Here is a 72089-nt window from a genome sequence, read left to right as displayed (position 1 = left end):
AGCAGTCATAGGCGTGCGCAAGGGGTGTGCCAGGTGTGCATGGGCACACCCTAATCCTGGGGTTGGCAACCTGTCAATGGTGGGCAGGTGACAGGTAAACCGCAATCCTTTCTTGCCGATCCTCAGAACCTGGACAGGAGAGGCGGCGGGGGTGGAATTTTGTGGAACCGATCTGTATTTTCCTCCTGCAGTAGCTGAAAGTAGGCTTCTCCTCCTCTCCCTTTTGTCAACATTCAGCTGCCACAGGAGGAAAATATAGGGGATTGGTACTAATATATGCCACCCCTCCTTTTCCTGTTCCTCTTCCATCTGTTGCCCTGGTCCCCCATGTGCTCCTTTGCTCCCCCTTCCTCCATTGTTTCAGGATGGAGAGCGGGGAAAAGGCCGGTAAATATGTCAAACGCATATGTGTTGGAGCTTTGGGGTGCACACCCTAATGCAATAGGCTGCGCACACCTATGCCAGCAGTTTAGGGTTCCCAAAAATGCAGTGTTAGCAGGATCAGCCTAGATACCTGCTAGCACCTGCGTTTTGCCCCTCCGCCCAGCCCAGCCCAGCCCAGCCCAGCCCACCCAAGTGCAGTATCAATCGATCACTGTCACTTACAAAACACTAAACACATAACTGCAGTGTTCACAGAGTCAGGCCTGATCCCTGTGATCGCTAACAGTTTTTTGGTAGCGTTTTGATCCAGTCGCTAACAGTCAGAAGCTTTTTTGCCTGTGAGTCTCACTAGTGTACCACTAAATTTAGAGCCAAAAATGGCAAATCGAAGGTACACTAGTGAAGAGGCCTACACGTTTCTGAGCATGACAGATAGTGAAGAGGAAGTCACTCATCTGTCAGATTCAGACTCAGAATATGAACCTGTAGACAGCAGCAGCTCCATGACAGATAGCTCTGGCGACGGAGTTGTGGTCTCTGCCAAGGTCAGGCGTACAAGACCCCAATCTTCTTCTTCTGCTGTTGAGGTGCAAGAACCGCAGGTCCCTCGTATGGAGCAGAGAAGTACTAGCGCCACTATTCCTTCTAGTGAACTGGCAAGCACCAGCGGCCTAGTACACCCTGGTCGTACATCCAGCACTGCAGTAACACTTCGTGACGTGGCGAGTCCCATAAGTGCAGTTCAAGCTGGCGAGGTGGCAAGCACAAGTAGTGTCCCGCTGCCACCAAGAAGACGAACACAGGCCCGTCGTGCCCATAGTGCCCTTCCTGCTGTATTCGCCAATCCTAATTGGGAACCAACCACTTCTGCAGCACCCGTACTTCCCCCATTCACCCATTCCCAACCCGGCATTCACGTGGAAACAGTTGATTTTACGTCACTTGATTTTTATTCGCTGTTTTTCACCGAAGATCTCTATAGATCTATTGTGGACCAAAGCAATTTGTACGCTGGTCAACACATCGCCACTATTCCCCAGTCCTCCCTTGCCAGAGATTGGAAACCAATTACGGTTTCCGAATTTAAGATCTTTCTGGGCCTTTCCCTCCTCATGGGCATAACCAAAAAGAGTGAGTTGCAGTCATATTGGTCCACTGACCCAATTCACCATATGCCCGTGTTCTCTGCTTCCATGGCCAGGTCACGATACGAGCAGATTTTGCGGTTCATGCACTTCAACAACAATGAACTTTGTCGTCCTTGTGGAGACCCTGGATACGATCGGCTCTACAAAATTCGGCCCCTCGTAAACCACTTCAACTAACGTTTTGCAGACTTGTTTACTCCCCATCAAGTCTGTGTTGCTGAGTCCCTGATTAAATTTTATGGTTTACGAGGGAAGAGATAGCCACGTAGAGCCGACAAGCTGCCCTGACTACATAGGAAGTGCTGGCAAGATTGTGTGGACTTGGTGTCAAACTTATTTGGAAAGGGGTACCACTTATATGTGGACAATTATTACATGAGCGTGCCACTTTTTAGTCACCTTTTTGATCATCAGATTGGAGCATGTGGCACCATGCGACCTAATCACCGGGGCTTTCCCCAGCAGCTTGTAGATTCCCGTCTCAGGCTGGGGGAGAGAGCCTGCTTGCAGTGTAATAATTTGCTCGCTTTGAAGTGGAGGGATAATAAGAATGTTTTCGTTCTTACCTCCCTTCATGCAGACACGACTGTCCAAATTACTACGGCGACTGGTGTTGTAGAGAAACCCCTCTGTGTCCACGAATATAACCAAAATATGTGAGGGGTGGACCTCAATGACCAGTTGTTGGCGCCATACCTAGTTGCCCGTAAGGCCAGACGCTGGTATAAAAAAGTGTCTGTATACTTATTTCAATTGGCTTTCCTGAACGCTCATGTGCTATATAGAGCTTCAGAACAGACTGGATCCTTCCTTAAATTCCAGGAAGAGATCGTCAGAGCCCTTCTGTTTCCAGAAGGTGCTCCACCTCACCCTCCCCAACCAAATGCAGTAAGAGGCATTTTCCTTATGTCCTCCCGAGTACCCCTACCCAACGAGCCCCCCTCAAAAAAATGTTGTGTCTGTAGAAAGCGTGGATATAGGCATGACACCCGCTATTATTATTGTCCCTCCTGTCCTGACAATCCTGGTCTTTGCATTGGTGAATTTTTTGAGCGCTACCATACACTAGTTGAGTTTTAGCATAGGGTACAGCATTGCACAGACTAGGCACACTTTCACAGGGTCTCCCAAGATGCCATAGCATTTTGAGAGACCCAAACCTGGAACCAGGTTTACAGTTACAAAAGTTACAGTTATAAAAAAATAAAAAAAAAAATGTAAAAAAAAATACACAAAAAAATAAAATAAAAAAAACAAAAATAGTTGTTGTTTTATTGTTCTCTCTCTCTCTCTCTCTCTCTCTGCTCTTTTTTACTGTATTCTATTCTGCAATGTTTTATTGTTATTATGTTTTATCATGTTTGCTTTTCAGGTATGTAATTTTTTTATACTTTACTGTTTACTGTGTTTTATTGTTAACCATTTTTTTGTTTTCAGGTACGCCATTCAGCTGCAGCGCGGATTTATTTATCTTGACAGCAACAACGTTTGCTCCCACGATACATAAAGCCATGACTCCAGTGCTGTCTGAGGTGATTTCACCACCACAGTTAAAAAAAAGAACATATATGCTGAAGCATAGGGGCACCAGGGGTGGAGGAGCGATTTGCTCCTACCTTTTGCGGGTGGATGCCCCCATGCTTCGGCATATATATATTTTAGGCACAGGTTGCGTTAAAAAATGTTTTATCATTAACCATCATTTGCTTAGCAGGTACGCCATTCAGTTGCAGAGCGGATTTATTTATCTTGACAGCAACAGCGTTTGCTCCCACGATACATAAAGCCGTGACTCCAGCGATGTCGGAGGTGATTATACCACCACAGTTAAAAAAAAGAGCATATATGCCGAAGCATGGGGGCAGCAGGGGCGGAGCAGCGATTTTCTCCTACCTTTTGCAGGTGGATGCCCCCATGCTTCGGCATATATATATTTTAGGCACAGGTTGCGTTAAAAAATGTTTTATTTTTTACTATGTTTTTTTATTTGCTTTGCGGGTATGGTATGTCTTACTGTTATACTGTAATGTTACTTTGTTTTATTGTTAACCATCATTTGCTTAGCAGGTATGCCATTCAGTTGCAGCGCGGATTTATTTATCTTGACAGCAACAGCGTTTGCTCCCACGATACATAAAGCCTGTGCCAAGATGGCACAAAACCCCCCAAATGACCCCATTTTGGAAAGTAGACACCCCAAGCTATTTGCTGAGAGGCATGTCGAGTCCATGGAATATTTTATATTGTGACACAAGTTGTGGGAAAAAGACAATTTTTTTTTTGCACAAAGTTGTCACTAAATGATATATTGCTCAAACATGCCATGGTCATATGTGAAATTAAACCCCAAAATACATTCTGTTGCTTCTCCCGAGTACAGTGATACCACATGTGTGAGACTTTTTGGGAGCCTAGCCGCGTACGGGACCCCGAAAACCAAGCACCACCTTCAGGGTTTCTAAGGGTGTAAATTTTTGATTTCACTCCTCACTGCCTATCACAGATTCGGAGGCCATGGAATGCCCAGATGGCACAAACCCCCCCCCCAAAATGACCCCATTTTGGAAAGTAGACACGCCAAGCTATTTGCTGAGAGGTATGGTGAGTATTTTGCAGACCTTGCTTTTTGTCACAAAGTTTTGAAAATTGAAAAAAAAAAAAACATTTTTATTTTCTTTCTTCATTTTCAAAAACACATTTTTTCAATTCTCAAAACTTTGTGACAAAAAGCAAGGTCTGCAAAATACTCACCATGCCTCTCAGCAAATAGCTTGGGATGTCTACTTTCCAAAATGGGGTCATTTGGGGGGGGGGGGGGTTGTGCCATCTTAGCATTTTATATGCCTTCAAAACTGTGATCGGTAGTGAGGAGTGAAATCAAAAATTTACGCCCTTAGAAATCCTAAAGACGGTGCTTGGTTTTCGGGGCCCCGTACGAGGCTAGGCTCCCAGGAGGTCCCACACATGTGGTATCCCCGTACTCAGGAGAAGCAGCAGAATGTATTTTGGGATGCAATTCCACATATGCCCATGGCATGTTTGAGCAATATATCATTTAGTGACAACATTGTACAAAAAAAAAAAAAGTTTGTCATTTTCCCGCAACTTGTGGCAAAATATAAAATATTCCATGGACTCAACATGCCTCTCAGCAAATAGCTTGGGGTGTCTACTTTCCAAAATGGGGTCATTTGGGGGGTTTTGTGCCATATTGGCATTTTATGGCCTTCAAAACTGTGATAGGTAGTGAGGAGTGAAATAAAACATTTACGCCCTTAGAAATCCTAAAGGCGGTGATTGGTTTTCGGGGGCCCCATACGCGGCTAGGCTCCCAAAAAGTTCCACACATGTGGTATCCCCATACTCAGGAGAAGCAGCAGAATATATTTTGGGGTGCAATTCCGCATATAACCATGGAATGTATGCGCAATATATCATTTAGTGACAACTTTTTGTAAAATATATATATATTTTTTATATTTATATTATTCAATCACTTGGGACAAAAACTAAAATATTCAATGGGCTCAACATGCCTCTCAGCAATTTCCTTGGGGTGTCTACTTTCCAAAATGGGGTCATTTGGGGGGGGGGGTTGTACTGCCCTGCCATTTTAGCACCTCAAGAAATGAGATAGGCAGTCATAAACTAAAAGCTGTGTAAATTCCAGAAAATGTACCCTAGTTTGTAGACGATATAACTTTTGCGCAAACCAATAAATATACGCTTATTGACTTTTTTTTTACCGAAGACATGTGGCTGAATACATTTTAGCCTAAATGTATGACTAAAATCGAGTTTATTGGATTTTTTTATAACAAAAAGTTGAAAATAGCTCAATATTTCTAAAATATAAATCTAAAATATAAATATTTCCGTTTATAGCACAAAAAATAAAAACTGCAGAGGTGATCAAATACCATCAAAAGAATGCTCTATTTGTGGGAAGAAAAGGACCGTGCAATTAGCAGTTAAAGCGACGCAGTGCCAAATTGTAAAAAGTGCTTTGGTCAGGAAGGGGGTAAAACCTTCCGGGGCTGAAGTGGTTAAGGCAAATGGAGTGTTTTCAAAGCCTCTTTCGATTTCAAATGGTGCCCGCCAGGGTTGTCCCCTCTCGCCCTTATTATTTGCTCTTTCGTTATAGCCATTACTGAGTAAAATTTGGCAAAACCCTGATATTTCAGGGCTACAAGTAGGAGGTCACAATTTAGAAAGATTCAGCTTATGCAGACGACCTGTTCTTTTCTATGCCTAACCCGCATGTTTCATTACCTAACCTTATGAAGAAGATTGAATGGTATGGAGTTCTAACAAATTTTAAAACAAATTACACCAGATCTGAGGCCATGGGAGTTGCACTGCCCTGCTCTGTGCGCAGTACTATACAACTTAATTTTAAATTCAAATTTTAAAGTATTTGGGCACCTATATTCCACCAAATTTAGTCAATACTTTTGCGGTGAATTTTCCACCTTTATTTAGCTCAGTACGATCCTTGGTAGATAAATGGCACCAAGGTCTGCATTCTTGGTTTGGCCGATATAACATTATTAAGATGAACATCTTGCCAAAATTTTTGTATCTTTTTCAGGCATTGCCTATTGTTATTCCTATGGCCTATTCCTGTCAAATCCGTGCCCTTTTTACTAAATTCATGTGGGCGAGTAGTTGCCCCAGATGTATTTAAATACTATCAAGCAGCCCAATTTGGCAGAATAATAGACTGGTGCAGACACAGAGATTATAAACTCTGGACAACCATAGAACAATAGTTTAGTGTCGTGCCCTTGAGTATCGCACTATGGTGTTATGCAACCTTTTTTTCACAAGAAAGGAAATATTTATTTCAATGTTTACAATACAAGCGATGCAGATACACAATTGTTCACATAGATATTGTTACATGAATTGTCACAGAACAGATGGGCTACACAATTGAACAGGAGAGAGATATGCAAGGGTGTCAAGTTACAGCAAGGTAGGATATGGGTTCGGAGGTAATAGATTTCAGCAATACTATTTAAGGAGGTCCCGGGGTAGGGGGGGGGGAGGGAGGAACTGAAGGAGGGACCTCTTTCATTTTGTCAAGTTCACAGAATTCAAACAATGACTATACATTAAAACGATCACAGTAGTAGTATACTATTGCAGGGCAGGTCCAGCAGCTATATCTTGGTGATCATCGACCACTTCTGTACCCCAGGCATTTGTCCATCCTGACCATATTTTGTCAAATTTGCTAGGGCAATTTCGGTTGACATAGGTAAGCTTATATAATGGCATCACTGAGTTCAGTGTTAGGCGCCATGAGGACACCCTGGGAGGTGTGGCGTCCTTGCAGTGAAGAAATATCTCTCTACGAGCATAGAATGTAGCATAATTCAGGAATAATCTGGTGTATTTACCCCTTGTCCTAGAGTCAAAAACATTGAGCAACATTAGTTTGAGGTCTGTTTCCAGTTCCAGAGAGGTAACCCGACTAAAGGTGTCAGCTATCTCCGACCAATAGTCACCGAGGCGGGGACAGGACCATATCATAGGAAAGAAGAAGGCAGAGCTCTGACCACATCTAGGACAGGCCACCGGGTTGTTAGGATTCATAATTGTTAGCCTGTTGGGAGTGTAGTAGGCTCTGTGGAGGAACTTGACCTGCATAAATCGGTCTCTGGCCGAGATCATATTAATGACAAAGGAAGATACACATGTCTCCCACTCTTCCTCTGACAAATCTGGAATGTCCAATTTCCACTTATCTAGAGATTTTTGAAGTTTCTTCAAAGGAGTTATAGACAAGTGGAAATATATCGAGGAGAGGGGTTTAGCTTTGGTCTTGGCTATAAGTAGTCCCTCCACAGAGTCTGATGCCAATGTGATTTGTGCTGGGAATTGTTTCCTATACGCATGTCGAAGCTGGTAGTATCGAAACAACATCCACCCCGGTAGTGAGTAGGTACTTTTGAGATCAAGAAAGGATCTCAGTTTACCTCCAGCAACTATATGCTTAAGTTTAACTATGCCCTTCCTTGCCCAAACCTGGGGATCTGGAACGGTATTCATGTGTGATAGGTTGCGATTGCCCCATAGAGGAATGTGTGGAGAAAACGTCTCGGGGGAGGCAAAGCAGGCCCTGGCTCTATTTCATACAGTGATGGTTGTGCGCATCAGCTCCGTGATGCCAGGGTGAGATCTTGCCCCCCTAAATACCACATTACTGAGGGAAGAGTATGACCCCATGATGGTTGCTTCCAAGGTCACTGCTGGGTTGTCCCTTTGTTGAGAAAACCACCATCTGACCGTCACCAGGACGGCCGCGCAGAAATAGACCTGAAAGTCTGGAAGGGAGAGGCCTCCCTGGGTGACTGGTAACTGAAGGGTAGTAATAGCCAGTCGTGGGGTCCTACCATTCCAAACAAAGGAAGATATGATGCCTTTTAGTTTTGCGAAGAATGAGGTTGGTGGAATCAAAGGGGCATTTCTAAAAAGGTAAAGGAATTTGGGAAGATAAACCATTTTAACTAAGTTTACCCTACCCACAGGTGATAGGGGAAGGGTCCTCCAGGCTATACATTTCCGCAAGAAGTTTTTTAGTAATGGCTAAAGGTTCAGTTCATAATATAAGGATAGCGAAGTCCCAACCCTTACACCCAGGTATTTGAACTCTGATGTCCAGTTTAGGGGGTAACAGTCGGTGGGTGATAACCTGACGCATTCAGTGAAAAAAGGGGGGCTTTCCCCCAGTTAACCTTAATGCCCGAGATTGATCCGAATTAATCTATTATTTGTAGCGCTGGTGGGAGGGAAGAGATATCTTTAAGGAAAAGGAGAGTATCGTCGGCGTATAATGATATTTTATCAGTTATTACACCGACTTGGATCCCCTTTACTGAAGAGGTGGATCTGATCCGAGCTGCCATGGGTTCCATGGCTAGCGCGAATAACCCAGGGGACAGTGGGCATCCCTGTCTGGTGCCCCTAGATAGGGGAAAGGGTGAGGACAAAGAGTTATTTGTACATATGCCGCGCTGTGGGGTTGTGGTATAGCATCTGGACCCAGCTAATAAAACGAGGGCCAAACCCAAATTTGCGAAGGACTGCCCAGAGGTAGTGCCATTCAACCGAATCAAAAGCCTTTTCGGTGTCTAAGGAGGCGACTACCTCCAGGCCGTCCCCGCTTGCCCTGGAGAGGTGTGTAAGGAGACGACGGATGTTTATGTCAGTCCCCCTGCCTGGCATAAATCCAGACTGGTCCGCGTGCACCAATGCAGTAATCACGGCATTGAGTCGAACGGCCAGCACCTTAGCCAATAACTTGGCATCCACATTAAGGAGGGAGATGGGGCGATACGAAGAGCACTGTTCAGGGGGCTTACCCGGTTTAAGGATAACTAGTATAACTGCCTCAGCCATCGTCGGGGGTAGCGAATTTCCCTCCATGGCTTTTTTCAGCATAAGTCTGAACGACGGTAGTAGTTCTTCTGCATACGTTTTAAAGAATTCGGCAGATATCCCATCCGGGCCTGGCGTTTTACCATTTTGTAAGGAAGCCACTGCCCTTTGTAACTCTTATAATAGGATAGGACCATCTAAAGCTTCTCTAAATGTGGATGTCAGGCAAGGGAGCTCCACCCCATCGAGGTACGTCGCCAGTTCTTCCTCTGTACAGTCCATTCGAGAACTATAAAGCTCCTGGTAAAATGATGGAAATCTGTCATTAATGGACGAGGGATCCGTTAGGATCGTCCTGTCCAGGTCACATGTGGTCGAGATAGTCACCAGGGAGGAGCTCTCCCTCGCCAGCCATGCCAGCATATTGCCGGTCTTCTCCCCGTGTTCAAAGATTCTTTGGGACTGATGTAGGAATTTAGTTTTGGTGGCTGACGTTCTCAACAGGAGAACATCCCTTAGCGCTGCTTGGAAGTCAGAATATGCTCTTGGAGTCCCCGACCCAGAGTACACCTCCTCAAGTGCTGCCACCCTCTCCTCAGCCCTTCGGGTCTCCTCCCTTAAATCCCTACAGATCTTACGGATATGCGACTGTAAACTGCCCCTGGTAAAGGCCTTAAATGCGTCCTAAGACGTGGTCAGAGGCACTGATTGATCCAGATCCCGCCAATACTGCACCGCCTCAGACCTATATGGTTCCGATATTCTAGAATCCATTAGCCAGAACCTGGACAATCTCCAGAGGCTCTCTCCCAGTACATTGGACACGCTCAACTTCAAGGCAAGCGGGGCGTGATCGGATATGCCACGGGGGAGGATGGTGATATCCCTAACTCTGGGAAGGACAGACCCCCCAGCATAAGCAAGATCTATGCGTGATAGGGTTTTATGTGAGGCTTAGTGGCATGTGTAAGCCCTTCGAGAGGGGTTACGCCATCTCCACACATCAGTCAGGTTAGAGGCCTCTGCCCAGGAGAGCAGCTCCGAAGATGAGCCCGCTCCAGGCGAGAGTCTGTCCATCTCAGGGTCCAGGGCCAAGTTAAAATCCCCCAGCATCACCACATTATCTGTAGCGTAAGTGGCAATTTTAGAAATAAGCTGGTTAAGCAATCTCGTGGAGGCCGGGGGGGGGGGGGGGCAGGTATAGTCCCACCACCACTAGTTCCAACCTGTCAACCATGGCATGGAGTATAACAAAGCGACCTTCCGGGTCTAGTTCCAGCGCCAGCAGTTTGAATGGCAGAGATTTATGAACTAGAATAATGACCCCTCTAGAGTAATTGGTGTATGTGGAATGATATTGATGTCCCACCCAGGGCCGTTTAAGGCTCAAGAGCTTACTGCCTGTCAAGTGAGTTTCCTGGAGTATACATATTTGGGGATGGTAGGTTTTCAGAAATTGAAATACTAATGACCTTTTCACCGAAGAATTCAAACCTCTAATGTTCCAAGAAACAATTGTACAATCAGCCATAATCATCTAATGGTACACTTTCAAGCTGCGGACCTGCACATAAATTTAGATGCAAGGTCCGGACCACTGTATGGGTCAGGACGTGGCATCTCAAACATTCAGTGACAAACATGTTAGCATCACCTGTGAAAAAACAACAGAAAAAACATTTGTAACATAACAAACCCAACTGACCCCCCCACCCCGCCAACCCCAGCCCCAACTTTGGGGAGGCTTAGGATCCCAATTTAGAACCAAGGCGAATACGCCTACAATGGGGGACCGTGTGCAAAACGACAACCGCAGTTCAGCAGTGAGGTGTTACATCGAGTCTCATGCTGGAGACCGGATTAGTAAAATAGCGGGTGCAGGCTCCCAGCAACTGCCAGGGGTACAAACTTAAATGTTAACGTTGCAAAGTTAATCAAACCGTTCCTGTCATTACCAAAGGAGAAAAAAACAGGGGGACAAAAAATGGGGGGGAAGAAAGGATGTGCCAGGAGTTGACTGACACATATAACCCCCCTCCAAATTGCTTCAGTCAGATTCAAGAAGGGGCAAGAGGCATCTTCTCGCAATACTCCCAACACCCACAAGAATGGGTACGTGGAGGCACTCAGTGAATGATCTGGGTTGAGAGGTCCCATTCAGGTCAATGTATAAAAGAGGCAAGTCCTTAAGGCCACAGATGGTTCTGGCACATATGGGTTGGATGCCCAACCGTAGGGATAGTGGTACCTGAGTGTACGCTGTTTCATTCCAAAGGGGGTGCCTGGGTCCAGGGTGCATAAAGGAGGGGAAGGAGGGGAGAGGCAGGATACAGACCTGGAACCATCTCTGCAGCAGTAGGGGTTTGAGGGTCTTCCGAGATTCAATCGTGTGACTCCCTAGGCTAAGAAGTGGAAAACCACAACACTTGGAAAGGATGAGGTTCCAGTAGGGAGACCCAGGCCCATATGTAGTTAAAGGCACGTTACAGGGAAAAACAGAAAATGACAATGGCCCGTTCAATCGGGCAATCAAGTGGGTCACTTATCTGGGCGGAAGTGTGTCGATCCAGGCGGAGGCCTCCTCTGGGGACGTGAAGAACTTAACGGATTCCCCGTCCTCTACCCTCAACCTGGCCGGGAACAGCATGCTGTACTTGATATGATGAGAGCGAAGCCTCGCCCTGACGGCATCAAAGGGTTTCCGTTGCTTCTGGGTTTCCAGCGAGTAATCCGGAAAAATTAAGAGCTTAGCATTTTCGAAGCGTAGTTCGCCTTGGGTTCTGGCCTCTCTCATCACAATATCTCTGTCCCGAAAATGAAGGAGTTTGAAGATAAAGGTCCGGGGCGGTGCTCCTTGGGGTCCCCTGGCAGTGGGTATGTGATGGGCCCTTTCCACTGTAAAGAATGGAGAAAAGCGTGCCGCAGGGAGTAGTTGCTGCAATAGGCGTTCAGTGAAGGCTGTAAGATTCGTGCCCTCCGCCCCCTCAGGGAGTCCCAGGACGCACAAATTATTTCTCCTATTGCGATTCTCTGCATCTTCTGCGCGGGACTCAAGCGTCTTCACCCTGGCTTTAAGTGCATGGATGTCGGCCCCGTGATCACGTACCGTATCCTCTGCTTGGGAAACCCTTTGCTCCACCTCAGTCATTCTACCACAAAAGGTATCGAAGTCCTTCCTAATGAACTCCACGTTCGCTTGGACGTGATCTACCTTACCAGTCAGGGTGGTTATGGCCTGTAAAACTGCCTTGAAGTCAGCTGCCATGGCAGGCATCTTGTCAGGGTCTTCGGCCTGGTCATCCATCCGGGCAGCAGTCTTAGGTGAGGCCCCGGCTGCGGCCTTGTCAGCAATGTCCGGCCTGGAGGCCTTTTTCGGGATCGGGGCTGGCTTTTCCTCCTTTGCATAACCTGGGGAGGGTATCAGGAGGGGAAAGGGACAGAGAGAGTCCGCTGGAACCCCCCCTCTCGGCATCCGAACGGGTACCGCACCGGCCCCGCAAGGCCGCGGGTAGGAATTTCCAGGCGAGTCCGTGGCTTCGGCCTAGTCCGCGGCTTCCGGTCGCGGCACCCCTTTTCGGAATTTAACTGGCCGATTCTTCCCGCAAATGTTCCTGAGTGGTCCCCCTGTTAGGAGGGACTCTGTAGTGGTTATTTTTTGGGTTCTGCACCCAGCATAAGCAGGATTTTTAGCACCGGACCCAGGGAGCTCAGACAAGCACGTCTGCTCCCTCTGCCATCCTGGACACGCCCCTGTGTTATGCAACCTTACCGGCCTCTCTTAAATTACATCCTATTATAGGCCCTACACTGCAAATTGGTTCTAAGATCTGTCGGAATTCTATGTTTTTGTTAGGGCTGGGCTCAGCCCTTACTTCTCTGAGCAGGACACTCAGCTGTCGGCTAATTGCCAGCTCCTATCTCTCCACAGGGACTCACCTGTTGATGATATCCTGCCTTGGTCACATCTCCAGAGACGCTCTTCTGTGTTCCTGTTAAAGACTTGCTTGGCTGACATTCCTTCTGGCTCCAGATCCTGCTTGCTGTTCTACTATGTTCATCTCTGGCTCCCTGACGTTTTGGCTTGTCTGACTATCCATTCTGGTTCATGAACTCTGGCTATGTTTTAACTACATTTACTCTGTTTACCTTTTTTTATTATTATTAAACAAGTGAGATTTAACTGTACTTCTGTCTCAGTCTGATTCGTGGTTTCTGACAGTTTTCCTCCATACAATTACCTCGTTTCCCCATTTTGGGGAACCCTGGTTTTCCTCCAGGTTTAGAATCGGGAGTCTTATGGAGAAGGGTTGTTTTCAAGCCTCACATTTTTTGACTTCTGATACTTGGCCTATAATAGATTCATTGATGCAGCCGGGGGGACAGTTTGAAATACATTTTTGGCAGGCGCTGCGGGTCTGTCATTATTTTGAATCTCTGGAATCACCGGAGAACTATTGACGCCAGCGTACAGAATTTGAATTGTATTGTGAGGAAAAAGAACCTCTTTCCCGTACTATTTCTAAGATGTATGCCTTGTTAATAGCCCCCTCAGATGATTTTTTGATCACGGGTCTTAGTAAATGGGAAAGAGATCTCAATAAGACTTCTACACCTGGTCAGCGTCAGAATATTATTTATCTTTCATCAAAATCATCTATTTGTACACAAACCCAGGAATCCAATTATAAATTATAAAAACTTTATAAACGTTATAAAAACGCGTTGGTACTATTCCCTGTCAATCCTTCATAAATTTTTTCCAGAGGCTTCGGACCATTGCTGGTGATGCCGAGAGGGACATAGGACTTTACTCCATAATCTTTTGGTCTTGTCCAAAGATTAGACAGTATCGGTTGGAGGTACAGAAGATTTCTCAAAAATTTACAGATTTCCCAATACCAGAGGACCCTGCCTTTTTCTTGTTTCATTGTTTGCAAATCCCACTTCAGAAATATAAAAAATCAGTGCTTCGCTATTTAGTGAATGCCGCTAAAGCCTGTTCTACTTTGTGTTGGAAGGACTCTCAACTTCCCTCCATCGCTAGGTGGCTTAACAAGGTCAGAAGTAATGGTGCCCTGGAGGACTTAGTACTTACTGCTCAAAATAGAAGAGAACAATATACTAAAACGTGGTCTTCTTGGGACTCATTTGTATATTCGGAAGAGGGGAAGCGATTACTAGGGGACTGTACTGGGGAGTGGGGTCCTTCCCACCTTATCCTTTATTATTGCATATAAGCAATTCATCTTCTCTGGGACTTGTCCTTGTTCCCCTTTCTCCCCCTCTTTTTTTTTGTTGTTGTTTTGTTTTGTTTTGTTTTTTTTTTTTTTTTTTAATAAAAATAACAGGAGAGCTGAAGTGTCCATATGAGTAAACCCTGGTACATTATTGGTAGTTATTTGCTAAAACATGAAAACAAGAATGAGCCTTATTGATATAGGAATATCATGTTTTTTTTATTGTACTTAGTCATGGAATTTTGAGTTAATTCATAATATATTAATATGATAGAAGATTGTGTACTTATCTTTTTGGAATATTGATGTTGTAATGGACTCTTGGCTCTTTTGTATAAAGAATTTAAGCATATTCTCCCTGGAGAAGAGATGCTTGAGAGGAGATATGATAGTGATATACAAATAACTCAAAGGTAATTCTAGCATAGGGAAAAAAACTATTCAATTTCAGGGAGCTTAAAAAGACATGCGGCCACTGACTGAGTTTGGAGGAGAAGCAGTTTAACCTTAAACTGCTTAGAGGGTTCTTTACTGTCAGAGTGGTAAGGATGTGAATGTATCATCCACAAGTGGTGCTGTCAGCGGGGAGTGTCTATAGTTTAAAAAAACTCTTAGGTGGGCATCTTAGTGAACGCAATATACAGGGTCGGAATTATTATTGACATAAACACACGCACACACCCATACCCACACGGGTTGAACTGGATGGACTGTGTCTTTATTCAACCTGACCTACTATGTAACTATGTTCTTCTGTCAGAAGAGAAATGACCTGTCACAGCCAGGAAGCCCTGTCTGACACTGTGTCCCTGAATATTATTCCTCTGGTTTACTGCATGAAGCAGTAATCCGTGGCATTAGCTGTGGAATCTATACTGTCCTGAGTGCCTGACAGCTCCCCAGGCAATTACAACCAGCAATTATTTATGTTATCCTGTGGGTGCATTTTTATTTTTATTTTTTCTCTTCTTGCTCATTGCCACTATGTTTATAAAAATTCAGGGCACTCAAAATCTGTGCCCTGAGAAGAGGAGGGGTGCCCCAAATTGCACCTGCACCGCCATTACCAGAGGGGCCAGTGTCACTCAACTGGAGTAGGTGCAAGAGCAACAGGATGGTCACTGAGGATATTGGCATAGGAGGAGGGTGATGCTGGGGGTAATGCTGTAAGAGGATAGTAGTGGGAGATACTGGAAAATAATTTGTTACCATCTAAGACAGTAGTCTTGGTGCTATTGAGTAAGGAGTGGATGGGTCTAGCATTTAGTCTATAAAGCAGTACTGTTTTTTTTTATATGGATTTGTATTTTATTGGGGACTCCAGACCTCACCTTTTTGTCCACACCCAAAATTTAACGCAATTAGTCCTCAAGCACAGGGATTTGTCTTACCTTCCACCGAAGAATAAGTCCTCAGGCTTTCCCCAGGAGAAGAAGAAGAAACATAGGTTACATCTCTCCTGGCTGCAGGCTAGGTTTTCACATAGATGCAACTGACCAGGCTTCACCTTCCTAGTCTTCAACATTAATGACTGGCAGGGAAAATGGTCAGCAACCCTGAGGTGGGACAAACCAACAAAGAGCTGCTCCATGAACACAGCAGCTGTACCACACCACCAAACAGAGACACCAGGGAAACTGCACTAACAATACTTATGCTACTTCTCTACAGATGCACACATAACAAGTGTATTACAAAGGAAAGAAGAGAGCCCAGGGGGGAAATAAATGGCAAGAAGGAAGCATACATAATGCATAAATCTAATTCTGGACTCCACCAAGCCTTCAGACAAGATATTTTGCTTTGTTTTTAAAAAATATTTATTTTCAGATGTCTTAAACTGATGTTGTAATGTGAAGGGTCCTTTTTCTTCATCTTTTCCTAGCAGAAGACAGGCTACTAATGATGCAGAGAATGGCGCTGATGTGATGACATCAGTTGCATCTCTCTAGAATATTATACTGTGGTTGTCAAGGTGTTGCCTCCTCAGACTGTAGTTCAATGGCACCCTGCATTCACTGTATATCCTCAGTCTTCCGGGTTAAATGGTGCTGGATCAATGATGCAAATAAATAAATAAAAAGTACTGCAGTGGACAGCTTCATATTAAAACTAAGTAAAATAAACTGTGTAAAATTTCTATTAAACTGCTCCTGGGAAAACATTTTGTTAAAAAAAAAAAACAACTGAGCAGGTGTTTTGTGGGATATGGCCTAGCCAGCAGCAACAGAGAAATCAAGTAAAGGATGTTACCCCTGGGTGGTTTAATTTAGAATTACTTCCCATTGTGTTCAATGAGCTGTTCAATTAGCTAAATGACAGGTATGTGCCACATGCAATCACAAGCTGAGCCGTAGCCCCTAAGTAGTAGACACCCTGCCAGATCAACATGCTCGATGAAAACCTGCAGCTATTTAGTTTAGCAGGAAATTCGAATTTCAGATTTGTGAAGTGCACAAAAAGCAAATGATACAACCTGGCCCCATCTGAGTGAGTTAGGAACATTACAGCTTAAGGTCTTTGTACAGTAGCATGGTTGTGAGTGTGTATTATGCCACAAGGGCTGCCAATTCCATTTGTGCAGCCTTGTGTTGACTGGGCTGCAAAGAACATTGTATATAATTGGGTTTGAATTACCACTATGCTTTGTTGGAAATAATATATACGCCAGCCAAGGAGCAAAGTTATATTATTGTTTGTTTCTCAGTGCATGTGTAAGCTGATCTCACTGGTGACATGACCATTAGTGAGTGAGCTATGTGTACTGTATAGTAATCAGTGATGGCCTTAGTACAGGGAAGAATGTGGGTGAGGTGTGTGCTGAAGTCATAGGTGTGCGCAGCCTATTGCATTAGGGTGTGCACCCCAAAACTCCAACACACATGCGTTTGACATATTTACCGGCCTTTTCCCCGCTCTCCATCCTGAAACAATGGGAGGAAGGGGGAGCAAGGGAGCACATGGGGGACCAGGGCAACAGAAGGAAGAGGAACAGGGAAAGGAGCGGTGGCATATATTAGTACCAATCCCCTATATTTTCCTCCTGTGGCAGCTGAATGTTGACAAAAGGGGAAGCCTACTTTCAGCTACTGCAGGAGGAAAATACAGTTCCACAAAATTCCACCCCCGCCGCCTCTCCTGTCCAGGTTTCTGAGGATCGGCAAGAAAGGATTGTGGTTTACCTGTCACTTGCTCACCATTGACAGGTTGCCAACCCCAGGATTAGGGTGTGCCCAGGCACACCTGGCACACCCCTTGCGCACGCCTATGGCTTAAGTGCAGTTTTTTGCTGCTGGCATTGATACTGGGAAGAGTTGAGTGGCACCAAAGTTTAGGCAAGGACAACTAACACCCTGAACAACAGGTAGAAAAGTACTGTAAATGCTGGTGGCCAAAAAGCCTCTCACCACAAGGGCAGGTCCTGGTCAGTCCTGCAGAGTTCAATTGAGAAGTCACCCCACACACAGGGCTTAATTCTCAAGCCAGAACCAGCTGGATTGGCAGGATTCTCCCATTCTAGAGTCTTCTCTGCAACACAACAGATAGAAATTCTTCCCTGCTGCTCTGTCAGCTGTCCCCTTCTCACTGAAGTCAGCAGTCCTGTTTTCTGCAGCTCTGGTTTCTGCAGCTTCCACAGTTTCCCCTTGCAGCCCGATCCTTCTCTCTTCATGGCTTGGCCACTCTCCTGTGTCCCCCTACTTAATACACAGTGCAGTCTCCCTAAAGTTCCTCTATCACACTCTGGGGTGCAGTTCTGCTCTTCTTAGCTTACTGATTTATTTCCCACCAATCTTTCCCTGCACACAGTATAGCCCACATTTCTGGGCTCAGCAAACCTACCTCCTCACCACGGTGGCCTCTTCTGTTTTCCAAATGCCATTCGGGATCTTTCTCTAATCCCCTTTACCTCTCCCAACTGCACAGTCCAATCACAGTTGGGGAGAGAAACAGTGGCAATGCAAAAAAGGGGCATATACAGTATGTGTATGTATATATGTGTATATATATATATATATATATATATATATATATATATATATATATATATATATATAATTAATCTATCTATCCATCTATCTATCTATCTATCTATCTATCTATCTATCTATCTATCTATCTATCTATCTATCTATCTATCTATCTATCTATTTTTTGTGCTGCACTCTCTGTTTATTTTAGTGTTAAATAGACATCATCCATCATCATCCAAGCAACATTTTGAGCATCAGTATTCTAGAACTAAAATCTCTTGGTAAAAACATCAAAAATGTATATACTGTATAAGTTTAATATAAAAAATGTCAGTGAAAAAAGAGAACAATATGGCATGGTAGGTTGTTGTGTCAGGTTATTACTATCAAGTAACAATTTTTGATAGCTATCAGATTATTGTTTTTCATCTGCTGTCTTCCAGCTTGCCCTAAATGAGAGCGGTAAAGAACCAATCTTGGATATGTTTTCAGCCAGCTCTATTAGAGTGCATGCTGGTCTGAATGGTGGTCTGCACCTATGCCAACTTTTCCCATAGTGGTGATCAGGAGCATTGCCACCAAGCACACTTCCTTGGCTGTCATTTAGGTCACGCAGACAAGTCTCCAGTCGAGGCATATGGTTTGTTTCTTCTTCCTGAACCCAAATTTAGCCCTGAAGCTAATTTGGACCTCTGCATTAGCATCATTACATCAAGCCAAGTATGGATTTACAGATAATGTCACTTAGCAACAAGACAGTCACTTGTCGCTAACAAAACTGAAGTGAAAATTGAAAAAAACAAAAAAAAAACAAAATTGTGGAGCAAGTGGGCACGCTAAATGCAGAGAGGAGTGAAGGCAGCAGTGAGGAGATGGCTGACACTGCCCACGCTTTGTTATATTGGGAGAGCATCCCGTGTTGTTTTAAATGTGGGAAAGCCGTACCACAACAGTGCCCTTTTTATTATTTTATTATCATACACTGCTTTCCCAACACAGATGGTCCTCATTAAAAAACAAAATTAGTCGTTCACCCTCTTGTGGAAAACTTCAGAGACTGGTTGAGCTGTGTACGAATGAATTAATTAGCGAGAATATTTCCTCTTCAGCTAATTATCTTGAAACACACACAAAACAACGTAAATTAACATGGGTGGCACACACACACACAATTGTGCATTATGTCGGGAAATAGGAGGACTGTTTTAGGAGCGCTTACAATGTGTTTTCATAGAAGACACTTTAAGTAGGCTACACTGAAGTGGTCTGCTCTACCTGCAACACTCTCCCAGGCACATTTAACACTTTTATCTGGTGGGAATCACACAGCTGTACAGAATGAAAACCAGGTTTATTAATCAAAGTGTATACATAATTGAAACACCCTGCAAATCGTTATAATATTTAAATTAAATTAGTGGGTAGCCAGTGGTGATTAATGTACTGAAACATTTTAGCTTTACAGTACAACATTCTTTCTCCTTGGAGATGATTTGCTGAGTATAAATGTGTAAATACACAATAAAATCAATCCTAAAATAATTTAAAGTTCCATAGCCCCATCGTGACTGGTTCACCTTAGTGAGGGCTGTGGTAAAAAAAAAATAAGTAAAATCTACTGTAGATATTTCCACACATGTTCCAAAGTGACTACCCCAGTAGTTTAGGGCTATAGTCTGTAGTAACTTCATAGCAGTATACATATTTCTACATCCATTTACCTGCAGTATGCAGCTGAGACCTATGTTTCATTTAAATTTTATGAATAATTGTTTTATGCACAGTGTATTGACCAGGTTCCTAAGCAGACGGCCAAAAAGCTAATTCCAATTATTACAAAATAATGTCACTGGAAGACTCCAGCTTCAGCTTTGACATTGAGCGGTGATCCTCAGGTCAACCCAATTAGGTGCATTAATGCTCCAATACAATGGCATCAATATAGCATATGCACATTTTTCTGGGTATGCAGGTACATAAGCTTGATCCCTGGGGAAGTCATGTGACCAGTGACGCAACGCGTTGAGTGGAGCCTTATGACGTTACTTCTGGTGTCTAATGCAGAAGCGTGATGAGGAGGCAATGCCATCTACACACGAAGTAGGAGTTTTTTGGAGCAAGCTTTTCTCTATATATGGAACTACCCAGTGGTCAGCACAGGATGTGTTGGTGCTAAGATTCCATGCAGCAGTTCGTCTTCATTTGGGATCTGTTAGTCTCCATAGATCCACCAGCAGGATTCCCCATTCAGTATCTGATGAGCCTTGTTTGACCTTTTGGTCATTGTTGAAGGTGAGGGGCCAATATATAAATTTTACAATCGATGTTGGACTGATGTTTTGTTTACCTTCTATCAAGCTACTGGTCTATGAGACATATATCTCTATATAAACTGTTTTTTACTTGAAATTTTTTTGCACTATATTTTAGTTTACTTTATTTTTAGGTTGTATGTTAACGGCACATTATATTGAATAAGCGCACCACTCCCCCTTCTTTTTTCATTTGTTTATGCAGTGATTTTGAGTACACTACTAGGTGGTTACAGCTGATCACATTTATTATATTCTTTTGAGTTTATTCTGATTTTCTATTTCACTATATTCACTATATTCATTGGTGTTCTATTTTCGCTATGTTCATTGGTGTTCTATTTTCACTTTAAACTATACATAGTAGCGCGCAAGTTTCATCCCTATAATACATAAGCTTAGATCATGGTCAATATCACCAAAATGGAGGGCAGAGCTACTCCCGCACCCTTCCCTCCTAAGCAAATTTTATATAAAATGGGGAAATTTTGTTTTCAAAGTTCTTTCCATAAGGCATTGAATGGAGACTGGCTGAAGCTAAGTTTTATACGTGGTTGCCAAACTTCTCAGTTTAACTACTGTTATGTAGTTTCAGATTGTTCTGTGACCCTTAAAAAAATTTGAAAATAATGTAATGAACACTATTGAAGTAGTATGAAATATATAAATAGGTAGCAATAATATTTATAGAAATATTCTTGTGAAATACTCTCAACACTTCTTCAGCTGATATTATGGTTGTTATAATGCTGATTTTGTAGCAAGTGCACAGCAATCAGTTCTTTGGCACCACTTCTATCACCGTAGGCATACTCACTACCTCTTCCAGCAGAGTTTCTGATGCATTCCGGTGGTTTTCGGTCTTACCTGGCTCATCAGGAAGCCTGAGAATGGATCCGGCAGTTGCGGTAGCTGGCCATAGAGCAGGGGTGTCCAAACTTTTTTCAAAGAGGGCCACGTTTGATGAAGTGAACATGCATGAGGGCATACCACTTTGCCTGACATTCTTTGAACCATTAAAATTCAGGCTAAATGTGTTTGTCCAAGCACTAATACACTGCCCAACAAGAATTCTCCTGCCTTTGTGGCTGTGTGGGGTGAAGAGATGAGCTCGGGCGTGCTATTTGGATATACCTTATTTATCGGCATATAACACGCACCTTCACTTTAAGTTTCAGGAAAAAAATGTAAATATTAAATAAAGAACTGTGTAGCAAAATAAGGGTCAGTGCCCATCAATGCAGCCTAATCAGTGCCCATCTGCAGCCTCACCATTGCCAAGAATGCAGCCTCACCATTGCCACGAATGCAGCCTCACCATTGCAATGAATGTAGCCTCAGCATTGACATCAGAGCAGCCTGATCGATGCCCATCTGCAGCCTCGGAGGGGACAGGAAGGGGGCGGGATGAGCGCCGACAGATAACATACAGGAAAATCTCCTGTTTACACAGCGGCCTCTTTAATACAAAGTCCCGCCTCTTATGATAGACAGAACAGTCGTCCAATGGCAGCCCAGGCCACAATATATATATATATATATATATATATATATATATATATATATATATATGTATATATATATATGTATATATGTATATATATATATATATATATATATATATATATATATATATATATATATATATATATATAAATATATATATACACAGTGGAGACGGAAAGTATTCAGACCCTCTTAAATTTTTCACTCTTTGTTATATTGCAGCCATTTGCTAAAATCATTTAAGTTCATTTTTTTTCCATGTACACACAGCACCCCATAGTGACGGAAAAACACAGAATTGTTGACATTTTTGCAGATTTAATAAAAAAGAAAAACTGAAATATCACATGGTCCTACGTATTCAGACCTTTTGCTGTGACACTCATATACTTAACTCAGGTGCTGTCCATTTCTTCTGATCATCCTTGAGATGGTTCTACACCTTCAATTGAGTCTAGCTGTATTTGATTATACTGATTGGACTTGATTAGGAAAGCCACACACCTATATAAGACCTTACAGCTCACAGTGTATGTCAGAGCAAATAAGAATCATAAGGTCAAAGGAACTGCCTGAAGAGCTCAGAGACAGAATTGTGGCAAGGCACAGATCTGGCCAAGGTTACAAAAAAATTTCTGCTGCACTTAAGGTTCCTAAGAGCACAGTGGCCTCCATAATCCTTAAATGGAAGACGTTTGGGATGACCAGAACCCTTCCTAGAGCTGGCCGTCCAGCCAAACTGAGCTATCGGGGGAGAAGAGCCTTGGTGAGAGAGGTAAAGAAGAACCCAAAGATCACTGTGGCTGAGCTCCAGAGATGCAGTCGGGAGATGGGAGAAAGTTGTAGAAAGTCAACCATCATGGCAGCTCTCCACCAGTCGGGGCTTTATGGCGGAGTGGCCCGACGGAAGCCTCTCCTCAGTGCAAGACACATGAAAGCCCGCATGGAGTTTGCTGAAGGACTCCAAGATGGTAAGAAATAAGATTCTTTGGTCTGTTGAGACCAAGATAGAAAGTATCTGTGGAGAAAACCAGGCACTGCTCATCACCTGTCCAATACAGTCCCAACAGTGAAGCATGGTGGTGGCAGCATCATGCTGCGGGGGTGTGTGTCAGATGCAGGGACAGGATGACTGGTTGCAATTGAGGGAATGATGAATGCGGCCAAGTACAGGGATATCCTGGACGATAACCTTCTCCAGAGTGCTCAGGAAGTCAGACTGGGCAGAAGGTTTACCTTCCAACAAGACAATGACCCTAAGCACACAGCTAAAATAAGGAAGGCGTGGCTTCACAACAACTCCATGACTGTTCTTGAATGGCCCAGCCAGAGCCCTGACTTAAACTCAATTGAGCATCTCTGGAGAGACCTAAAAATGGCTGTCCACCAATGTCTACCATCCAACCTGACAGAACTGGAGAGGATCTGCAAGGAGGAATGGCAGAGGATCCCCAAATCCAGGTGTGAAAAACTTGTTGCATCTTTCCCAAAAAGACTCATGGCTGTATTAGATCAAAAGGGTGCTTCTACTAAATACTGAGCAAAGGGTCTGAATACTTAGGACCATGTGACATTTCAGTTTTTCTTTTTTAATAATTCTGCAAAAATGTCAACAATTCTGTGTTTTTCTGTCAATATGGGGTGCTGTGTGTACATTAAAGGGGAAAAAAATGAACTTAAATGATTTTAGCAAATGGCTGCAATATAACAAAGAGTGAAACGTTTAAGGGGGTCTGAATATTTTCTGAATATATATATATATATATATATATATATATATATATATATATATATATATATATATATATATATATATCCAAATTACAAGGGGGGACACATTAAACCGGAACGTGGGCCACAATTGGACATTGGACATGCCTGCCATAGAGATAAGCAGAGGAAAGATGACCTTCGCTCATCTCTATGGCCTAGGAGGCCCGGGGCGACAACATGACGTCACGTCTTGTTTGCTAACCAATGTAAACAAGGCCATTTTTTTTAAAAGCATCAGATCAATATTTTTTTGATCTGATACTTTCTATGGTAGAGGAGAGATTATTAACCCCAGATCTCTTTATAAAGAGGACCTGTCATGCCTTATTTCAATCACAAGGGATGTTTACATTCCTTCTGATAGGAATAAAAGTACTAAAAAAAAAAATAGAGACAGTGTAAAAATAAAAAAGTAATAAAAATAAATACTTTTTTTAAAGTCCCCCTGTTCTTGTGCGCATTCAGCGTGGGTCACACCCACATATGTAAACGGTGTTCGCTTCGCACACATGAGGTATCACCTTGAATGTCAGAGCGAGAGCAATAATTCTAGCACTGGACTTGCTCTGTAACTCTAACCTGGTAACCTGTAATTTTTTTAATAGCGTCACCTATGGAGACTTTTAAGTACCTTAGTTTGGTGCCATTCCATGAGCATGCGCAGTTTTAAAGCATGACATGTTAGGTATCTATTTACTCAGCATAACATTATCTTTGATATTTTACACAAAAATTGGGTTATATAATGTTGCTTTTTATTTAATTCATTAAAGTGTATTTTTTCCCAAAAATTGCGCTTGAAAAACCACTGCGCAAATACCGTGTGCTATAAAAAATTGCAAAAATTGCCATTTTATTCTTTAGGGCTGCTGCTAAAAAAATATATAATGTTTGGGGGTTCTAAGCAATTTTCTAGCAAAGAAACCCTGATTTTTACTTGTTAACAAAAAGTGTCAGAATAGGCCTTACCTGCACAAAACATTAGTAAGATCTCATCTTGACTATGCAGTTAGGTTTTTGACACCAGTTCACAAAAAAGATATTAGGGAACTAATGTCAGTTTAGAGAAGGGCAACCAAATTCATTAGAGGCATGGAGGACCTCAGCTATAATTAAATATTGGCTGAACTGAATGTATTTTGCCTTGAGAAGAGGCGTTTAAGAGGAAACATACAAAATAGGGCGGTCAGTGACTGGCTTTTCATAGATACAATGCCACATCCAAAATGTCATTAACAAAGAATAAGTATCCCCAAGAAGAACTTTAAAGGCATTGGTATCTATACAAAAAGTATTGAAACGTAATTAAAGTGTAGCAAAAATATTTATTTAACAAAGCATGTTAAAAACATGATGGTTAAGACAGCAAAAAATTGGAATGTATACAAATCTGACTATAGAGACACCGATATTACAGCACACAGCAAAATCCTTCAGCTGACGTGTTTCAGATAAATTCTTTTTTTTTCAATACTTTTTTATAGATGCCAATGCCTTTAAAGTCCTTTTTGGTGATACTTATTCTTTGTTTAGGAGGAAATATGATCATTGTGTAAAAATATATAATTGGACAATATAGTGAACTTGGTGAAAAGTTCACTTCTGTTTCAACTGACAGAGCCTCGATCAGGGGGAGAGGGCTAAACCTGCAGATGTTTCAGAACCTGTGTCACAAGTGGGGGTACTGGATATGGACCTCCTGGCCTCCAGGTACAACAACAGACATCCTTTGGTGGAAGCAGTGATTGCTTTGGTGGCTCCATGGGATCAGTACACTCTGTTTGATGCCTTTCCTCCCCTGAAACTTCCTTCTTGTTTGCTCATCAGGATCAAGATGGAGGGCAATTCAGTGATCCTTATAGTTCAGGACTGGCCCAGGTGGATGTGGTACTTAGAGATTGGCCGAACATCCCCCCTGTTGGGTTCGCAGCAGAACTCCTGAACAAAGGATAAGTTCTGCCCTGAATCGCAAATTCCACTAACCACTTCAGCCCCGGAAGGATTTACCCCCTTCCTGACCAAGCCCTTTTTTGTGATATGGCACTGCGTCCCTTTAACTGACAATCGCGCAGTCATGTGACATTGTACCCAAACAAAATTGAAGTCCTTTTTTTCCCCACAAATAGAGCTTTCTTTTCGTGGTATTTGATCACCTCTGCGGTTTTTATTTTTTGCGCTATGAACAAAAAAAGAGCGTCAATTTTGAAAAAAAAAGCTATATTTTTTACTTTTTGCTATAATAAATATCCCCCCAAAAATATCCAAAAACAAATTTTTTCCTCAGTTTAGGCCAATATGTATTCTTCTACATATTTTTGGTAAAAAAAAAAATCGCAATAAGCGTATATGGATTGGTTTGCTCAAAAGTTATTTCGTCTACAAAATAGGGGATAGAATTATGGCATTTTATTATAATTTTTTTTTATTAGTAATGGCAGCAATCTGCAATTTTTATCGTGACTGCGACATTGTGGCAGACAGATCGGACACTTTTGACACTATTTTGGGACCATTGACATTTATACAGGGATCAGCGCTATAAAAATGCACTGATTACTGTGTAAATGTCACTAGCAGGAAAGGGGTTAAACACCAGGGAGCGATGAAGGGGTTAACTGTGTTCCCTCAGTGAGTTCTAACTGTAGGGGGGATGGGCTCACTAGAACATGACAGTGATCAATGCTCTCGATCACTGGGAGCAATAGATCACTGTCATGTTGCTAGGCAGAACAGAGAAATGCCTTGTTTATGCCTTGTTAATGCCTTGGTTGCATCTTCCCGTTCTGCCTCTTCATGCCACGATCGCGGGCCACTGGCGGACATCGAGTCCGCAGGACCCGCTAGCGACCCGATGTTGAAGTGACGTACGGGGTACGTGGTTTCGCGCACTTGTGCCATTCTGCCAACGTATAACAGCGTGAGCCATTTGGCAAATGGTTAAAGTCTATGGGAGCCGAACATGAGAAATCAAAAGCCCCCATTTTAAAGGCTTATATGCAAGTAATTGGCCATAAAAAGGGTATGAGGGTCCGGGTACTGCCCTGGGGGACATTTTTCTAAAAACAATTTTTTCAGGAGCAGTGATTTTAATGATGCTTAAAGTGAAAGAATAAAAATGAAAAAAATCCTTTAAATATAGTGCCTGGGGAGTCCCCTTAGTCTGCTTGTAAAGTGGCATATCTGTAGCATGTATAAAACATGTGGCAGCAAAAATGACATTTCTAATGAAACAAAAACATGTCAAATCACATTTAAATTGACTTGCACTTGCAATTGCCGGCACCCAGCTATTTAAAAAAAATAAAGCAAAAAAATTATATAAAAAAAAAAGAATGGCGTCCCCCCCAAAATCCACACCAGACCCTTATCCGAGAACGCAGCCTGGCAGGCCAGGAAAGGGGAATGAGTGAGCAGCCCCCCTCCTGAACCATACCAAGTCACATGCCCTCAACATGGGGGGGTGGGTGCTTTGAGGCAGGGGAGGCCCCCCACCCCAAGATCACCTTGTCCCCATGTTGATGGGGACAAAGGTCTTTTCCCCACAACCCTGGGCTGTGGGGGCCTGCGGGCAGGGGGCTTAATCGTAACCATGTGAATGAGTAGAGATACATTGTACCCCTATCCATTCACCAAAAAAAGTGTAAAAAATAAATAAAAACAGTAGACAGGTTTTTGACAAATTATTTATTAAAAAAACCCCAAAACAGTGTCCCCTGATGTAGTTCCCGACAGCCGCTACCACTGCCGGACACGAAAGGAGAAAAATAATGCCATCAGGGAAGGCTGACTGCCTACTCCGCTGTTTGACAGTTCTTATATAGGTAAGGGGAAGAGCCACCTGGCAAGGTCACCTGGTAGACCCGCCCCCCTTGTGACATCACTGACCCAGCATGCATTGGTCATGCACCCTCATTCACATGGGGGAGGCAGAATCTGGGGGCCCCTTTTTTAAAGGGGGCTTCCAGAGTCTGATAAGCCCCCTGCCTGCAGACCTCTACAACCACAGCCTAGGGTTGTGGGGAAGAGACCCTTGTCCTCATCCAGATGGGGACAATGTGCTTTGAAGTGGGGGGGACAGAGCCCCCCTGCCCCAAAGTACCCACCCCCCCATGTTAAGGGCATGTGTCCTGGTATGGTTCAGGTGGGGGGGCGCTTGCTTGTCCCCCCAATTCCTGGCCTGCCATGCTGCGTGCTTGGGTAAGGGTCTGGTTTAGATTTTGGGGGGATCCCACGCTGTTTTTTTCTTTTTTTAATAGTTTTTTTTTCACTTTCTTATTGCCGGCAATATTTTTTCTTTTTTTTTTTTTTTTATTCAGCTAACAGCGGAGAAGCCCATGGACAGCTAATGACTCATTGGTTGTTAACGATGCCGTGGCCGGCTTCCAAGCCGTGCTCCTTAACAACCAGCTGTTCACTGCATCCTGATTGGGCAAAGCTTTGCCCAATCGGGGCTTTGAATGCACTGTGCAGCTGAACAAGCGAACAGGCGATGTTCGGGCAGAACCATTCACCCAACTCTGGTGGTATTCCAACCTAATCAGACTCCTGCATTCCTTTAGATCATTAGGATCTTCTGTCCAAAAGACCAGTTTACCATCACACCTCACAGTCACTGGCTTACTGCTAACTACTGCCATTCTACAATGCTAAAAGCAAAAAAAAAGTCCACTTCCTGTTAAGTCTACCATCGCACATGAAAGACATATTTTGCTTAGTATGAGGAAAGAAGCTTTCATGCCATAAAATATGCTGTGAGATGAATCCTTACCTTTTTGCAGCTAGGCCTGAATCAGCATTTGGCCAAGAATACCATCAAGGGGCAGATGTGTGTGCTTGCGATTTTGTTTCAGAGGCCACTAACCTTCCAATCTTTTTTAAAGACTGTTGTACGGTGTGTCTCCCCCTCTGTGTTCCTCCATCATTACATTGGATTTTAATTGGTCCTCTAGGCTCCTTGAAAGCCACACTTTGAACCTTTTAGGGATATTCCCCTTTCCACTCTTACTAACAAAGTTGTGTTCCTTGTTGCCATCATCTCTGTGAGGCATGTGTCTGAGTTGGTAGCTTTGTCTTGTAAAGAACCTTTTCTGGTCTTACACACGGACAAGGTGGTATTAATGCCTAGAGTCTCCTTCTTTCCTAAAATGATTTTGGCTTTTCAGTTCAACAAGGAAATTGTTCTTCCATCCCTCTGCCCAGCTCAAGTGCATCAGAACCTTCCTTCATTACCTGGATGTGTTTCACACTGTGTGTGTATACCTCACAGCCATTACTTCCATTAGAAAGACTGACTCCCTCTTTGTTATCCCTGATGAATCAGCATCTCATTACACCCTTTCTCTGTGGCTCAGACAGATCATCATCCAAGCTTGGGTTTTATTCTTTTTTTTTTTTTATTTATTACAGGTATTTATATTGCACCGTCAGTTCACACAGTACTTTACATATATATTTTAAATGCACATCAGTTCCTGCCCTCAAGGAGCTTACAATATAAGGTCCCTAATTCACATTCATACATACACATAATAGGGCCAATTTAGACAGGAGTCAATTAATCCACCAGCAGGTGTTTGGAGTGTAGGAGGAAACTGGAGTACCCAAAGGAAATCCATGCAAGTACAGGGAAACATGCAACCTCCATGCAGGTAGTGCAGTGGTTGGGATTCAAACCGACAACCCTAGTGCTGCCAGGCAGAAGGGATAACCACTTAGCCACTGTGTTGTTCTGCCCTTTCCTGTCAAAGCACACTCTACCAGGTCTCTATGTGCTTCTTGGGCTTTTCATCATCAGGCAACTCTATTACAGATATGCAAGGCTACCACTCAGTCTCCTGTTCACACTGTCCAAAGTTTAGTAGGTGGATGTTTGGGTCTCATTTGATGCCAGCTTTGTAAGGTACTTCAGCTGACAACAGCACTTTAGATGACACTTCATATTTTAATGGTTCTCCATTGAGACGGCTCTGTAAAGAACTGAGTAAACTATAAGGTATCCTACTTGACAACAGGAGATCATACATTTTGACTTTGGGTTCAACATAATTCTAGGGACTTGCAGGGCATTTCCTTTAAATAAATATAAATAAATAAATGAAGTATCATAAATATCAAACAATTCATTGCACCTTAAAAGCCACTGAAAAACACCTTCATTTTGCCTTCCCCATTGCATTTTACTGATATTGTAACCAGTTTTTCACTGAAATTTCAACAAAACATAAACTCCCACTTTCACTCATCTAAACTGAAAACCCATTTTTGTTCAAGAAAATGTTGTTCATTTTGTTTTTGACACTGACTGTTATACCTGCAAATTGGAGAGCTCATTTAAATTCTGCAATATTTTTGGTAGCAAAACCTTTCAGGAGACCTTGCTGATTAATGCACGTGTTCTTTTAAAATAACTAATTTGTTATAATATTCTATAAAATGTCTTAAAGAAATTGTCAAGTAGGAGTTTGGTATCTTTGGTTTAGTTATCATTGTTAGAAAATATGATTCTGTCTGTATTAAAAGCATAGTTAAAGATTTCTTTTAAAATGGATTAAAAATATTCCTATTTAAAAAAAAATTTAAATAAAACTGACAGCCCATCTGGGCTGGTGGCCTTACCCTATGTATTTTTTTTTTCTGAGGACACATACTTAGAGTTAATCGGTTTATTAAGCTGTTCTAAATTATGAGATGAGATCTTTGATTTAAGGCTTCAAAATTAAAGTTATTTTAAGTTTCCCCTGATCACGTGGAATGAAGTGTGTGTAATGATTTGAATGTGAGAAAACTTCACCTCCTTCCTTAATAGTATATTTAAAGTGGTCGTAAACCCTAATGCCGCGTACACACGATTAGACATTCCGACAACAAAATCCATGGATTTTTTCAGACGGATGTTTGCTCAAACTTGTCTTGCATACACACGGTCACACAAATCTTGTCCGAAATTCCAAACGTCAAGAAAGAGGTGACGTACAACACGTAGGACGAGCCGAGAAAAATTAAGTTCAATAGCCAGTGCGGCTCTTCTGCTTGATTCCGAGCATGCGTGGAACTTTGTGCGTCGGCATTGTGTGCACACGATCGGAATTTACGACAACGGATTTTGTTGTCGGAAAATTTGAGAACCAGCTCTCAAATTTTGTGTGACGGAAATTCCAATGGAAAATGTCCGATGGAGCCTACACATGGTCGGAATTTGCGACAACAAGCTCCCATCGAACATTTTCCATTGAAAAATCCAACCGTGTGTACGAAACAAGTCCCCCTACATAAGTTGTATCTGTCTATCTGCAGTCTTCTCTGTTTTCTTCCTCCACACAGAGCCACACAGAGCACCTAGTGCAACAGCCATTTGTCCAATGTCCCTACCAGACACTCACTTCTTTATTCCTGTCTCACTTGTGCCACTGCCTTATCAGCAAACTTTGTAGCAGGAGTCTCTCACACCAGTTGTCAACCAAAATAGATTTTGGTGCAGCCTCCAAAGAAAGTAAATGAATGAAGGAAGACATGTGTAAAGTCCAACCTGGGTGGTGACAACCACGGCCCTCTCCATAGATTCAGTGGAGGAGGGATTGTAGCTACACTTGGACAGAAAGTATGTTGTTCACAGGAATACCAGGTGAAAATAATAGGAAAAAAGAAAACCAATGGAACCACCTAATCGAAGGACCAGTAAGCTAAAATATATTACACTTTTGCGTTTGTGTTTAGATACACTTTAATTGTACGTTTGTGAATATTCATAAAGTGGCCATTACTAGTATTATTACATAACATCTTCATTACTATTGTACAGGCTGAGTAAACATGTAATTTAAGAGAGAGCTTTAGGTATGTGTTTTTGAATCAGGCTAAACAGCTCAAAAAACACAGCCACTGAGATAACATTGCTTCAACCCATTCCTCTCTTAGCACAAAAAGATCAAAATTTTACTAATGTGGATGTGATACACTCTTCTGAGCTCTAGTGTGTACTAGTTTAAGCGTAAGCTGGAATTATACTGTAATGCTATGTACACACGATCGGACATTCCGACAACAAAACCGTGGATTTTTTTCCAACAGATGTTGGCCCAAACTTGTCTTGCATACACACGGTCACACAAATGTTGTGGGAAATTCCGATCGGCAAGAACTCAGCCTCGTGCTTTTCAGTTCGTATTTGTTTTTCAGTTTGTGCTTGTGGGTTCGTCCCTGTCTTTCAGTGCGTGTTGTCAGTTCGTATCTGTTTATCTGCATTCTTGTCCGCTCGTTTCTGATTTTCAGTTCGTTCTTCTCAGTTTTCTAGTCATGGTGCGGGTACGTACTCATCGTAGAGTTTGTGCTGTGCAGGGGCTTGGTGTTGGATTTCTTTCTTTGACCCAAGTCCTGTCCATGAACAGGGCGAGGAGGAGTTCATGGACAAAGAATTGGTTGCTCCAGCTTGACCAATTCTCTCACATGCCTTTGCTGCGGGAGATCCAGGAGAAAAATCCTGATGATTTCAGGAATTATCTCTGGATCACGGACCCCGTTTTTCACCGTCTGTTGGCTTTGCTGTCCCCTTATATTACCAAGCAGGACACCTGCATGCGGCAAGCCATCACTCCCGAGCAGAGGCTTGTCGCCACCTTGCGGTACTTGGCGACGGGGAGAAGTCTACAGGACTTCAAGTTCTCGACAGGCATCTCCTCCCAGGCTCTGGGAATCATTATTCCAGAGACCTGTTCTGCCATCATTCAGATCCTGCAGAAGGACTATATTAAGCTAAGTTTTCTCCTTTAACATCACATTCTATGTATTTAATATTTGCTAATGTATTGTATTAATTTCATCATTCCCTAATTACCATGATTGTAATATGCTGTGAATGTCCTCTTTATCCTCATGCATGCTGGAAGCTTTTAAAGTTCATTTTTTGTCCTTTTGCCTTCACTAACCTCCCCAGCATGCTATCCTGGGCCCATACACACCTAGCCTAGTCACTTAACAATGTATTTTGTCAGCTCCATTGTAGTGCTTACACCTAAACACCCCCTAAAATGTGTACAAATGTTATTTTTGTTAAATTCAGGCAGAGTGCAAGAGGCTTTTTTTGGGAGGGCCAAAACTTATTTGGAACCCTCCCTCCCCCCAACTGCTAAGTCAAGCAATACCAATCCTCTATCTGCTGACTTTTCCAAACCCATACACATATACCTACCTACCTACCTAACTTTGTGGTCAGATTTATGGATGAGTTCACCAAAGCATGTAGTGCAAGGGCCTGCCTGAATTCTTTCAAATGGTACTGTTTAAAGTTTTGTTCTCCTATTATCTTGATAGGTAATTGCATAATGTAAAAATGTGATTTGGACACCTCTTTCCTGTCCAGTGGGCTGCCAATAGTGTAAGTAAGGAGGGGCTGGCCAAAGTAACACACATTATTTATGCATTCAGCTCTCAATGAAGTGGAGAGGGTTACCTGTCCAAAACATTTCCCCCCAAAATTTTTACAATGGGCCATCAGAAGGGGTGAGGAATCTGATAAGTGGACCTTATACTTTTGTCTTTAAATACTCATTTCAATAAATGTTATACTTATGTTGGCAAGAATGTTTGTGTCTAATCTGCTTGCAATGTTATGTGCAAAGGTACTATTTTTTTTCTTGTTTTGACTCCACAGTTTCCTTCAAACCCACAGAATGGCAGCCTGTAGCATCCCAGTTTGCTCAGTAGTGGGACTTCCCTAACTGCGGAGAGGCAATCGACGGGAAGCACATCCACATCGCCCCCCCAGCTCGGGGTCATACTATTATAAAATAAGGGGTTTAATAGTATTGTGCTGTTGGCGGTGGTGTCGGCGACATACGAGTTTTTGTATGTGGACGTGGGGAAGAATGGCCAGATGTCAGATGGTGAAGTCATCGAAGTGTAAAGAAGGGGAAAAATATACTGCACTGTAAAAAAATATATATTGCAAAGTAGCCTCCAGCACTGCTGTAGACAAAAAGCAATAATGTGGATATGGAAAAGTGCAGTGCTAATTATACAAAACAAGTCAAAGTTTAATACTATACATAAGCACCTATAAATGATAATAACTCAAAACAAACATTAATGTAAAATCCACCTTGTGGGGGTGAATTGAATGGTGCTAGTGCTGTGCTAGTGTCTACACCACAGTAAATTGAATGAAAAGTCCAAAACATAAAACAGAACTGTAAAAGTCCAAATTTATATTTATGATCCAGCCAACATATGTGAAATCTGACCACCAGTGTGACCCTTAAGATGGGAAAATAGCCTGAAGCACCACCACCATAGATAGGAGGAGGCTTACCAGATCGCAATGACTTGGAGAGGCGTATACCACCCAAGTCCTAAAGGCTTGTTAGGTTAGATGAACCCAGTGGAGGCAGCTGGTCCTGGATCCACATCAATTGATCAGCATAAAACATCAATGGGATATGGAATATGGACCCCCAAAACTTCATGTGGAGGATAGAGGCTTGGTACCACGTAACATGCGTCATGCAATAAGAAAAAGCTAGCATAGCGTGATACCATTTTAAAAGTAGTATTTAATAAAGTAATAAAATGAACACTTACATTTAGAAGAACGTAATTAGGCTTATAAATGGATACAGGTACAAGAGCGATGTGTGTAGGAAGATCCATCCAACGCGTTTCCACTAAACAGTGGTCATCTGATACCCCAGATGATGACTGTTTAGTCGAAACGCATCGGGTGGATTTTCCTACACACATACACAACTCAGGAACTTACAAAATTCAACTTTGATAAATGGAAGGCAATATGTGACATTAGTATGTCATAACTGTGTTGATTTTGCCTTCATCAGATGGGGTGATGTCACCCCTGTAAAAGCCAAATTTTGAAGATGCGCACAAATTGGGAGTGAAAATGTGGATTTCCCTCTTGATCCCATGCCTAATGTCAACATGTACTAGCTCCCATCATGGGGGATCAATGGACGTGTTTTGGGGGTGCAACCCCTTCCTCTCATCTACTTGAGTTGCAAGGAAGGGGTTGCACCCACAAAATATCCCGTAATGGCAGATAGCACATGTTGACACACTATGTGCATCTTCAAAATTTGGCTTTCAAATTACTTTAAAACTTTTTGAAAATAAAAAAAATATAATGACAAAATGTAAAAAATTGGGGTGTTTTATATTCTGCCTAAAATATCAATGATGTTGTTAAGTCGTTTTTTCAACATCATTGATGTTTTCCTTTATGTTCTCTAATTCCCGATTGCACACCATGATCTCCCCGATGAGGATGTGTGCACTTGCACTGGTGAAATTAGTTTCTTCTTCCACAACATTCACCTAAAAATAAAAAAACTCACCATGTATTATAAATATGCATGCATACATCTATTACCTGAAGCTGTGGTCTCAGACACTGACCTGTTGTGATCACTATTTCACCCAATTCCTGAACCTCTCCCTCCACATCTTCTTCAGGGTGTGTGTGGATTTCCCCTTCTTTTTTTTTTTTAATCAAAACTTTTTTTTTATTTTGCTGATGCAGAAAGTAATCATACAAATACAATACAAATTGTAATAAGGCTGAATATAGTCACAATCCGCCAGAAGTATACAAAGCATATCTTCAAACACAGCCATATATGTTGCTCTGTACCATTCCATAGCTATTCAAGTAAACTTTTGGCACTATAGTTAAACAACTTATGCATTAAAACACTGTCTTTCTCTTTATTTTTGCTACCGGATATTACCTAACAAGCGTTTAAAATACCAAACATAAAACCGTGAACTGTGTTCCCTTCCCCTCTCCTTTCAACCCCTCCCTCCATTTGCTTCACATTTTTCTAAATTAAATTCGTAACAGTCTATCCATTACAAGTTGTAGGGGGGCAAGAGCTGTATCAGACAGCCATGGCTCCCAGACCATTTCAAATTTGTTCACAGCGTTTCTATGGCGGTATGCCAGTTGTTCTCTAATTAAAAGTGAGTTCACATATCCAATCCATTGTTTCCCCATTGGTACACTAGGTGCCATCCAGTCTCTATCTGAGTTTTCTAGCCAGATATAGTAGTCTAGTAAGCATAATGTATATTCCCCTCTGGTACATCTCATCGATCGCACCCAATAGACACACCAGAGGGGTGGAGGGCACTGGTATCTGCGCCAACCGGGATACGGTCTGTGTGACCTCAGTCCAATATCTATTGAGCTTTGGGCACTGCCACAGCATGTGAATGAAGTCCCCCTGATGTATTTTACATTTTGGGCATAGGGGTGTATCCTTCAGGCCCCATGCAAATAGTTTCGTTGGCGTCCGTACAGCTGCGACAACCTATGGGAGGCCTAAATGGAGACAATAGGGATTGATTCCAATGCCATGTCCCATTGATCATCATCAATCTCTCCAATGTCTGTGGTCCATTTAGCTCTGCACTTTAAGAAAGCGTGGTCCTGATTGGAGGACAACAATGCTGAGTAAATTGTAGAAATCAGTCCCCTTCTGACAGTGGCATGTAGTAGTTCCCTTAGAAGCGGGGAGGAGGACACTGACAGGGAAGTTACCCGACCCTGGGCCTGTAGGGCGTGTCGGAGTTGTAAATACTGAAAGAAGCATCTAGTGGGGAATGTGAATTCCGAGCAAGTTTGTGCAAAAGATTTTAATACATTTCCTACATATACCTGGGAGAAAAACCAGATTCCCTTTATGTTTCCATAAGGTGAATCCCTCTAGTTTATTGAGTTCTGAATATCTTGGGTTATCCCATAAAGGGGTACACCCCAAGGGGCCTGCAACCTTTAGTGCGTCCCGAACTACCCCCCACACTTTCCTAAGGAGACCCGCCGTAGGTGAATTTGGGGGAAAACCAGGCAGATCCATTTGGGAACTGGCCTTCAAGTCCGGCTTGGTTCGGACCACTAGATGTACTATGGGTTCGTCTAAGACGTCATCACTCTCCCACCTCATAAACTGCTGCATTTGAGAGGCCAAAAAATATAACTTGGGATGCGGTACCACTAGACCTCCTCTATCTTTACTATATTGTAGGGTATTTAAACTGATTCTGGCTCCCTTCCGCTTCCGAATGAGATCTCGCATCTGTGTATCTATTCTCTTGAACCATTTGTTAGAAATCCACATAGGGGAATTCTGAGTTACATACAATAATTGGGGGGCCCAAATCATTTTTATTAAATTTACTCTCCCTACAACTGATAGGGGACACTTACACCAGCTAAGGGACTTTTCTCTTTGTTTATCTAACAAAGGGTTCAAATTTAGTTTGAGGTATTTGGAGGTGTCTGGAGTCACCACTACTCCTAGATATCTAAATGAATCGGCAATAGTAATTTGTCTTGCCTCCTGGGGCATTGGTTTAGTCATGGGATCTAGGGGCATCAGAATAGATTTGGACCAATTGGATTTATTGAGAAGCCTGAGAATCCTCCAAACTTGGTTATAAGCACCATATAGCACCCCGTAGGGTTATTCGTATCTCCTAGGTAAAGTAGGGCATCGTTGGGGGCAAATCTTTTCCTCCGAGAGGCCTCTACAGGATCCCACTATTTTAGAGGAAATACGGATTAATACAGCCAAAGGTTCCACGCAAGAGCAAACAACAGGGGCGACAGAGGACACCCCTGCCGAGTGCTCCTTTTTAATGCAAAGGATTGGGAAAGAGTGTTGTTAATGCGGAGTCTCGCCCTAGGAGACAAATATAGAATCTTCACCCAGTTAACAAACCTTTCACCCAGGCCAAAACGAGCCAGGATCTCCCAGAGGTAGGGCCACTCCACACTATCAAAAGCCTTAGCGGCATCCAGAGATAAAATGGCCCTACCTCCAGGATTATCTACTGGGGTTTGCAAGTTCATGAAGAGGAGTCTAATGCCTTGTTTCCACTGAGCGGATCGGTTTGGGTCGGTATAGTTTGAATGGCCTAGAATGGTCCGGTCTATTCTGGTGAGCGTTTCCACTGCAAGTGGGACCACAAGGGGCCATACAGGGTTTAGAAAAAATGCCTCAGAATAGCACAGCAGAGGGTTTTCTGTCAGCCAATCAGTGGAATGTATCGTAGCTCCGCCCTAACTGAACCGTTCCATTTTCTATGGCCCCACATCTGAAGCAGGACCCTGAATGGAACGGTTCGGTTGTATGGGCCGCTTTCATAATGGAAACACCCAAAATAGTGTACCGTACCGAACCGAACCGAACTGATCCGCTCAGTGGAAACAAGGCATAATATTATTAGCCGTAGACCTAGCAGGTGTAAACCCAGATTGGTCTTTGTGCACGAGCCCCCTGATCACTCTGGACAGTCTATTCGCCAGGACCCATGCCAGGAGTTTGACATCCAAGTTCAAGAGTGATATGGGGCTATACTAATCTGGTAGGAGTTTGTCCTTTCCCGGCTTGGGTATCAATACTATGAGGGTCTCCTGCATGCTATCCAGTAGACATCCCTCCTCCTCCGCTGCAGAGAAAGCCTGCAGCAGTGGTGGAAGGAGGACATCACTATAACGCAAATAAACCTCAGCGGGTAGGCCGTCTGAGCCCGGAGATTTATGCTTCTTAGCCCCCTGAAGGGCCTCTGTCAAGTCCTCCATGGTTATCGGATCACACGACATGGTCCTCTCAGCCTCTGAAACTTGAGGGAAGGTACAATCCCGTAAAAATGACTCCAGCTCAGAGGGGCTGGCTGCAGTCCTAGAGGAGTACAAATCCGTGTAAAATTGGTGGAATACCTGCATAATGTCAGCTCCCATGGTGCAAGTCTTCCCTGTCCCTGATTTAATGGCTAGAATGGAAGCTGTGTCTCTTTGTTCCATGGCTAACAAGGCAAGAAGATGGCCCGTGTTCTCACCTTCCTCATAATACTTTTTGTAAGAAAAATCTCTGCTTTTCGGCTGCTGATAAGACTACTGAGTTGTATAGTGAGTGGGCCTCAATCCATGCCTCTCTATTCTCTTGGGAAGGGTCTGAGTTCATTTTTTGCTCTCTAGTTTGCAGGTCGTCCCTGATACTGGATTCCCATTCTCCTGACCTCCTCTTCACACCAGTGATTCCTCTGATTAGGCATTCCTTCAGGAACGCCTTCAGAGAGTCCCAAACAACAGCCGCCCTCGCAGAGCCCCTGTTGAAACGTAGGAACTCCCCCAAGGCAATAGCAATCCCATCCAGTGCTGGCAGCAGTGCCAGGCAGAATGGATTGATCCTCCAGAGGGGTCTGACTTCCTGGGTCCCAACTAACTCATCTATCCGTACCCAAAAGGGAGAATGGTCAGAGAGCAATCAAAGTTCATAAGCTGTATCCAATACCCTCTGCATAAGGGAGACATTGCCCAGGCCCAGGTCTATGCGTGAAAGACCACCATGTGAGGCCGAGCGACATGAATAGCATTTAACTGTTGGATGTCTCTCCCTCCACACATCTCTCAGACCCAGTTCAGTTAGCAAGGATGCAAATGTGGTTCTACCAGTAGAGTGACCAACTTGTCTGGGGTGTAAGGAAAATCTGTCCAAGTGTATATCTAGGACATTATTGCAATCCCCTAAAGCGAGGACTGGTACATTGGGGTATAAGGCCATAAACTGGGCAAATTTCTTGACAGGGTCCGAGGAGTATGGGGGAGGGACATACATGGCTGCCACAATACACATAAATCCATTGAGCTTACATAGTAAAAACATAAATCTGATGTCCCCATCAATCCTCTGCTGCAAGCACTCAAAAGAAACCCTCCCAGATACCACTACACTAAACCCCTGGAGTAGGAGGAGTGCACTGAGTGGAACTGAGTAGGATATTTGTGCGATCGCAGAAGACGGACTGAATCAAGCTGTAGGTGAGTCTCTTGGGGACAGATCAGGTGTGGCTGCATCCTAGAGAAATATTTGAACATTGCGCTCCGCTTGGTTTTGTCCCCCAGTCGGATTTCCCCTTCTTTAGGAGGTGTGCTGTTTTTGGTGTCCTCAGTCTTTTCTCCCCTATGTGAAGAAAAAATAAAGTATACTTAGCACACAGATATCTGAGGCTCTGTTTTGGCAGAGTTCCAAGTTGAAAACATGTTTTTTTCCCTTTCTAAAGCTGGAATACTTACCTTTTTTGTTATTAAAGTTTCACAGATGGAGAGACCCCTAGTATCCACTGGGGCACCTGCATGGGACACCCTAAAAAAGGTGTTCTGGTGTCCCACACTAGTGCTCCTGCGTCCAGGTGTGTAAACAGCGGCAGAGTGTCCTCTCCTTACACTGAATCAAGTTTGCATTTCATTCTAGTTACAAACCCATCTAGACAACAGTGTGCTAAACTTCTTTTCATACAAATACGCCTGAACAAATGTAGTTAACCTGCATCTGCAAAAAACATCGGATTAAGGATTGAACGATATTTAGTGTGAACAAACAATGTTTACTGTGAGCGAACAATGTTTATTGTGAACGATGATTACTGTACCCAGCCATTTTAAAATGTACAACAGTAAAGAAAAGCACACGTAGCAGCAATAAGTAATAATAATTGGAACACACGACAAAATACTTACTTTTTTACAGCACTCTCTTGATCCTTCTGTGCTGATCCTGCTCCCTCAATTTGAGGTCTGACCAGCGTTTCATCAATTGCTCCTTGGATCGTCGTACCCCAAAATACTTCTGCAGACTTTTCACAACTTTAGTCATGATTTTGGCCTTTCTCACATTTGGGTTGCTGTACAGTCCATGTTTCCCGTCATAGTCGGCCCTCTCCAAGATGTCCACCATCTCTACAAAGGACATATTTGACTACATGCATGCGCAGTGTAGATAAAGCTTAACACGCGTGCGTCGTACGTGCGAGCTGTGAATGGAGGACGGATTAGCGTATTAGCGTAAGCGCCGATAGTTTAGCCTGACATTAGGGTTTGTCTTGTGTTGTGTCTTGCAGAGAAAATGGATAAATTTAATGACCATGACTTTCTCCCCAACTTTATTGATAAGTACAGAGAGCTGCCCTGTCTGTGGCAAGTGAAACAGCCATTTTATAATAACAAAATAAAGAGGAAGGCAGTGCTGGATTAACTGTTGGAATTGGTGAAGCCGGTGATTTTCACAGCAGACATCAACTATTTGAAGTGCAAAATTGGTGGCCTGAGGAGCACATATAATAGGGAGCGCAAAAAGGTCCAGGATTCCATGAGATCAGGAGCAGCAGCAGATGACATTTATGTCCCCAGGCTCTGGTACTATGACAGACTGCAGTTTTTGTCAGACCAGAGTGAACCCAGGCCATCACTATCAACACTTCCTTCCATTCTTCCTTCCACCTCAGATGAGGCTTCAGACATACAACCTGGGCCTTCCACCCAGGAAGATGTGGAGGAGCCCAGCTTGAGCCAGGTATAGCATTGTTCAACTTATTTCTTGTCAAAAATGTAATTATGTTAACTAGATGCTATTATTGATCACTAATTTCTAATTTAACAAAGTGGTTTATATATCAATAGACAGTAGCAGCCAAAAATGATTGGGACAAGAATGAAAAATGCTGCGGTCAGAATGATAGTCTTTTCTATTTGTTAACATTCAATTTGCAACAGTCATGAGCTCAAAATTGTGTGTGATTGATGACCAGAAAAAATAAAACTATGTCCCATTTTCATACACAGGAAAGTCTCAGCCAGGAGGAGGCCGTGGAAAGTGTCAGCCAGGAGGTGGCCAGGGAAAGTGGCAGCCAGGGGGTGGCAGGGGAAAGTGGCAGCCAGGGGGTGGTGGGGGAAAGTGGCAGCCAGGAGGTGGCCGGGCCCAGTAGCCTGACTGAATCGCAGGTTCCTCCCCTCCGCCTTCCATCAAAAAGGCCCAGGAAGGGGAGGAACGTGGAGGAGTCAGCACTTGGTTTGATTTGGCAGGCTACTGCGGTCCTCACAAACACCCCTAATGTCCAGGAGGTCTTTGCGTGTATGATGGCCAGTAAGGTGCAGGAAATGGAGGAGGGCCAATGCCCCATCAGTGAGGAGCTCATATTTCAGGTCCTAAACAAGGGGGTGAGGGTCGAACTCACCAAGAAAAGTTACGTATGTGAGTTGGACAATACTCCTCCTCCACCTCCTGCCACAACTCCAACACCACAGCCACAGCCTGGAAGGAAGCATGCAAGGAAGTCTTGAGAGTGATGGCCTGGGTTCGGTCTGGTCTGGCAAAAAACGCAGGCTGTGGTAAGACCACAGCCTCGGGACATATATGTCATCTGCTGCTTCTCCCGATCTCTCGGAGTCCTGGCCCGGATTGTGCTCCCTATTAAATGGACTCCTCAGGCTACCAATTTTGCCTGTCAAATAATTGATGTCTGTCCTGGGGTACAAAGGCTTTGCCAATTTCAACAGTTTATCCAGTGTTGCCTTCCTTTTTATTTTGTTATGACCCCTAATAAATTTCTATTTTTTTTTTAAATCCTTGGCTATGTGATTTAATTAAAAAAGGACAGTTTGTTAATAGGCAGGTACATTTCAAAAATACAATGTCAAATTAACAAGGGACACCAACACCAACCAACCTCTTTGAGGTTAAAAAATAAAAGATAATAATGTTGTTGTGGTAACTTGACACAAAACGACAAAACATATTATGAAGATCACTAGAAAAAAAAATCAGGAGATCTTGATAAAAAAAAAGTAGATCACTATAAAAAAAATTATAAACATTATTCTGGACATCTGGCGGAAAAAAAAAGGATTATTCAGGAGATCACGAGAGATAATAAAGAAATCAGTTTGTCAGAACTCTGTGTGAATATCAGCAGCAAAACAACTTCATTATTCTAGCATTATAAAGAAGAAGAGAATGCGCTGCATTGAAATATTTAAAAATTTGCAGCGTATTGAATGTGCTATCTCCATTAGGAACGCTAGTTTTACCAGACCGAGCGCTTCTGTCTTGTTCTTGATTCTGAGCATGTGTGGAATTTTGTGTGTCAGATTCGTGTACACACACTCAGAATTTCTGACAACAAAATTTTTTGTTGGAGAATTTGAGAACCTACTCTCAAACAGTTGTTGCCGGAAATTTCGACAGCAAATGTCCAATGGAGCATACACACAGTCGGAATTTCTGACAACACGCTCACATCAAACATTTCCCGTCGGAAATTCCTATCATCTGTACGCGGCATAAATGTCTTGCTGTGAAATTTACACAATCTCAGAAATGAAAAAATGAGATCATTATTTGACAACTCTGAGTATTTATAGTACATAGGACATATTGGTATGTTTGTGAGACAAATCTGAACAGGCCCTTTCAAACTAAAAAGTGCAATGATGGGGATTGTATGGGTCTTTTTTTTTAATTCTCACTTTATACTTCTCCCCAGACATTGGGAATCCACCCCAGTAACACAGAGCATTGCTCGCACAATAATGTGTGCAATCAAGTGATTGTCTCTTACAAGATCGGAATATTCATTCAGCTGAAACACTAACTAGTGCTGTAAACATATGTGATTGGTCTTCCTAAACTGTTTATCCCAGTTTTTGCAAAAATGAGTGCAGAAGCCAAACTGTGTACATAAAGAGAGTAAATGGATGGATTCTAAACTTAAAGCACAAACAATATTTATTTTAGTTATTTCTGAATTATTAACATTACCTAATCTGTCCCAGGTAGCTTTAGTAATATACAGTTTGTGTTGGGTGCACCAAAGAGATATGTGGACCTTTATTACCAGATTGACATGGCTGGCACATTAATGACTTGGTAACCAGTGGATAGCAGTTGTAGAGAAGCGATCTCCTCAAAGACCAATCTCAGTTATTTAAAAAAATTCAAGTGGTTGTCAGCTCAATAAATTCTATCAATTCTAGCATGTCATCTGTCAAGTTAGATAATATATACCTAGTTCTGACAGCCTAAGGTCCTTGATGCTATTTATATGTTAGGCTGTACATTATCTGTATGTTACAGCTTATACGCAGTATCTCAGATTTAACAAGGTATGGTTTAATATCTTTCCTAATATAAAAAAATGCCAGTTTCATTTTGTCACTGGGGGATTTTGCCTCCATTAGCAATATCTGTTCCTCTTTCCTCTCTGTCTGACCATCAGGCGATCCCACTGTTTTTGGCTGTATTCCCCAACCCCATAGTACTAAAACTAATCTGGGCATAAATATAGGTAAATGATCTCTGCTCATCCTCATACTACCATTTTGTCTCCCTGGCTGCCTCACCCAACTCAGATCATTCCCTTCCGGTTATTGCTCCAATATGTTGATATTTCCTCCAGTCCATCAGCATCCCAACCTCTCATCCTTTCCCTGGGACAACAATCTGTGTACTCTACTATCTACAACATTTCTCTTGCCAAACAAATGCCATACACAGACAGCAGCCTGCTTGCCCACCTGCCTTCAAGGATCATTGAAGCTGCTGGAGCCAATGTTATTTTCTAACTCCTGGTGCAACAACTGCAGGATCCATGGAGCTTAGATTGTGGGGAGGAGGTGAGCAATTGTAAAATGATGCTGTGAGTACCACACCCATCCAACCACCAGTACTGTCACAATAATCCCTTCCCACTCTCACCACTGCTTTTGCCAGCAAACCCCTCTCTTCTCCCTCACTTCTGCACCTTAAAACCCCTCTCACCACTGCATCTACCTTGACATTGCACCCCCCCCCCCCATCTCCATACCTTGCACTGTTACCACCAGGCCTGTTATCCTCCTTTCCCATTACAAAAACTCCATCTCTCACCGACCTTGCATTACACCCCCTACAATTATGACTATGCTTGACCCCTTCCCCATTGCCACACCTGTTACAACATTCCCTGATTCTCATCGTTGCTCCTACCAAAAATCCAACCTCACTGCTTTCCCGATAAGCACTAACCGCTTCTTCCCCACGCTCACTAAAGTAGAGACTAGGACAACTAGACACCAGGAGGAAATCATGACAGAGCCATTTCATTGACAACCTGCGTTGATGGTGAGAAACACAGCAAAAACTTGGATGAGCATCAGGTGTAGGAGAAGTGGAAGCAGCCTCAAGTGGGTCAATACCAAGGGCGCTAAAAAAGTCTCAAAGCAATGTGGGTAACTTTAAGATGGAATCCATGTTTGCTAAGAAAGCCACCCCCCTCTTCCCTCTTCTCCCTAAGACCTATGTTTTCATAAATTACATTTTAAATTGTTAATAATATCTCCAACCATATTCATTCTAGAACATGTATACTTTTGCTAGTCTTAAAGTAGAATTAAAGGCAAAATGTTTTTCTAATTTTGACTAGAGTAAGTGAGAATTATAACCCCTGTCGTGTTTTTTTTTTTTGCCATCTGTGTCTTATTGGGGAGATTTTCTTTAACTTTACTGTCCCATAGCCAAACCATGAAGTGAGAGAAAATCCCTCCAAAGCAAGAAAATCCCTTGTTGTCATCAGGGTCACCAGAACTAGTGTCCCTATCTGAAGATATTCCTGTTCTGGAGACAACTCAAAAATTGGGATTCTTTTCACTCTAGGTGATGACAGTTACCTGGAAAAATAGAGAGGGTGAATATCTCCCTCTCCACTCTAAATCTAAAAAAAAGCCTTCACTTATGCTAAAGTAATGTATGTAATTAGTGCCGAATAAACAGACTAAATTATGAAATATAAAATTTACTCTGATCGCAAATTCATTTTGGAATGGACACACTTGTGCTAGTGACAAATAAAAATACATTAATAAATACTCTTAGGAGACATGGTGTTTGCACCTCGAGAGAGAAGGTAAGTGTATTATGTTACCAGTTAATCATTTTACTTTTAGTTTTGTATCTTGTATATGTACCAATGTTTGTGATTACTAGCAGATCCACTGTTGCCTTAAAGACAAAAGCAACAGCATTTGCATGGAGACTGAAATGGATTTTGATTTAGCAGAGTCAATAAAATACATACAATGTATGGACCTGTCTCCCTGCAAATTGACATAAGAAGTCTCCAAGAGACATTATTCTGGGAATCATGTTTATTCTCAGACCTTTTGTTGGCCAAGTTATCTGTTCTTAAAAAGATAGCATTGCCAGTTGGCTTTAATCCATTAACACATTAAAAATAACTTCACAAACATGAATTTGTTTTGACAGTATAAACCATTCTGCTTGCCAGCAAATGACTTATACAAGCCAGAATTGGCAGCATGGTCTATGCATTAAATGAAAACAAAAAGTTTATTGTGTTTTTCAATTTGTGAGTGGTCTAATTTAGTGTTATTGTGTGCATTTTTTTTTTTCCAGACCAGCTCATATTTGTTCGATCTTGCCAAATGCAAATTTCTACAAATGCTTCAATATAACAAGTGGTTCTTAAAGAGCAATGAAAACCAACAAGTTACATTTTTCTGAAGCATAAATGCATAAATGATGCTGTGTTTATGTTTTGCTTACTAAAATGTTTTATTTTTTCCCCTCATTTTACAACAAAACCATCACCCTTACATTTAGCAGATATCACATCAGACAATCTATAAACATATACTACTTTAGTTGTGTTGGAATATCATTTATGCTTTGCTAGTGACGGTGAGGACGTTTCCCCTAATGGGAAACTTCAGAATGAGTTCTCTTCTTCATCATCATCTTGAATCATGAGGTAATCTTAATGAATGTGAAGTTTGTATGGATGTTTTCATTGTGTTAATTATAACATTTCTGTATAAACAAACATTTCGTAGTGTTATCTTTTGGCTTACCCACTGTAGACAGGGCTACATATACATAAATGTTCGTGAGAGAAACACATTTCTAAGATCCAGCCAATGGTAAGTTTATTCTTGAATTTTGGTATCATCATACTTTAGGTATGTTGTTCTTTAAAAATGTTTAAAGCAATCTGTAGGTACTAAAATGTAAATATTAAAGAGGTCATAAACTGTGGAAGCTGCGCCCATAACAGGTAAGCATGGGGTAAAGGACCAGTCTGTAGGCTTCGTACAGCTGATTTTTTCCATATTATTGATTTACCATGCCTTGCCCTGTGCTGTGTCTATGAGTCAGACATCCTAGTAGAGGTCTTTATATCCTCATATCAGAATCCCCTCCCTTTAAATTGACTGGTTGTCTTTTGAATGATGGAAATATCAGAATTAGTTATGAGCAAATTGGCCTGGGTTTGATTCATAGTCCTTTCACCAAACCCAGCCTGAAATCCATGAATCTCGGAGATGGTTGTCTGAAGGTTTTCAAGGAAGTATAAGCATTTACACACAAAAAAGGTTGAAAATGGGTATCTTTTAGTGGGTTGAAGATGTAAAAGGGCGTACAGAAAGCTTCTGGAAACCAGTTGGCCAAAATCACTCATGCAAATTGGTCCAACAGGGTTTATATGTGAGAACCCCACCCAGCAAGGAATCCTAGAGATTAGCTACAGAAAGCAGACCTCTTGAAAGCAATGGGAGACTTCCAGCTCCCTCAACTAATTGTGGTCTCTTGCAAGTAATCACTATGCAGCGATTACCTGAGAGTGATGGGCAGGCTATCGCACTGTTGCAATTTGCAATCTCTGCCTCAAGCAGATCAAGCATGACAATCACCAGCCATTTGAGGACCACTTGCTTGACAAGGCATTTAAACTCCCATCACTCAGCCTGTTGGCAAGAGCACCTGAAAGCCACGCACAGAGGGCACAATTCTTCTCCTCCTCACTCCGCACCTTTCATGTCTACCCCCGCTATATCTCATGTCCTCTCAGCAGCCTCCACTGACAGGGATGCTGGTATAGCAAAGGGTGTCACAGGTCCTTGCAACACGTCTTCCAGCAGCACACCACCAGCTATAGTGTATAGCAGACAAATTTCTCTGCTTCAGCTGTTGCATCGAAAAAAAAAATACACTCCCTGCCACCCGAATGACCCATGTCTAAATTCCAGCTTGTCCGAATTGCTGGCTTTACTCCTGCCTTTCAGTCTGGTGGATTCTGCTCCCTCCCATGAATTTTCAGAATGTGATGCACCACAATGTCAGATTCCCAGTTGCTATTTCTTTGCATGTAAGGCCATTCCAGCTCTGTACCCTCATGTGGAAGTTTTGGCACCGTTGGGCAAGGCAGTCAGCAGCAAGATCTACATTACTCTGCTGACACATGGTCCAGCAAGCATGGTCAGGGATGATGTATTTTATTCACAGCACACTGGGTAACTCTGCTTGCAACTAGGAAGGATGCAAGCCCAGAGGTGGTTCATGCCATGGCAGCTTGAGCCAGGAATGGTGGTGTGCAATAATGGCATTAACCTTCTATTACAATATCTTCTAAGGCAGGCCAGAAGAGTTTGTAGCCATTCCAGGCAGTTATACACATCCAGTGTTCAGTTGGCTGAAATTCAACAGGAATTCCACCTACCTGTAAACCACCTGATTTGTGACATGCTTACCAGGTGGAACCCAATTTAGGCAATGCTGCAGAGGGCCATCAATGAGTACCTGTGTGAGTATGGAACAAGGACAGGCTCAGGGGAGCTCGCATTTTTCCCCCACAACAATGGCTGCTGATAAAGGATACATGCACTGTACTGTCACCATTTGAGGAGGCGACAAGGATGGCGAGCCGTGACAATGCATGCATCAGTGACACAGTCCCTATTGTTTTCCTGCTGGAGCATACTCTGTGTGGCATTACGGACAGGGCACTCAAGGCAGAGCAGCAGGAGTTATAGGAGGACTTCCTTTCCTCTCAAGGCCCACTTTATGCAAAAACCATTCTCCATTCATCATTCTCCACATGTCACAGAACACACAAGAGGAGAGGGAGGTGGCTGGGAGGAAGCAGTTGCAAACAGTGTAATCCTCAGTGACCCCAAGGACTCTGCTTCTCATGCCTCGCAAACTTGCGGTGCATTGGCTCCCTTTTTCCTCAAAGCCGGTGAAAGGAACCGAGAATTCGTAGCACCAAGGATAAGGTTAAGTCTTAAGGACACCTTAAAGAGGAGTTTAAGTAACACCTTTCCAGACTCTGGTAGGTTACAGTCTTATGGAAAAGTTTTGAGGCTTCTGTTGGTCAAAGGAGGAGTGGTGGAGAAGGGGGCTGCCTAACTTATGTATTTAAAAAAACAATTTGCCCTCGGCGCCCAGGGCTGTCAGCTTCAAGATCCCATCAGCAATGTCTGCGTCATATGGTAGAACATTATATAGGGGCAAAAACAGACATGGAGAGCTTTCCAGTAGACGATCCACTGGGTTATTGGGTCATGAGAATAGACCACTGGCCAGAACTTGCCCAGTAAGCAATTGAGCTGCTGGGCTGCTCTGCGTCCAGCGTGCTTTCCGAATGGGCATTCAGTGCTGCCAGAGGTTTTATGACAGATAAAAGAGTGCATCTGTCCACAGACTCCGTTGACTGGCTGACATTTTTCAAAATTAATCAGTCCTGGATTAGCAGCAGATATGAAGCCCCTGATGCTGATGTGGCTGATTGTGTTTTTGGGATCTCAAATCTCTGCAAGACTGTCTAGGCTGCCTAGCTTTGTGGGGGTTGATTTTATCTTGAAGTAACGTTTTGATATAGGTTTCATGGGCACAATTAACACCCAAGGACCAGTTTTTTCACACCTGTTTCACAGATACATCAAATTTAAATGTTTTTACAGCAAGGCCAATTCTTGCTTTTATCAAGAGTACCTCTATAGGGTTATGGTGTGAAGGCATCACTAACATCCAAAGACCAATTTTTCTGAAACTGTTTGTCCAGGCATATAGTTTCAATTCTTTACAGCAAGGCTAGTTCTTGCTTTCATCAAGAGTACCTCTGTAGGGTTACATTGTGAAGGCACCATCAACACCCAAATCCCATTTTTTCCACGCCTTTTACTTCTATCCAAAGTCTGTGAGAGAGACATCAGACTTTATCTAAAAAAAAAAATGTTAATCTGGGCTTGAGTGTACTACAATTTGGCTTCTTTACATAAGGCTTGCTCACTGTGGTACAAAACTTTGTTATTTCCTGTCAAAGTCTGCCAAAGACACCAGAATTTATCCAAAAAATCTCTAATCTTGTTCCGAGTGCACTAAAATGTGGCCTCATCATACAGACTGGTTTCTTAAGCCATTGTTTACAAAATAAAGAAAGCTTGCAGGAAAAATCAATTGAAATTTATTTTTTTTTTCTTTATAAATGTCAGCTTTGCTGCAGGAGGTTCTATACATGGTACAGATGTGCCACTTTAGGCAGACTAAGAGGACCCCCCCCACCACTATATTTAAATTAATTTTTAATTTTTATTGTTTCGCATCATTAAAATCACTGTTCCTTTAAAAACTATTGTTTTTTTTTTAATTTACATTGGTACATGTCCCCAGGGCAGTAGCTGGGCCCCCATATCCTTTTGTATGGCCAATAACTTGCATATAAGACTTCAAAATGGGGGCTTTTGATTTTTCAAGTTTGGGACCCATGGGCTTTAATCAGGTTTACGGTTTGGTATCCAAACATTTGCAATGTTTGAGAGTTCTGGCGCAAATCGAACTGAGGGGGGTTTGGCCCATCTCTAGCAGATGGTTCCAACTCATGGTAAATGTTCATGACTGCAACATTTGTTAGGTTTATACAGTACCATTTCTACCCCCCCCCACTCCCCCTTATTTTCTTCAATCAGTATCCCTGACTTGCTACAGTATATGAAGTCTTTAATAAACTGTATTATGGCGGGTGGAGAGAATTACAGTTGAGTTTTGACAGAATTAGACTCACAAAAATGGGCCTAATAGTGTTAAGGCTTAGTTTGATCAATGGGAATAGCCACTTCAATACAGAGCAGTTATACACCCTTCCTGCCCAGACCAATTTTCAGCTTTCAGCGCTCTCACACTTTAAACGACAATTACTAAGTCATGCAACACTGTACCCAAACAAATTTATAATTTATAATTTTTTTCACACAAATAGAGCTTTCTTTTGTTGGTATTTAATCACCACAGTTTTTTTTACTTTTTGAGATATAAGTAAAAAAAGAGTGAAAATTTAGAAAAAAAGAACACTTTTTTTAGTTTCTACTATTTAATTTTGCAAATAAGTAATTTTTGTTCATAAATTTGGGCCAAAAATTTATACTGCTACATATCTTTGGTAAAAATAACCCAAATTAATGTATACTATTTGGCCTGTGTGAAAGTTATAAAGTCTACAAGCTATGGTGCAAATCACTAAAAATTGATCACACCTGATGTACTGACAGCCTATCTCATTTCATGAGGCCCTGAAATGTCAGGAAAGTACAATGGTGAGTTTTTTGAAGTTGTAAGTTTTTTCCCACAATTCTTGGCAAAATTAAGAAATACATTTTTTTTTTTTTTACACAAACTTGTCATAATAACAAGTTATTTCTCACACACAGTATATGCATACTTCCAAATATACCCCAAAAAACATTCTGCCACTCCTCCTGAGTATGGTGATACCACATGTGTGTGACTCTTTTACAGCCTGGCCACATAGAGAGGCCCAACATGCAGGGAGCGCCATCAGGTGTTCTAGGAGCATAAATTACACATCTAATTTCATTTCTACCTATCGCACTTTTGAAGGTCCTAGAGCACCAGGACAATGGAATGACACAAAATGACCCAATTTTGGAAATCAAATACCCCAACGTATAATCTATGAGGCAATATGAGTCTTTTGAATGTGTCATTTTTTTCCACAGGTTTTTGGAAAATGTGGAAAGAAAATGAAAACCTATTTTTTCTTACACAAAGTTGTCAATTTATAAGATATTTACAACACATAGCATGTATATAGAAAAAAATTACACCCCAAAATACATTCTGCTACTGCCCATACTCCTGAGTATGGTGATACCACATGTGTGGGACTTTTACACAGCCTGGCCACATACAGAGGCCCAACATGCAGGGAGCACCGTCAGGCATTCTAGGAGCATAAATTTACACATATAATTTTCTGGTGACCTATCGCATCTTTGAAGGCCCTGGAGCACCAGGACAATGGAATTACCCAAAAAATGACCCAATTTTGGAAAGCCAACACCCTCCAATATAAGATATGAGGCAATATGAGTCTTTTGAACATGTCAAGTTTTTGGAAAATGTGAAAAGTAAATGGAGCACCATCAGGCGTTCTAGGAGCATAAATTACACATTTAGTTTCCTGACTACCTATCACACTTTTGAAGGTCCTGGAGCACCAGGAAAATGGAAACAACCCAACGTATATTCTATGAGGCATGGACTGGTGACAGGTACTCGGGTACTCTGATGTGCTGGTGATAGGTACTCGGGTACTCTGATGGGCTGGTGACAGGTACTCGGGTACTCTGATGGGCTGGTGACAGGCACCTTCTAGGAGCATAAATTACACATTTAGTTTCCTGACTACTGATCATACTGTTAAAGGTCCTGGAGCACCAGGACAATGGAAACACCCCAATGTATATTCTATGAGGCATGGGCTGCTGACAGGTACTCGGGTACTCTAATGGGCTGGTGATAGGTACTCGGGTACTCTGATGGGCTTGTGACAGGTACTCTGATGGGCTGCTGACAGGTACTCCGGTACTCTGATGGGCTGGTGACAGGTACTTGGGTACTTTGATGGGCTAGTGACAGGTATTCTGATGGGTTGGTGACAGGTACTCGGGTACTCTAATGGGCTGGTGACAACCCAGGTACCCGGGTACTTTGATGGGCTAGTGACAGGTACTCGGGTACTCTGATGGGCTGGTGACAGGTACTCAGATACTTTGTTGGGCTGGTGACAGGTACTCTGATGGGCTGGTGACAGGTACTTGGGCACTCTGATGGGCTGGTGACAGGTTCTTGGGTACTCTGATAGGCTGGTGACAGGTACTCGGGGTACTCTGATGGGCTGGTGATAGGTACTTGGGTACTCTGATGGGCTTATGACAGGTACTTGGGTACTTTGATGGGCTTATGACAGGTACTCGGGTATTTTGATGGGCTGGTGACAGGTAATCGGGTACTTTATCGGGTACTTTTATGGGTGGTGACAGGTACTCGGGTACTCTGATGAGCTGGTGACAGGTACTCGGGTACTCTGATGGGCTGGTGACAGGTACTCTGATGGGCTGGTGACAGGTATTCGGGTACTCTAATGGGTTGGTGACAGGTACTTGGATACTTTGATGGGCTGGTGACAGGTACTCGGGTCCTCTGATGAGCTGGTGATAGGTAATTGGGTACTCTGATGGGCTTGTGACAGGTACTCAGGTACTCTAATGGGCTGGTGACTGGTACCTGGGTACTTTGATGGGCTAGTGACAGGTACTCGGGTACTTTGATGGGCTGGTGACGGGTACTCTGATGGGCTGGTGACAGGTACTCGGGTACTCTGATGGGCTGGTGACAGGTACTCGGGTACTTTGTTGGGCTGGTGACAGGTACTCTGATGGGCTGGTGACAGCTACTCGGGTACTCTAATGGGCTGGCGACAGGTACTCGGGTACTCTGATGGGCTGGTGACAGGTACTCGGGTACTTTGTTGGGCTGGTGACAGGTACTCGGGTACTCTGATGGGCTGGTGACAGGTACTTGGGTACTCTGATGGACTGGTGACAGGTACTTGGGTACTTTGATAGGCTAGTGACAGGTACTCGGGGTACTCTGATGAGCTGGTGAAAGGTACTCGCGTACTCTGATGGGCTGGTGACAGGTACTTGGGTACTCTGATGTGCTGGTGATAGGTACTCGGGTACTCTGATGGGCTGGTGACAGGTACTCAGGTCCTCTGATGAGCTGGTGACAGGTACTCTGATGGGCTTGTGACAGGTACTCAGGTACTCTGATGGGCTGGTGACAGGTACTCGGGGTACTCTGATGAGCAGGAGAAAGGTACTTGGGGTACTTTGATGGGCTGGTGAAAGGTATTGAAGGCCCTGGAGCACCAGGACAATGGAATTACCCACAAAATGACCCCATTTTGGAAAGCAAACACCCCAACGTATAATCTATGAGGCAATATGAGTCTTTTAAAACATGTCATTTTTTTCCCACACGTTTTTGGAAAATGTGGAAAGTAAATGGAGCACAGTCAGGCATTCTAGGAGCATAAATTACACATTTAGTTTCCTGACTACTGATCACACTGTTAAAAGTCCTGGAGCACCAAGACAATGGAAACACCCCAATGTATATTCTATGAGGCATGGGCTAGTAACAGGTACTTGGGTACTCTGATGTGCTGGTGATAGGTACTCAGGTACTCTTATGGGCTGCTGACAGGTACTCGGGTACTCTAATGGGCTGGTGACAGGTACTCGGGTACTCTGATGGACTAGTGACAGGTACTTGGATACTTTGATGGGCTAGTGACAGGTACTCTGATGGGCTGGTGACAGATACTCGGGGTACTCTGATGAGCTGGAGATAGGTACTCGGGGTACTCTGATGGGCTGGTGACAGGTACTCGGGGTACTCTGATGGGCTGGTGACAGGTACCCGGGTACTCTGATGGGCTGGTGATAGGTACTCGGGTACTCTGATGGGCTGGTGACAGGTACTCGGGTACTTTGATGGGCTTATGACAGGTACTCGGGTATTTTGATGGGCTGGTGACAGGTAATCGGGTACTTTATTGGGTAATTTTATGAGTGGTGACAGGTACTCGGGTACTCTGATGAGCTGGTGACAGGTACTCGGGTACTCTGATGGGCTGGTGATAGGTACTCTGATGAGCTGGTGACAGGTATTCGGGTACTCTAATGGGCTGGTGACAGGTACTCGGGTACTTTGATGGGCTGGTGACAGGTACTCGGGTCCTCTGATGAGCTTGTGATAGGTAATTGGGTACTGTGATGGGCTTGTGACAGGTACTCAGGTACTCTGATAGGTTGGTGACAGGTACTCGGGTACTCTAATGGGCTGGTGACAGGTACCCGGGTACTTTGATGGGCTGGTGACAGTTACTCGGGTACTATGATGGGCTTGTGACAGGTACTCTGATGGGCTGGTGACAGGTACTCGGGTACTCTGATGGGCTGGTGACAGGTACTCGGGTACTCTGATGAGCTGGTGACAGGTGCTCAGGTACTTTGTTGGGCTGGTGACAGGTACTCTGATAGGCTGGTGTCAGGTACTCTGATGGGCTGGTGACAGGTACTCGGGTACTCTGATGGGCTGATGACAGGTACTCGGGTACTCTGATGGGCTGGTGACAGGTGCTTGGGTACTCTGATGGGCTGGTGACAGGTACTTGGGGTACTCTGATGGGCTGGTGACAGGTACTCGTGTACTCTGATGGGCTGGTGACAGGTACTCGGGTACTTTGATGGGCTTATGACAGGTACTCGGATATTTTGATGGGCTGGTGACAGGTAATCGGGTACTTTATCGAGTACTTTTATGGGTGGTGACAGGTACTCGGGTACTCTGATGAGCTGGTGACAGGTACTCAGGTACTCTGATGGGTTGGTGATAGGTACTCTGATGGGCTGGTGACAGGTATTCGGGTACTCTAATGGGCTGGTGACAGGTACTCGGGTACTTTGATGGGCTGGTGACAGGCACTCGGGTCCTCTGATGAGCTGGTGATAGGTAATTGGGTACTCTGATGAGCTTGTGACAGGTACTCAGGTACTCTGATGGGTTGGTGACAGGTACTCGGGTACTCTGATGGACTGGTGACAGGTACTCGGGTACTCTGATGAACTGGTGACAGGTGCTCAGGTACTTTGTTGGGCTGGTGAGAGGTACTCTGATGGGCTGGTGTCAGGTACTCGGGTACTCTGATGGGCTGATGACAGGTACTCGGGTACTCTGATGGGCTGGTGACAGGTGCTTGGGTACTCTGATGGGCTGGTGACAGGTACTTGGGGTACTCTGATGGGCTGGTGACAGGTACTCGTGTACTCTGATGGGCTGGTGACAGGTACTCGGGTACTTTGATGGGCTTATGACAGGTACTCGGATATTTTGATGGGCTGGTGACATGTAATCGGGTACTTTATCGAGTACTTTTATGGGTGGTGACAGGTACTCGGGTACTCTGATGAGCTGGTGACAGGTACTCGGGTACTCTGATGGGTTGGTGATAGGTACTCTGAGGGGCTGGTGACAGGTATTCGGGTACTCTAATGGGCTGGTGACAGGTACTCGGGTCCTCTGATGAGCTGGTGATAGGTAATTGGGTACTCTGATGGGCTTGTGACAGGTACTCAGGTACTCTGATGGGTTGGTGACAGGTACTCGGGTACTCTAATGGGCTGGTGACAGGTACCTGGGTACTTTGATAGGCTAGTGACAGGTACTCGGGTACTCTGATGGGCTGGTGACGGGTACTCTGATGGGCTGGTGACAGGTACTCGGGTACTCTGATGGGCTGGTGACAGGTACTCGGGTACTTTGTTGGGCTGGTGACAGGTACTCTGATGGGCTGGTGACAGCTACTCGGGTACTCTAATGGGCTGGCGACAGGTACTCGGGTACTCTGATGGGTTGGTGACAGGTACTCGGGTACTTTGTTGGGCTGGTGACAGGTACTCGGGTACTCTGATGGGCTGGTGACAGGTACTTGGGTACTCTGATGGACTGGTGACAGGTACTTGGGTACTTTGATAGGCTAGTGACAGGTACTCGGGGTACTCTGATGAGCTGGTGAAAGGTACTCGGGTACTCTGATGGGCTGGTGACAGGTACTTGGGTACTCTGATGTGCTGGTGATAGGTACTCGGGTACTCTGATGGGCTGGTGACAGGTACTCGGGTCCTCTGATGAGCTGGTGACAGGTACTCTGATGGGCTTGTGACAGGTACTCAGGTACTATGATGGGCTGGTGACAGGTACTCGGGGTACTCTGATGAGCAGGAGAAAGGTACTTGGGGTACTCTGATGGGCTGGTGAAAGGTATTGAAGGCCCTGGAGCACCAGGACAATGGAATTACCCACAAAATGACCCCATTTTGGAAAGCAAAAACCCCAACGTATAATCTATGAGGCAATGTGAGTCTTTTAACACATGTCATTTTTTTCCCACACGTTTTTGGAAAATGTGGAAAGTAAATGGAGCACCGTCAGGCATTCTAGGAGCATAAATTACACATTTAGTTTTCTGACTACTGATCATACTGTTAAAGGTCCTGGAACACCAGGACAATGGAAGCACCCCAACATATATTCTATGTGGCATGGGCTGGTAACAGGTACTTGGGTACTCTGATGTGCTGGTGATAGGTACTCAGGTACTCTTATGGGCTGCTGACAGGTACTCAGGTACTCTAATGGGCTGGTGACAGGTACTCGGGTACTCTGATGGACTGGTGACAGGTACTTGGATACTTTTATGGGCTAGTGACAGGTACTCTGATGGGCTGGTGACAGATACTCGGGGTATTCTGATGAGCTGGAGATAGGTACTCAGGGTTTTCTGATGGGCTGGTGACAGGTACTCAGCATTCTCTGATGGGCTGGTGACAGGTACTTGGGTACTCTGATGGGCTGGTGATAGGTACTCGCATACTCTGATGGGCTGGTGACAGGTACTCGGGTACTTTGATGGGCTTATGGCAGGTACTCGGGTATTTTGATGGGCTGGTGACAGGTAATTGGGTACTTTTATGGATGGTGACAGGTACTCGGGTACTCTGATGAGCTGGTGACAGGTACTCGGATACTCTGATGGGCTGGTGACAGGTACTCTGATGGGCTGGTGACAGGTATTCGGGTACTCTAATGGGCTGGTGACAGGTACTCTGGTACTTTGATTGGCTGGTGACAGGTACTCAGGTCCTCTGATGAGCTGGTGATAGGTAATTGGGAACTCTGATGGGCTTGTGACAGGTACTCAGGTACTCTGATGGGTTGGTGACAGGTACTCGGGTACTCTAATGGGCTGGTGACAGCCCAGGTACCCGGGTACTTTGATGGGCTAGTGACAGGTACTCGGGTACTCTGATGGGCTGGTGACAGGTACTCAGATACTTTTTTGGGCTGGTGACAGGTACTCTGATGGGCTGGTGACAGGTACTTGGGTACTCTGATGGGCTGGTGACAGGTACTTGGGTACTCTGATAGGCTGGTGACAGGTACTCGGGGTACTCTGATGGGCTGGTGATAGGTACTTGGGTACTCTGATGGGCTTATGACAGGTACTTGGGTACTTTGATGGGCTTATGACAGGTACTCGGGTATTTTGATGGGCTGGTGACAGGTAATCGGGTACTTTATCGGGTACTTTTATGGGTGGTGACAGGTACTCGGGTACTCTGATGAGCTGGTGACAGGTACTCGGGTACTCTGATGGGCTGGTGACAGGTACTCTGATGGGCTGGTGACAGGTATTCGGGTACTCTAATGGGTTGGTGACAGGTACTTGGATACTTTGATGGGCTGGTGACAGGTACTCGGGTCCTCTGATGAGCTGGTGATAGGTAATTGGGTACTCTGATGGGCTTGTGACAGGTACTCAGGTACTCTGATGGGTTGGTGACAGGTACTCGGGTACTCTAATGGGCTGGTGACTGGTACCTGGGTACTTTGATGGGCTAGTGACAGGTACTCGGGTACTTTGATGGGCTGGTGACGGGTACTCTGATGGGCTGGTGACAGGTACTCGGGTACTCTGATGGGCTGGTGACAGGTACTCGGGTACTTTGTTGGGCTGGTGACAGGTACTCTGATGGGCTGGTGACAGCTACTCGGGTACTCTAATGGGCTGGCGACAGGTACTCGGGTACTCTGATGGGCTGGTGACAGGTACTCGGGTACTTTGTTGGGCTGGTGACAGGTACTCGGGTACTCTGATGGGCTGGTGACAGGTACTTGGGTACTCTGATGGACTGGTGACAGGTACTTGGGTACTTTGATAGGCTAGTGACAGGTACTCGGGGTACTCTGATGAGCTGGTGAAAGGTACTCGGGTACTCTGATGGGCTGGTGACAGGTACTTGGGTACTCTGATGTGCTGGTGATAGGTACTCGGGTACTCTGATGGGCTGGTGACAGGTACTCAGGTCCTCTGATGAGCTGGTGACAGGTACTCTGATGGGCTTGTGACAGGTACTCAGGTACTCTGATGGGCTGGTGACAGGTACTCGGGGTACTCTGATGAGCAGGAGAAAGGTACTTGGGGTACTTTGATGGGCTGGTGAAAGGTATTGAAGGCCCTGGAGCACCAGGACAATGGAATTACCCACAAAATGACCCCATTTTGGAAAGCAAACACCCCAACGTATAATCTATGAGGCAATATGAGTCTTTTAAAACATGTCATTTTTTTCCCACACGTTTTTGGAAAATGTGGAAAGTAAATGGAGCACAGTCAGGCATTCTAGGAGCATAAATTACACATTTAGTTTCCTGACTACTGATCACACTGTTAAAAGTCCTGGAGCACCAAGACAATGGAAACACCCCAATGTATATTCTATGAGGCATGGGCTAGTAACAGGTACTTGGGTACTCTGATGTGCTGGTGATAGGTACTCAGGTACTCTTATGGGCTGCTGACAGGTACTCGGGTACTCTAATGGGCTGGTGACAGGTACTCGGGTACTCTGATGGACTAGTGACAGGTACTTGGATACTTTGATGAGCTAGTGACAGGTACTCTGATGGGCTGGTGACAGATACTCGGGGTACTCTGATGAGCTGGAGATAGGTACTCGGGGTACTCTGATGGGCTGGTGACAGGTACTCGGGGTACTCTGATGGGCTGGTGACAGGTACCCGGGTACTCTGATGGGCTGGTGATAGGTACTCGGGTACTCTGATGGGCTGGTGACAGGTACTCGGGTACTTTGATGGGCTTATGACAGGTACTCGGGTATTTTGATGGGCTGGTGACAGGTAATCGGGTACTTTATTGGGTAATTTTATGAGTGGTGACAGGTACTCGGGTACTCTGATGAGCTGGAGACAGGTACTCGGGTACTCTGATGGGCTGGTGACAGGTACTCTGATGAGCTGGTGACAGGTATTCGGGTACTCTAATGGGCTGGTGACAGGTACTCGGGTACTTTGATGGGCTGGTGACAGGTACTCGGGTCCTCTGATGAGCTTGTGATAGGTAATTGGGTACTGTGATGGGCTTGTGACAGGTACTCAGGTACTCTGATAGGTTGGTGACAGGTACTCGGGTACTCTAATGGGCTGGTGACAGGTACCCGGGTACTTTGATGGGCTGGTGACAGTTACTCGGGTACTATGATGGGCTTGTGACAGGTACTCTGATGGGCTGGTGACAGGTACTCGGGTACTCTGATGGGCTGGTGACAGGTACTCGGGTACTCTGATGAGCTGGTGACAGGTGCTCAGGTACTTTGATGGGCTGGTGACAGGTACTCTGATAGGCTGGAGTCAGGTACTCTGATGGGCTGGTGACAGGTACTCGGGTACTCTGATGGGCTCATGACAGGTACTCGGGTACTCTGATGGGCTGGTGACAGGTGCTTGGGTACTCTGATGGGCTGGTGACAGGTACTTGGGGTACTCTGATGGGCTGGTGACAGGTACTCGTGTACTCTGATGGGCTGGTGACAGATACTCGGGTACTTTGATGGGCTTATGACAGGTACTCGGATATTTTGATGGGCTGGTGACAGGTAATTGGGTACTTTATCGAGTACTTTTATGGGTGGTGACAGGCACTCGGGTACTCTGATGAGCTGGTGACAGGTACTCGGGTACTCTGATGGGTTGGTGATAGGTACTCTGATGGGCTGGTGACAGGTATTCGGGTACTCTAATGGGCTGGTGACAGGTACTCGGGTACTTTGATGGGCTGGTGACAGGTACTCGGGTCCTCTGATGAGCTGGTGATAGGTAATTGGGTACTCTGATGAGCTTGTGACAGGTACTCAGGTACTCTGATGGGTTGGTGACAGGTACTCGGGTACTCTGATGGACTGGTGACAGGTACTCGGGTACTCTGATGAGCTGGTGACAGGTGCTCAGGTACTTTGTTGGGCTGGTGAGAGGTACTCTGATGGGCTGGTGTCAGGTACTCGGGTACTCTGATGGGCTGATGACAGGTACTTGGGTACTCTGATGGGCTGGTGACAGGTGCTTGGGTACTCTGATGGGCTGGTGACAGGTACTTGGGGTAATCTGATGGGCTGGTGACAGGTACTCGTGTACTCTGATGGGCTGGTGACAGGTACTCGGGTACTTTGATGGGCTTATGACAGGTACTCGGATATTTTGATGGGCTGGTGACAGGTAATCGGGTACTTTATCGAGTACTTTTATGGGTGGTGACAGGTACTCGGGTACTCTGATGAGCTGGTGACAGGTACTCGGGTAGTCTGATGGGTTGGTGATAGGTACTCTGATGGGCTGGTGACAGGTATTCGGGTACTCTAATGGGCTGGTGACAGGTACTCGGGTCCTCTGATGAGCTGGTGATAGGTAATTGGGTACTCTGATGGGCTTGTGACAGGTACTCAGGTACTCTGATGGGTTGGTGACAGGTACTCGGGTACTCTAATGGGCTGGTGACAGGTACCTGGGTACTTTGATGGGCTAGTGACAGGTACTCGGGTACTTTGATGGGCTGGTGACGGGTACTCTGATGGGCTGGTGACAGGTACTCGGGTACTCTGATGGGCTGGTGACAGGTACTCGGGTACTCTGATGGGCTGGTGACAGGTACTCGGGTACTTTGTTGGGCTGGTGACAGGTACTCGGGTACTCTGATGGGCTGGTGACAGGTACTTGGGTACTCTGATGGACTGGTGACAGGTACTTGGGTACTTTGATAGGCTAGTGACAGGTACTCGGGGTACTCTGATGAGCTGGTGAAAGGTACTCGGGTACTCTGATGGGCTGGTGACAGATACTTGGGTACTCTGATGTGCTGGTGATAGGTACTCGGGTACTCTGATGGGCTGGTGACAGGTACTCGGGTCCTCTGATGAGCTGGTGACAGGTACTCTGATGGGCTTGTGACAGGTACTCAGGTACTCTGATGGGCTGGTGACAGGTACTCGGGGTACTCTGATGAGCAGGAGAAAGGTACTTGGGGTACTCTGATGGGCTGGTGAAAGGTATTGAAGGCCCTGGAGCACCAGGACAATGGAATTACCCACAAAATGACCCCATTTTGGGAAGCAAACACCCCAACGTATAATCTATGAGGCAATATGAGTCTTTTAACACATGTCATTTTTTTCCCACACGTTTTTGGAAAATGTGGAAAGTAAATGGAGCACCGTCAGGCATTCTAGGAGCATAAATTACACATTTAGTTTTCTGACTACTGATCATACTGTTAAAGGTCCTGGAACACCAGGACAATGGAAGCACCCCAACATATATTCTATGTGGCATGGGCTGGTAACAGGTACTTGGGTACTCTGATGTGCTGGTGATAGGTACTCAGGTACTCTTATGGGCTGCTGACAGGTACTCAGGTACTCTAATGGGCTGGTGACAGGTACTCGGGTACTCTGATGGACTGGTGACAGGTACTTGGATACTTTTATGGGCTAGTGACAGGTACTCTGATGGGCTGGTGACAGATACTCGGGGTATTCTGATGAGCTGGAGATAGGTACTCAGGGTTTTCTGATGGGCTGGTGACAGGTACTCAGCGTTCTCTGATGGGCTGGTGACAGGTACTTGGGTACTCTGATGGGCTGGTGATAGGTACTCGCATACTCTGATGGGCTGGTGACAGGTACTCGGGTACTTTGATGGGCTTATGGCAGGTACTCGGGTATTTTGATGGGCTGGTGACAGGTAATTGGGTACTTTTATGGATGGTGACAGGTACTCGGGTACTCTGATGAGCTGGTGACAGGTACTCGGATACTCTGATGGGCTGGTGACAGGTACTCTGATGGGCTGGTGACAGGTATTCGGGTACTCTAATGGGCTGGTGACAGGTACTCTGGTACTTTGATTGGCTGGTGACAGGTACTCAGGTCCTCTGATGAGCTGGTGATAGGTAATTGGGAACTCTGATGGGCTTGTGACAGGTACTCAGGTACTCTGATGGGTTGGTGACAGGTACTCGGGTACTCTAATGGGCTGGTGACAGCCCAGGTACCCGGGTACTTTGATGGGCTAGTGACAGGTACTCGGGTACTCTGATGGGCTGGTGACAGGTACTCAGATACTTTGTTGGGCTGGTGACAGGTACTCTGATGGGCTGGTGACAGGTACTTGGGTACTCTGATGGGCTGGTGACAGGTACTTGGGTACTCTGATAGGCTGGTGACGGGTACTCGGGGTACTCTGATGGGCTGGTGATAGGTACTTGGGTACTCTGATGGGCTTATGACAGGTACTTGGGTACTTTGATGGGCTTATGACAGGTACTCGGGTATTTTGATGGGCTGGTGACAGGTAATCGGGTACTTTATCGGGTACTTTTATGGGTGGTGACAGGTACTCGGGTACTCTGATGAGCTGGTGACAGGTACTCGGGTACTCTGATGGGCTGGTGACAGGTACTCTGATGGGCTGGTGACAGGTATTCGGGTACTCTAATGGGTTGGTGACAGGTACTTGGATACTTTGATGGGCTGGTGACAGGTACTCGGGTCCTCTGATGAGCTGGTGATAGGTAATTGGGTACTCTGATGGGCTTGTGACAGGTACTCAGGTACTCTGATGGGTTGGTGACAGGTACTCGGGTACTCTAATGGGCTGGTGACTGGTACCTGGGTACTTTGATGGGCTAGTGAGGGGTACTCGGGTACTTTGATGGGCTGGTGACGGGTACTCTGATGGGCTGGTGACATTTACTCGGGTACTCTGATGGGCTGGTGACAGGTACTCGGGTACTTTGTTGGGCTGGTGACAGGTACTCTGATGGGCTGGTGACAGCTACTCGGGTACTCTAATGGGCTGGCGACAGGTACTCGGGTACTCTGATGGGCTGGTGACAGGTACTCGGGTACTTTGTTGGGCTGGTGACAGGTACTCGGGTACTCTGATGGGCTGGTGACAGGTACTTGGGTACTCTGATGGACTGGTGACAGGTACTTGGGTACTTTGATAGGCTAGTGACAGGTACTCGGGGTACTCTGATGAGCTGGTGAAAGGTACTCGGGTACTCTGATGGGCTGGTGACAGGTACTTGGGTACTCTGATGTGCTGGTGATAGGTACTCGGGTACTCTGATGGGCTGGTGACAGGTACTCAGGTCCTCTGATGAGCTGGTGACAGGTACTCTGATGGGCTTGTGCAGGGCCGGATTAACATAGGGGCTGGTGGAGCTGCAGCTCCAGGCCCCTCCCTCAATATAGGCCCATGCCAGTGGTTTATCGATATCTGTGTGCCTTCCTGAAGGAAGAGGAGCCCTCTGTGCACACATGGAGGAGACAAGTGTTAGTGCAGCCAAGTCCTGTCTCTGCCGATGCCTGACTCCTATCACAGGATCTGTTCACTCACACAGATCCTCAGTGTCTGGGAGCTGTCTGGGGGAGGGGTGCTGATGTTCTCCTAACCAGCAGGAGCCCGGGAGGAAGGACATCTTACATGCTGTTCTGATAAGGTTAGTACAATTGTTAGGGAGGTGTTTTATTGTGCTAGGGGACAGACTGCTGCTTCCCCCCATGTAATGTGCTCTCTTGTGCCCAGTGACCACCATGTCATGTGCTGTGCATTGCAGTGCCTACTATGACGTGCTGTGCCTTGCAGTGCCCCCCATGTAATGTTCTGTATCCAGTATGTCATTTGCTGTGCATTGCAGTGCCCCCCATGTAATGTGCAGTGCCCCCCATGTAATGTGCAGTGCCCCCATGTAATGTGCAGTGCCCCCCATGTAATGTGCAGTGCCCCCCATGTAATGTGCAGTGCCCCCCATGTAATGTGCAGTGCCCCCCATGTAATGTGCAGTGCCCCCATGTAATGTGCAGTGCCCACCATGTCATGTGCTGTGTCTAGTTTGTCATGTGCTGTACATTGCAGTGCCCTCCATGTAATGTGCAGTGCCCACCATGTCATTTGCTGTACATTGCAGTGCTCACTATGTAATGTGCAGTGCCCACCATGTCATTTGCTGTACATTGCAGTGCTCACTATGTAATGTGCAGTGCCCACCATGTCATGTGCTGTGCATTGCATTGCTCTTCATGTGATGTGCAGTGCCCCCTATGTCGTGCTGTGCCTTGCAGTGCCCACCATGTAATGTGAAGTGCCCACCATGTCATGTGATGTGCCATGCAGTGCCCACCATGTCATGTGATGTGCCATCCAGTGCCCACCATGTCATGTGCAATGCCCACCATGTCATGGGCTGTGCCATTCAGTGCCCGCCATGTAATGTGCAGTGCCCACCATGTCATGTGCTGTGTCTAGTATGCTAGTATGTCATGTGCTGTACATTGCAGTGCCCTCCATGTAATGTGCAGTGCCCACCATGTCATGTGCTGTACATTGCAGTGCTTACTATGTAATGTGCAGTGCCCACCATGTCATGTGCTGTGCATTGCATTGCCCTTCATGTGATGTGCAGTGCCCCCTATGTCGTGCTGTGCCTTGCAGTGCCCACCATGTAATGTGAAGTGCCCACCATGTAATGTGCAGTGCCCACCATGTCATGTGATGTGCCATGCAGTGCCCGCCATGTCATGCACTGTGCCCGCCATGTAATGTGCAGTGCCCACCATGTCATGTGATGTGCCATCCAGTGCCCACCATGTCATGTGCAATGCCCACCATGTCATGTGCTCTGCCTTGCAATGCCCGCTATGTAATTTGCAGTGTCCACCATGTCATGTGCTGTGCCATGCAGTGATCCCACCATGTAATGTGCAGTGCCCACCATGTAATGCGCTGTGCCATGCAGTGCCCACCATGTCATGTGCAGTTCCCACCCTGCCATGTGTTGTGCCCAGCATGTAGTGTGTTGTGCCCACTGTGTAATGTGTCAGTTGCATTGCCCACCGTGAAATCTGCTATGCCATGCAGTGCCCACCATGTAATGTGTTGTGCCCACCATGTAATGTGCTGTGCCATGCAGTGCCCACCATGAAATGCGCTGTGCCCACCACGTCATGTGCTGTGCCATGCAGTGCCCACCATGTAATGCGCTGTACCCACCATGTAACGTACTGTGCCATGCAGTGCCCACCATGTCATGTGCTGTGCAGTGCCCACCATGTCATGTGCTGTGCAGTGCCCACCATGTCATGTGCTGTGCAGTGCCCACCATGTCATCTGCTGTGTTGTGCCCACCATGTCATCTGCTGTGCCCACCATGTCATGTGCTGCACCATGCAGTGCCTACCATCTAATGTGCTGTACTCACCATGTAATGTGCTGTACATTGTCCACCATGGCATGTGCCGTGCAGTACCCACAATGGAATGTGCTGTGCAGGGCTCACCATGTCATGTGTGGTGTCCACCACTTAATGGGCTGTGCTCACAATGTAATGTGCTGTGTCGTGCAGTGCCCACCAATGTGCCCAATGGAATGTGGTGTGCAGGGCTCACCATGTCATGTGTAGTGTCCACCATTTAATGTGCTGTGCTCACAATGTAATGTGCTGTGCTGTGTCATGCAGTGCCCACCATGTCATGTGGTGTCATGCAGTACTCACCTTGTCATGTGCTGTGCAGTGCCCACCATGCCATGTGCAGTACCCACCATATAATATGCTGTGCCCACCATATAATGTGCTGTTCAGTGCCCACTTGTAATGTGCAGTGCCCACCATGTAATGTGCTCAGCTGTGCCCGCCATGTCATGTGCTGTGCCCATCATATAAGGTCCTGTGCCCACCGTGTGCATGTGCTGTGTTGTGCAGTACCAACCATGTCATGTGCTGTGCCCACCATATAATGAACTGTGCCTACCTTGTAATGTGCTGTATTGGGCAGTGCCAACCGTGTAATGTGCTGTGCCCACCATGTAATGTACTGTGCTTTGCTTACCATTAAATGTGCTGTATCCATGTATCCACCATGTAATGTGTTGTGCCAACCATGTAATGTATTGTGCTATTCCCCCCCCCCCCCCCCCGTGTTATGTACTATGCTGTGCCTCCCACAGACTCACCCCCTCACTCCCACCCTCCTCTCTCTTTCACCCCCCTCACCCCCTCTCTCTCTCATCCCCTCTCTTTCACCCTGTTCTCTCTCTCACCCCTTCACCCCCTACCACCCTCTCTCTCTTTCACCCTCTCTCTATTCCCCTTTTTCTCACCCCCTCTCTCTTGTCCCCTCTCTCTCACCCCCCCCCCCTCTCTCTCTCTCTCATTCACCCCCTTTCGCTCTCTTTCCCCCTCCCTCTCATCCCTTCTCTTTCAACCCCCTATCTCGCTATCACCCCCCCCCCCCCTCTCTCTCTTAACCACTCTCTCACACCCCTCTCTCTCTTTAATTTAAATTTAACAAAAATTGTTCGCGTTTTCATTTTATTTATTTCCATAAAAAGGCCCACCAAAATCCTTAGCACCAGGCCCATGTTGCTCTTAATCTGGCCCTGGGCTTGTGACAGGTACTCAGGTACTCTGATGGGCTGGTGACAGGTACTCGGGGTACTCTGATGGGCTGGTGACAGGTACTCAGATACTTTTTTGGGCTGGTGACAGGTACTCTGATGGGCTGGTGACAGGTACTTGGGTACTCTGATGGGCTGGTGACAGGTACTCAGATACTTTTTTGGGCTGGTGACAGGTACTCTGATGGGCTGGTGACAGGTACTTGGGTACTCTGATGGGCTGGTGACAGGTACTTGGGTACTCTGATAGGCTGGTGACAGGTACTCGGGGTACTCTGATGGGCTGGTGATAGGTACTTGGGTACTCTGATGGGCTTATGACAGGTACTTGGGTACTTTGATGGGCTTATGACAGGTACTCGGGTATTTTGATGGGCTGGTGACAGGTAATCGGGTACTTTATCGGGTACTTTTATGGGTGGTGACAGGTACTCGGGTACTTTGATGAGCTGGTGACAGGTACTCGGGTACTCTGATGGGCTGGTGACAGGTACTCTGATGGGCTGGTGACAGGTATTCGGGTACTCTAATGGGTTGGTGACAGGTACTTGGATACTTTGATGGGCTGGTGACAGGTACTCGGGTCCTCTGATGAGCTGGTGATAGGTAATTGGGTACTCTGATGGGCTTGTGACAGGTACTCAGGTACTCTGATGGGTTGGTGACAGGTACTCGGGTACTCTAATGGGCTGGTGACTGGTACCTGGGTACTTTGATGGGCTAGTGACAGGTACTCGGGTACTTTGATGGGCTGGTGACGGGTACTCTGATGGGCTGGTGACAGGTACTCGGGTACTCTGATGGGCTGGTGACAGGTACTCGGGTACTTTGTTGGGCTGGTGACAGGTACTCTGATGGGCTGGTGACAGCTACTCGGGTACTCTAATGGGCTGGCGACAGGTACTCGGGTACTCTGATGGGCTGGTGACAGGTACTCGGGTACTTTGTTGGGCTGGTGACAGGTACTCGGGTACTCTGATGGGCTGGTGACAGGTACTTGGGTACTCTGATGGACTGGTGACAGGTACTTGGGTACTTTGATAGGCTAGTGACAGGTACTCGGGGTACTCTGATGAGCTGGTGAAAGGTACTCGGGTACTCTGATGGGCTGGTGACAGGTACTTGGGTACTCTGATGTGCTGGTGATAGGTACTCGGGTACTCTGATGGGCTGGTGACAGGTACTCAGGTCCTCTGATGAGCTGGTGACAGGTACTCTGATGGGCTTGTGACAGGTACTCAGGTACTCTGATGGGCTGGTGACAGGTACTCGGGGTACTCTGATGAGCAGGAGAAAGGTACTTGGGGTACTTTGATGGGCTGGTGAAAGGTATTGAAGGCCCTGGAGCACCAGGACAATGGAATTACCCACAAAATGACCCCATTTTGGAAAGCAAACACCCCAACGTATAATCTATGAGGCAATATGAGTCTTTTAAAACATGTCATTTTTTTCCCACACGTTTTTGGAAAATGTGGAAAGTAAATGGAGCACAGTCAGGCATTCTAGGAGCATAAATTACACATTTAGTTTCCTGACTACTGATCACACTGTTAAAAGTCCTGGAGCACCAAGACAATGGAAACACCCCAATGTATATTCTATGAGGCATGGGCTAGTAACAGGTACTTGGGTACTCTGATGTGCTGGTGATAGGTACTCAGGTACTCTTATGGGCTGCTGACAGGTACTCGGGTACTCTAATGGGCTGGTGACAGGTACTCGGGTACTCTGATGGACTAGTGACAGGTACTTGGATACTTTGATGAGCTAGTGACAGGTACTCTGATGGGCTGGTGACAGATACTCGGGGTACTCTGATGAGCTGGAGATAGGTACTCGGGGTACTCTGATGGGCTGGTGACAGGTACTCGGGGTACTCTGATGGGCTGGTGACAGGTACCCGGGTACTCTGATGGGCTGGTGATAGGTACTCGGGTACTCTGATGGGCTGGTGACAGGTACTCGGGTACTTTGATGGGCTTATGACAGGTACTCGGGTATTTTGATGGGCTGGTGACAGGTAATCGGGTACTTTATTGGGTAATTTTATGAGTGGTGACAGGTACTCGGGTACTCTGATGAGCTGGAGACAGGTACTCGGGTACTCTGATGGGCTGGTGACAGGTACTCTGATGAGCTGGTGACAGGTATTCGGGTACTCTAATGGGCTGGTGACAGGTACTCGGGTACTTTGATGGGCTGGTGACAGGTACTCGGGTCCTCTGATGAGCTTGTGATAGGTAATTGGGTACTGTGATGGGCTTGTGACAGGTACTCAGGTACTCTGATAGGTTGGTGACAGGTACTCGGGTACTCTAATGGGCTGGTGACAGGTACCCGGGTACTTTGATGGGCTGGTGACAGTTACTCGGGTACTATGATGGGCTTGTGACAGGTACTCTGATGGGCTGGTGACAGGTACTCGGGTACTCTGATGGGCTGGTGACAGGTACTCGGGTACTCTGATGAGCTGGTGACAGGTGCTCAGGTACTTTGATGGGCTGGTGACAGGTACTCTGATAGGCTGGAGTCAGGTACTCTGATGGGCTGGTGACAGGTACTCGGGTACTCTGATGGGCTCATGACAGGTACTCGGGTACTCTGATGGGCTGGTGACAGGTGCTTGGGTACTCTGATGGGCTGGTGACAGGTACTTGGGGTACTCTGATGGGCTGGTGACAGGTACTCGTGTACTCTGATGGGCTGGTGACAGATACTCGGGTACTTTGATGGGCTTATGACAGGTACTCGGATATTTTGATGGGCTGGTGACAGGTAATTGGGTACTTTATCGAGTACTTTTATGGGTGGTGACAGGCACTCGGGTACTCTGATGAGCTGGTGACAGGTACTCGGGTACTCTGATGGGTTGGTGATAGGTACTCTGATGGGCTGGTGACAGGTATTCGGGTACTCTAATGGGCTGGTGACAGGTACTCGGGTACTTTGATGGGCTGGTGACAGGTACTCGGGTCCTCTGATGAGCTGGTGATAGGTAATTGGGTACTCTGATGAGCTTGTGACAGGTACTCAGGTACTCTGATGGGTTGGTGACAGGTACTCGGGTACTCTGATGGACTGGTGACAGGTACTCGGGTACTCTGATGAGCTGGTGACAGGTGCTCAGGTACTTTGTTGGGCTGGTGAGAGGTACTCTGATGGGCTGGTGTCAGGTACTCGGGTACTCTGATGGGCTGATGACAGGTACTTGGGTACTCTGATGGGCTGGTGACAGGTGCTTGGGTACTCTGATGGGCTGGTGACAGGTACTTGGGGTAATCTGATGGGCTGGTGACAGGTACTCGTGTACTCTGATGGGCTGGTGACAGGTACTCGGGTACTTTGATGGGCTTATGACAGGTACTCGGATATTTTGATGGGCTGGTGACAGGTAATCGGGTACTTTATCGAGTACTTTTATGGGTGGTGACAGGTACTCGGGTACTCTGATGAGCTGGTGACAGGTACTCGGGTAGTCTGATGGGTTGGTGATAGGTACTCTGATGGGCTGGTGACAGGTATTCGGGTACTCTAATGGGCTGGTGACAGGTACTCGGGTCCTCTGATGAGCTGGTGATAGGTAATTGGGTACTCTGATGGGCTTGTGACAGGTACTCAGGTACTCTGATGGGTTGGTGACAGGTACTCGGGTACTCTAATGGGCTGGTGACAGGTACCTGGGTACTTTGATGGGCTAGTGACAGGTACTCGGGTACTTTGATGGGCTGGTGACGGGTACTCTGATGGGCTGGTGACAGGTACTCGGGTACTCTGATGGGCTGGTGACAGGTACTCGGGTACTTTGTTGGGCTGGTGACAGGTACTCTGATGGGCTGGTGACAGCTACTCGGGTACTCTAATGGGCTGGCGACAGGTACTCGGGTACTCTGATGGGCTGGTGACAGGTACTCGGGTACTTTGTTGGGCTGGTGACAGGTACTCGGGTACTCTGATGGGCTGGTGACAGGTACTTGGGTACTCTGATGGACTGGTGACAGGTACTTGGGTACTTTGATAGGCTAGTGACAGGTACTCGGGGTACTCTGATGAGCTGGTGAAAGGTACTCGGGTACTCTGATGGGCTGGTGACAGATACTTGGGTACTCTGATGTGCTGGTGATAGGTACTCGGGTACTCTGATGGGCTGGTGACAGGTACTCGGGTCCTCTGATGAGCTGGTGACAGGTACTCTGATGGGCTTGTGACAGGTACTCAGGTACTCTGATGGGCTGGTGACAGGTACTCGGGGTACTCTGATGAGCAGGAGAAAGGTACTTGGGGTACTCTGATGGGCTGGTGAAAGGTATTGAAGGCCCTGGAGCACCAGGACAATGGAATTACCCACAAAATGACCCCATTTTGGAAAGCAAACACCCCAACGTATAATCTATGAGGCAATATGAGTCTTTTAACACATGTCATTTTTTTCCCACACGTTTTTGGAAAATGTGGAAAGTAAATGGAGCACCGTCAGGCATTCTAGGAGCATAAATTACACATTTAGTTTTCTGACTACTGATCATACTGTTAAAGGTCCTGGAACACCAGGACAATGGAAGCACCCCAACATATATTCTATGTGGCATGGGCTGGTAACAGGTACTTGGGTACTCTGATGTGCTGGTGATAGGTACTCAGGTACTCTTATGGGCTGCTGACAGGTACTCAGGTACTCTAATGGGCTGGTGACAGGTACTCGGGTACTCTGATGGACTGGTGACAGGTACTTGGATACTTTTATGGGCTAGTGACAGGTACTCTGATGGGCTGGTGACAGATACTCGGGGTATTCTGATGAGCTGGAGATAGGTACTCAGGGTTTTCTGATGGGCTGGTGACAGGTACTCAGCGTTCTCTGATGGGCTGGTGACAGGTACTTGGGTACTCTGATGGGCTGGTGATAGGTACTCGCATACTCTGATGGGCTGGTGACAGGTACTCGGGTACTTTGATGGGCTTATGGCAGGTACTCGGGTATTTTGATGGGCTGGTGACAGGTAATTGGGTACTTTTATGGATG

The sequence above is a fragment of the Aquarana catesbeiana genome, linkage group LG01 (assembly GCF_042186555.1).
Source record: "Aquarana catesbeiana isolate 2022-GZ linkage group LG01, ASM4218655v1, whole genome shotgun sequence".
Lineage (NCBI taxonomy): Eukaryota > Metazoa > Chordata > Amphibia > Anura > Ranidae > Aquarana > Aquarana catesbeiana.
Note: the sequence above shows the minus strand (reverse complement) of the source record.